Source organism: Vicugna pacos, chromosome 36, assembly GCF_048564905.1.
Source record: "Vicugna pacos chromosome 36, VicPac4, whole genome shotgun sequence".
NCBI classification, from domain to species: domain Eukaryota; kingdom Metazoa; phylum Chordata; class Mammalia; order Artiodactyla; family Camelidae; genus Vicugna; species Vicugna pacos.
In genome coordinates this window covers 5,830,297-5,902,385 of record NC_133022.1, presented here as the reverse complement: position 1 = coordinate 5,902,385, position 72,089 = coordinate 5,830,297, and the positions used below count along the sequence as shown (strand labels likewise).

The following is a 72,089-nucleotide window of genomic DNA, read 5'->3' as shown; positions in this document are numbered from 1 at the left end:
TCTAATCTGTTCGTCTAAAATATCTATCCTTATGCAGGATAATGTTTTGATTACTGTAGCTCTATATTAAGATTTTGAAGTCAAGAACTGGGAGTCCTCTAGTTTTTTTACCTTCCAAGATTGTTTGGCTTAGTGTTGACCCTTTTATTTCCACGTGAATTGTAGTGTCAGTATGCCACTTACTGCAAAGTCGCAGCTACAATTCTGATAGAGATAGCAATGGGTTTGTAGATTCATTTGGGGAGTATTGTCATCTTAACAATATTAAGCCTTCCAGATGATGAATATGAGATATCTTTCCACTCTGAGGCTTTCTTTAATTTCTTTCAGAATGCTTTGTAAATAGTTTCAGAATGGTTTTATAATCTTATACTTATTTTGTTAAATTTATTCCTATTTTGTTCTTTTAAATGTTGATATGTATGGAACTATTTTCTTAATTTCATTTTCAAATTGTGCATTACTAGTGTATAGAGATGCAATTAATTTATTTTATTGACCTTGTTTCCTCCAAACATTTTGAATGTAGTACTTGAAACAGTCTTGTGCATTTTGTGGACTTGCTATCTATGTGATCACATCACTAACTAAGAGAGTTTCACATCTTCCTTTTCTGTCTTTTTTTTTCTTTTATTTATTTTTCTGCCTCTAATTGCCCTTGTAGAAACCTCCAGGGCAGTGTTGAATAGAAGTATTGAAAGCAGACATACAATGTATAATTTTTTTATGTTACTGGGTTTGTTTTTTAAGTATTTTATAGAAGATGTTGATGTCTGTTCACAAGGAATACATATTCATAAGGTCTGAGGGTTTCTTTACTTGTGATGTGTATGTCAGATTTTGGGATCATAGTAATCCTGGCCTCATAGAATAAATTGGGAAGTGTTTTCTATTTTCTCCAGGTGTTTGTGAAAGACTGATGTTTTATTCTCTAAACATGTGGTAAATTTCACCATTGAAGACATCTAGATCTTGGGTTTACTTTATGGGAAGTTTTATTTTTAACTTTTTTATTGAGTTATAATCATTTTACAATGTTGTGTCAAATTCCACTGAAGATCTCAATTTTTCAGTTATACATGAACATACATATATTTGTTGTCACATTTTTTTCTCTGTGAGCTTCCAGAAGGTCTTGTATACATTTCCCTGTGCTATACAGTATAATCTTGCTTATCTATTCTACATTTTGAAATCCCAATCTGTCCCTTCCCAGCCCCCACCCCCTTGGCAACCACAAGTTTGTATTCTATGTCTCTGAGTCTGTTTCTGATTTGTATTTGTATTTGTTTGTTTGTTTTAGATTCTGCATATGAGCAATCTCATAAGGTATTTTTCTTTCTCTTTCTGGCTTACTTCACTTAGAATGACATTCTCCAGGAACATCCATGTTTCTGCAAATGGCATTATGTTGTCGGGTTTTATGGCTGAATAGTGTTCCATTGTATAAATATACCACCTCTTCTTTATCCAGTCATCTGTCGATGGACATTTAGGCTGTTTCCATGTCTTGGCTATTGTAAATAGTGCTGCTATGAACATTGGGGTGCAGGTGTCATTTTGAAGTAGGGTTCCTTCTGGATATATGCCCAGGAGCAGGTTTCCTGGGTCACATGGTAAGTCTATTTTTAGTCTTCTGGGGAATCTTCATACTTTTTCCACAGAGGCTGCACCAAACTGCATTCCCACCAGCAGTGTAGGACGGTATCCTTTTCTCCATAGCCTCTCCAGCATTTGTCATTTGTGGATTTTTGAATGATGGCCATTCTAACTGGTGTGAGGTGATACCTCATTGTAGTTTTGATTTTCATTTCTCTGATAATTAGTGATACTGAGCAATTTTTCATGTGCCTATTTATCATTTGTATTTGTTTCTTAGAGAATTGCTTGTTTAGGTCTTCTGCCCATTTTTAGATTGGGTTGTTTATTTTTTTCTTATTAAGTCATATGAGCTGCTTATATATTCTGGAGATCAAGCCTTTGTCGGTTTCATTTGCAAAAATTTTCTCCCATTCCATAGGTTGTCTTTTTGTTTTACTTAATGGTTTCCTTTGCTGTGCAGAAGCTTGTAAGTTTAATTAGGTCCCATTTGTTTATTCTTGCTTTCATTTCTATTGCTTGGGTAGACTACCCTAGGAGAACATTTATGAGATGTATGTCAGATCATGTTTTGCTTATATTTTCTTCTAGGAGGTTTATTCTGTCTTGTCTTATGTTTAAATCTTTGATCCATTTTGAGTTTATTCTTGTGTGTGCTGTGAGGGAGTGTTCTAGCTTCATTCATTTACATGCTGCTGTCCAGTTTTCCCAACACCATTTGCTGAAGAACCTGTCTTTATTCCATTGTATATTCTTGCCTCCTTTGTCAAAGATTAGTTGACCAAAAATTTGTGGATTCATTTCTGGGCTCTCTATTGTGTTCCATTGGTCTACATATCTGTTTTTGTACCAGTACCATGGTGTCTTGATGACTGTAGCTCTATAGTATTGTCTGAAGCCTGGGAGAGTTATTCCTCTAGCCTCTTTCTTTTTCTTCAGTAATGCTTTGGCAATTCTAGGTCTTTTGTGGTTCCATATAAATTTTATTATGGTTTGTTCTTGTTCTGTGAAATATGTCCTGGGTAATTTGATAGGGGTTGCATTAAATCTGTAGATTGCCTTGGGCAGTGTGACCATTTTAACAATATTGATTCTTCCAATCCAAGAGCATGGAATATCTTTCCACTTTTTGAAGTCTTCTTTAATTTCCTTCATCAGTGGTTTATAGTTTTCTGTGTATAATTCTTTCACCTCACCTCTTTGGTAAGATTTCTTCCTAGGTATTTTATTGCTTTGGGTGCTATTTTAAAGGGGATTTTTTCATTACTTTTTCTGTTGATTCATCATTAGTGTAAAGAAATGCAACTGATTTTTCAATGTTAATCTTGTAACCTGCTACCTTGCTGAATTCTTCCATCAGCTCCAGTAGATTTTGTGTGGACCTTTCAGGGTTTTCTATAAATAGTAATGTCATCAGCATGTAGTGACACTTTTACCTCTTCTTTTCCAATTTGGATCCCTTTTATTTCTCTCTCTTGCCTGACTGCTGTGGCTAGGAATTCCAAGTCTCTGTTGAATAGGAGTAGTGATACTGGGCAGCCTTGTCTTGTCCCAGATTTTAGTGGGAAGCTTTTGAGTTTTTCACCATTGAGTACTATGCTGGCTGTAGGTTTGTCATATATAGCTTTTATTATGTTGAGATATGTTCCCTCTATATGCACTTTGGTGAGAGTTTTTATCATAAATGGGTGTTGAATTTTGTCAAATGCTTTTTCTGCATCTGTTGAGATGATCATGTGGTTTTTGTCCTTTCCCTTATTGATGTGATGGATTACATTGATTGATTTGCATATGTTGAACCACCCTTGTGTCTCTGGGATGAACCCCACTTGGTCATGATGTATAATTTTTTTATGTGCTGTTGGATTCTATTCGCTAATATTTTGGTGAGGATTTTTGCACCTATGTTCATCAGAGATATTGGCCTATAATTCTCTTTTTTAGTTGTCTCTTTGCCTGGTTTTGGTGGCTTCATAGAGTGAGTTTGGGAGTATTCCCTCCTTTTCAATCTTCTGGAAGAACTTGAGAAGGACTGGAAAGAGTTCTTCTTTGTATGTTTGGCATGATTCTCCAGTGAAGCCATCCGGTCCTGGACTTTTATTTGTAGGGAGATTTTTTTATTGCTAATTCAATTTCATTTCTAGTGACTGGTTTTGTTCAAGTGGTCAGTTTCTTCTTGGTTCAGTCTTGGTGGACTGTATTTTCCAGAAATTTGTCCATCTCCTCTAGGTTATCCATTTTGGTTCCATATAGTTTTTCATAATATTCTAATATGATATTCTGTATTTCTATGTTATTTGTTGTAATTTCTCCATTTTCCTTTCTTATTTTGCTTATTTGTGCTCTCTCTGTTTTCTTCTTTGTGAGTTTGGCCAGAGGTTTTTCCATTTTATGTACTCTTTCAAAAAACCAGATTTGGTTTGATTGATTTTTTCTGTGTTTTTTTAAATGTCTCTTTTATTTATTTCCTCCCTGATCTTTATTATATCCTTCCTTCTGCTGCCTTTTGGGGGTTTTTTCTCTTTTTCTCTAGTTCTTATAGCTGGTGGGTTAGATTGTTGAGATTGTTCTTTTTTGAGGAAGGCCTGTATCGCTATAAACTTCCCTCTTAGCACTGCCTTTGCTGTGTCTCATAAAGTTTGTGTGTTGTGTTTTTGTTGTCATTTGTCTCAAGGTACTTTTTAATTTCAACTTTGATTTCCTCATTGCCCCACTGGTTTTTTAATAGCATGTTGTTTAATCTCCATGCTTTCCTTTTTTCCTCCTTTGTATTTTTGTAGTTGACTTCTAGTTCCATGGCATTGTGGTCAGTAAAGATGCTTGATATAATTTCTATCTTCTTAAAATAGTTCAGGCTTCTTTTGTGCCCAAGTACATGATCAATCCTAGAAAGTGTCCCATGAGCCCTTGAAAAGAATGTAAATCCTAGTTTTGGGGGGTGTAATGCTCTCAAAATATCCACCAAATCTAATTTTTCTATTGTATTATTTAGTTTCTCTGTTGCCTTATTTATTTTCTGTCTGGAAGATCTGTCTAGTGATGTTAATGTGGTGTTAAGATCTCCAACTATTATTGTATTCCCATCAATATCCCCCTTTATCTCTGTTAGTAATTGTTTCATGTATTTAGGTGCTCCTATATTGGGTGCATATATATTGACAAGTGTAATATCCTCATCTTGTGTTACTCCTTTAATCTATGGGAAGTTTTTTGATTCCTAATTCAATATCTCTACTTTCTATAAATTTATTGAAATCGCCTATTTCTTCTTGAGTCAAGTTTGGTGGTTTGTATCTCTCTAGGAATTTGTCCATCTTCTGTAGGTAGCTTCACAGGTTTATGGTTGTTCTTAGTGTTCTCTTATAGTTCTTTTTATTACTGTGATGTTAGTAATGTCCTCCTTTTTCTTCTTGATTTTAGTCACTTGAATCTTTGTTTATTTGTCATGTTCAATGAAAGTATAAATATTTTCCCATTTTGTTGATATTTTCAAATATCTAACTTTTGGTTTTCTTGATTTTTCATATAGTTTTCAATTTTCTTTTTTATTTATTTCCCCTCTAATCTTTTTTAACATTCTTCATACTGCTTGTTTTGAGTTTAGCATTCTCTTCTCCTGATAGTGTTATGGGAATTTTATAAAATTTTTTCCCAGTTTTATGAGAGTCTGTTGACATACAGTAGTGCTGCATGTCATTTATGGTGTTCACCAAAATGACTTTACTTACATATATCTTGAAATGATGACCACAGTAAGTTTAGTTAACATTCATCTTATATAGATACAATTTTTTTTCCTTATGGTGAGAACTCTTAGGATTTATTCTCTTAACAACTTCCAAATATACCTCATAGTAGTGTTACCTATAGTCATCATGTTCTACATTACATCCCCAATACTTGTTTATCTTATAACTGGTATTTGTATCTTTTGCCTAATTTCTTCCAATCTATCCAAATCCCCGTCCCTCATCATCACTACCCTCTCCTTTCCGGTAACCACAGATGTGATGACTTCTCCTATGTGATTGGTCTTTTGTTTGTTTGTTTGTTTTTTAGTTTCCACATACAAGTGAGATTTTACAGTATTTGTATTTCTCTATCTGACATATTTCACTTAATATAATACCCTTAAATTCCAGCCATGTTGTTGCAAGTGGCATGATTTCCTATTTTTTATTGGTGAATAATATTCCATTGTATAATGTGAAACATTTACAGTTCAAGGGTTTTTTTTTGCGCTTTTCATTTATTTTTACTGAATCAGTGTAAAATAAACTGTGACTTAATTTCTTTCACTTGGCAACAGAAATTTGATCAGCTGTCATTTTGTAGATGGAAATGTATTTGAAAAAAAAGCTTCTTTATTTACACCCAAATGTATGTATGCCCAGACCTGCACATTTCATAAGACTGTATGGTCAATGTTTTATTTTTATTTCATTTTTTCTCATTCTACCCATTCTTCTTCCTGATTGCACCACTTTGTTTCTACTTTAGATAACCTGCATTAAAATCTGTTTTCCTTTAATATTCTATTTGCTTAATGACTATGTACAAATAAATAGATAAAAATGTGTTTCCACAATACATAAGTAATGTATAATTATACACATATGCATGCTCATATTAAAATTTTGAAACCAAGTATACTGATGATATCTCTTGTTCTAATTGTATTTATACCTTCTTTACATGTGTGCTGTTCTTTTGTGTTAAATTTACTCTCTTGTTGCTACATTTTTACAGCTGTTATGACTGAAAAAATATTTGCTCATTGATTTCCTGTTGCTTATTGCTATGACAGCCTATTGATTTTTAAATAATACCAATTTTTTTGACAAAAGTAATAAATTCCTTATTAACTTCCTTGCTTTCCTAGTAGAATATCTTCAGTTTTCTGGGTATGGAAGAATTTCCTCAGGATAAAAGAAATATGTTGAATTGCATCCATTTTAAGATATCATCAATTGTAAGACATATCATTATATAAAATATCAGTTTTGAAAAAAATGTTGCCAATTAAACTATGAACGATTGATATCATCCATTGTATGACATACCTCCGTTTCAGAAAGCAAAATGTGAATGTCTTTAAAATCAATTCAGTAGTTTTATTTATCCCTTCCCATATTTATCCTGATGTTTTAATTTCTTCTGTTACTGCATATGCAAGGCTTTCCAACAAAATGTTGAACATTTATGTTTTGTATTCATTACATTCATTGGTGTGGGGTTTATCTATGCTGTTGGACTTTTGAAAGAACTGGCTTTTAAATTTGTTAGCTTATTTAATTGATTTCATTTTCTACCCTTAGTAAGTTACATTTTTCATTTACTTTTGTTTTATTTTATTTTTATTTTTCAAATTTATTAGGATAAGTTTCTCTCTTTTTGGCTAGTTTACATTTTTGTAAGTAATGAATACGTGTAAGATAATGGAATTCCTAGTGAATACAGCTTTCTCAGTGTTCCGAGTAATTTGTGAAGCCTTGTCTGTATTTCATTGCATTCCAGATACCAATTAGTTAATTTGGTGTAAGTACCATCATTTCTAAGGAATTTTATTCGTGTGGATTTTTCAATTCAGTGTATCTAACAATTGAGATTACTATGACCAAATTTGGACTCTAAAAGCTTAATTTGTGTTAGATGTTGGCACAGGTATCAGATACACTGGGGAATGTTTCTGGCTTGACTCATAGTTCTATAAGCAGTAGACAATAGTTTTCAGGAAAAAATGTAAACTTTCTGTTAAAAAGAGCATGATTTTTCTTAATTCAGACTTTCGTTGAGTGTGCACCTAATGCATCATCAAGTGTGCTCACTAAACTTATCCTGAAACTCAGACCTAAGTCTCTGTGATCATTCTGCAAAACTTGTTCCCATACCCTGTCTGTATTCTCTTAAGTAGTCATGTCATTTTATAGATTATTGCTCTACCTTAAATTAAATCGTTACTTCTAATCCATTCTATTCAACACTTTGCAATAATTTCAGCTATAGATTCAAAAGAATATTTCTTAAATTTCATCCACTGTTTATGTGTGTTCATTGTAGTAATACATATTTTCTCTGTCTTCTCAGTATTGGAAGTAGTATTATTCTCTCACATTTATTTTAAATTATGTGATCATTCATTATAGACATTTTATGTAATTATGCCTTTCATGTAATTATTGTCTATATTTGAGAAGAGCTATCAAATTTTACCCTATATTTACCCTTATACCCAGAGTAGTGAATTTTATTTATATTAAAGTAATTTTATAAAGTTACTTTCTTTTCAAAGTGATTTTTTTAAGAAGTTGACATGCAAAACTATCAGTTATTGGTGTGAATAATAAAGATACAAAAATGGCTTGAGTAGGGCTCAACAGAATCTCAGTTAAAGAAAGGTTGAGAAATTTGCTGTTACTCACATGTGTATTATTAAAAAACAAAGAAGATTACAAGCTTCAAAAATAAATCTCTGTGGCTATTTATTCTTGTTTTTGACACAATGTTTTTTTAATTTAATTTAATTTAATTTAATTTTTTCAAATGAGGTGCCACATTTGGGGTTTTTTTCTTATTTTTTAAAACTTTTTTCATTGAGTTATAGTCATTTTACAAATCTGTGTCAAATTTCAGTGTAGAGCACAGTTTTTCAGTTATACATGAACACACACATATATATATTCATTGTCACATTTTTTTTGCTGTGAGCTACCACAAGTTCTTGTATACATTTCCCTGTGCTATACAGTATAATCTTGTTTATCTATTCTACATATGCCTGTCAGTATCTACAAATTTTGAACTGCCAGTCTTGACACAATGTTTTAAAAATATTATTTTCTCTTACTAAGATGAGAGCAAGGCATTTCTTTTGATTAAGTCCTTAAAGGCTTTCTTAACTTTATTATTTCCAAGGTATAAATAAATTGGTTTAATGTAGGTGCAACAGAAAACATGAGCAGTGAAACCATTTTTTTAATAGTCACTTCTTCCTTTGCTGCAGGATTCATATAGATGAAAATGCATGTGCCATAGGTGAGGGAAACCACAATCATGTGGGAAGAACAGGTGGAAAAATCCTTTTTCCTTTGCTGAACAGAATAGAACCAAAAAATTGTCTTGCTGATGTAAACGTATGACAGAACCACACAAGTAAGAGTCTTATTCAGGGTCAGCACAGCACAGATTATAACAGTCTGTTCCATTAACCATGGGTCTGAGCATGAGATTTCCACTAAGGGAAACGCATCACAGGCAAAATGATCAATCTTGTTAGAGTCACAAAATTTTAGGTTTAAACCCAGCCTAAGTGGTGGGATTAAAATACGCAGACCAGCCATCCAACAAGAGATGATAAGACTCCTGCAGACTCAGCTGCTCATGATGGTCACATGATGCAGGGGTTTGCAGATGGCCACGTAGCAGTCATGGGACATGGCGGCCAGTAGATAAAACTTTGTTACTCCACATGGGTCAGTGATAAACACTTGGATGAAATAAGCATTGTAGATGATGACCCTGTCACCTGTTGCTATGCTATGCAGGTATCTGGGGATACAGGAAGATGTGAATGAGCTAAGAAGGAGAAAATTTTTTTTTAAAAATAGTACATGGGTGTTTTAAGATGGGAATCCACAAATGAGAGTGTGATGATGGTCAGGTTTCCAGTTACACTCAGTGTGTAGTTGATAAATAGAAAGATAAAAATCAGCACCTGTAGCTCAGGGTCATCTGTGAGTCCCAGAGGAATGAATGTTGTTACTGTACCACTTCTTGCCACTGACTTCTGACTTCTTTCCAATCTCTGTGTGATATTCACAGAAATTTGCTTATAGATTGTAGAGTATTTTAACTGACTTAAAATTAATGTTTTTAAGCTTTTATATTTAATCATACACTATTGTCTATAAATAAATATGTGTAGTCACATTTTACGTCTTGCTAGTTTTTAGGTTAAGTGTGTTTAATTCTTATAAACTACCTAAGCCATGATGCTCACCCACCAACCCCTGCCACGTAGTCCACGTGTCTGTTTTTGCATTATCTTTCCTGAATGTGTGTATGTTTCCTGCTGATGCATGTGATGACTGCCCTCTCTTCCCTTCTGCACCTTCCAGTCAATGAATTATCTTCATTGATGCTACACTAGTACGGATTCAGATGTTTCTAATGTACAATTAGTGTTTGATGTCTCGGAGTTTTCTGACATCAATCAAGAAAAATTATTTTCCCCTTGTGTACCTGGTTCATTTGTTTTATGAGTATATTTGCTTTATTGTTTGACCTATTGCAATCTCTTCTTCCTGAGATTGGGCAGTCTAGGTTGTGACCGTGTACTCAGCTCCAGTGTTTCCAAAATAGAGAAAAGTCACTAATTGAGGATTATGGCTACACAAAAGTTAAAATTCTCTTAGTAAATTTAGTCTTCCATTCAAGTAGTTATATCAAATTGAGATGTAGAAGGAATATAAAAATACATATATATATTCATATTCAGTCTACCCACCTTCCTTTCATTTTTCTCCTAACCTCTCAGATGATATGTGCATCCTTGTGAAATTTACTCTGCTCTTCATCTTTGACCATTTTTCAGTTCTTGAAATATATCTCTTTCTATAAGACATTGCAACTTACTTTATAATAGAAATTAGTAAACAGATTGACAATAAAGTGTAAGTATCTGTTTTCTGAGTATTGTATCTTTCAGAGTGCTGAATGTGAACACAGGGATCTGTAAGAGGTTTTCATTCCAGTCACAGTGTTATTTGTAGGGAGGATGAGAAGAGGAATGAAAGGGCATGCTTGTATACTTCTTTATACAGGAAGACATTCTTTTTAGTTTGAGGTTGAATACACTGTGTATTTCTTATATTTAGTGAGATAGAAATTTTTTTTACGTATCTTAAGAAATCTCCCAGGCAGTGAGATTTATCTACATAAGGGAAATTCATTCTAAAATTTGACATCTGAATAATGTATCTTATATACATTAAAAATGTAAATTATTACCAAATTTCATTTTTGTTTCCAGAGGAAAATATAACCTAGATCCTACAAAGGCAATTACAATCAAAGAGACAAACTTTATCATGCTTACTCCTCTGTTAATAAATCAGAGCTTCTAATGGTTGTTTAAACACAGCAAATTTAAAATTACAATGTTAAAGTCATGTTTTAATAAAGGTATTTGTATCTTCACATTCAGGGCATGTCTGGGAATACATAGATCTCTCTTTGTTCAGCATCTCCAACAAATTGGGAAGATTTGCATATCCTGCGCTTAGTGCTATTATAAATATTCAAATATTTTCTTGCTTTCTCCATCACTAAAACAAAAATAAATCATATTAAGGGCTGAGGAAGTCTCCCCACTGAGTGGAGGAGATGCATTTTAAACCATCAGGACACAGAGACATGCTTTTCCAATGTGCAATGTGACTTTTCTCTTTAATTTGCTAAAAATGCCACTAAGTGAAAAAAAGAAACAGTCCCTACTGACCTGCAGTCAAGAACCATTACTTAATTTCCTGGGTAACGAAGTGTGGCACAGACACAAGTAAAGCAGTCGTCAGTGGGGACTGGGTCCTTGAGACAGGAGGATGTTACAGCAGCGTTTGACACAAGTCAGGAGGACAGCTGTAGCATTTCAATTACACAGCTCATTAAAAAAAACCTCACATATACTAAGACATTTTGAATATTGTAATTCTTTAATATTTGAATAAAATCCTTTATTATATGAATGTTTATTATTAGTGGAGAATTTCAATCAGGTAAGAAAAAGTAATAGTTTATAACATTATCCAAGGTGACTGCTTACATTAGAGGCCTTATCTTTCCAGATACTCTTTTCTGTAAATATGTAGACTGTAAGTGTTTCTCATGATTACATAAAAATTTGCAACCACATCTGATAATCGGATACAAAACAAGCTTTTGTAGTTGTACAACAAAATGAGTGTATTAATTCTGTTGAATTTTACACTTAAAAAAATGATCAAAATTGTGTATTTTGTTATGTATATTTCATGACAATAAAAAGATAAACTTTTTAAAATTTAAACATATCTTAATCTATCATATCATATAATTTCCCAATTATTCACTATTAATAATGTTGGCTAGTAAGTATGTAGTGTTTTCCCTTTATGATTGTAATTTTCATATATCTCAAGCTAATTATGTGGAAAATCATTTGTGTGTTGCTATCTGTTTATCTTCCTTGGTGAAATATGTGTTACTGAGTTTTGATAATTCTTTATATAGTCTGGGTACAAGACTTTTGTCAGATATGTGATTCAAAATTATTTTCTCCCAGTTTATGGCTAGTCATATTCTTAATAGTGTCTTTCTAAGAGGAGAAATTTTTAGTTTTTGTGAATGGCATTTCATCATTTTAAAAAATGCATCAGGTATTTACTGTTTTATCTGAAAGTCTTTGCTTAATTGAACAACAATTTTCTTCATATGTTTCTCCTAGAAGTATTACAGTTTATTTTATGTATAGGTCCGTGACTCACTTTGAGTTAGTTTTTGTAAATTTATTTGTAAATAGTATAAGATACATATCAAAGTTCATTACAAATATGGCTATCCAATAATTGCTTTTTGCATTTCTTTCAAAAATCAATTGACCATAAACATAAGGGTTTACTTCTAGATTCTTAGTTCTTTTTCACTCACCCATTTCTGTAACTTTACATCAATATCATGCTGTCTTGATTATTTAGCTTTCTTTGTGTTTGAATAAGGTAGGCAGTATAGCTGTGTTCTTTTTCAGGGTTGACTTGGTTATTCTAGGCCTTTTCAATTTCCAGAATAATTTTATACTCAAGTGCACAATATTTTCACCAAAAAATTTTGCTTGAATTTTGATTAAGACTGACTTGAATCAACACAACATTGTAAAATGATTATAAATCAATAAAAAAAATTTTAAAAAAGAATGACTTGAATCTATACATTAATTTGGAAATAATTGAACTCCGAGAATGTGATGAACACACACTTTCTATTGCCTTCAGTCACAAAGATTACAAGTGCTATTTGTAGAAGGATTTTGCATACATAGTAAGGGTCAAAATAGTTGACTTTAAGACAAGGAAATTATCTTTGCTGAGCCTTACTTAATCAAATGAACCATTGAAAAGGATGGAGGCATCTACTGGTGAAAGCAATTTGAAACATGTAAGACTTGACATGAAGACTGTCTGTTTCTGGCTCTGATGTCAGAGGAGGTCACGAGGCACTCCCCCTCTCAGAGTGGAGAGTAGCCACTGCCTGACAATGAGCTAGGAAATGGGGACCACCATCCAATGGATGAGGTCCAGGAGAAATCAGGCACAAGCTCTCAGGAGTCCCCTCACAGTGAAATCACATAGGGAAGACCTTAATTCTCCAGCAACAATGTGTGCCTGCATGTGCAAAGTCCAGCTGGTTGGGAAGCTCCCCTGAGCCTTCGGGCCCAGGGGTCTTACTGGTGGTTGGTCACACAAGTCTGCAGGGCCCCCGGGACTGACCAGGGCTACATAGTCTCCAGTCCCCCAGGGGCCAGACTGATAGCGGATGGCCAGAGCCTCAGATGATGAAAAACCACTCTGATCAGGCAGAATATCCCAAGGGCTCAGAGGTTATCTCCCAGCAGGTCATCAAGGGCCAGTCTTAAACAGGTCTTTCTTTGAAATGTGCAGGCTGTGAACAACCTGGTCCTGCCAACATTATGCTATTACACAGTGAGGTCTTCTAGGCTCCTCTCTTGCCCCCCCAGTTCCAGCCCTTCCAACAACTGTTTCACCAGGAGGGTATATTTTGGTTTGCTTGTTTTGTTTTGCTTTATTTATTTAGTTTTTAGAATTTTTTTAGTTTAGTTTCCCTGGTAAACATCATAAATTTTATTAATGCTAAAAGACTTGATATGAATAAATAGGTAAAGATTAATTAAAACATGTTTACACATACATGTATTTTGTACACATATATCTATCAGCATACATATATGTGCACATATAATAGATACACACATTGAAGGGTTTTTGCCAAGATTTCCATTATGAAAACTTGATTATATTAAATTTACTTTTCCACCTTTTCCCTCTTTTGGAAAAAAATATTCACAGAAGTTACTCCAGATCAAACTCTAATATACTCCAGATGTAACTCTAATACATTTAGGTTTATTATGTGCACGGCATTCCATTAATTGGTGGGGTTTTTTGCTTTGAGTTTTATTTTTTTTTGTTACCAGAAATGCTACATTCTGTACTCTTTTTTTTTTATACTATGATTTTAATACTGTCTATCCTTTCAGAAATGGTGCTTAATTGCAATGAGATAGAGTTGCAGAATTGAGTTGAAATGTCAGAGTATACTTTCAAATTGGAAATTTTCTGATTGCTTGTATAAATCTTTAGTAATTTAAATTTCCACGCACTATAGGAAAGTAGCCTTTTGCTTTTAAAACTGGCAGTTTGATTGGTATCAATTTCTACCTCAGTATAAATTTTTTGACATTAGACTGATTTTAAGAGCAGTTGACAATCATAACTTATGAAATGGGATTTAATATCCTCAAAATTGCTCATTTCTGTTTTTTGCTTATTTTTATTGTTTTTTTCACTTTTATTATTCACTTATAAGAGCTCTTTGTATTCTTGAGAAATCATCTTGTTGTTTGTCAGTGTATACATTTACTTTCAACATTATTATCTGACATGAATTTTTCTGTGTTATCTTTTGCTAGTCAAAATGGTTACTACAGAAATACTCAGACAGGTGCCCTTTCTTTTGTCACTGTCTACCTTTAAATTCCTAAGTAAGAAAATTTCTTATTCCTGTACATTACTGTCACTTCATGTATTTTCTAATCAGTTTTTACTGGTTTATTTTTGTACTTAAAATTTTAAACCATTTAGAGTGTAACCTATTTGCTGTATGGATGAAAGATAAAACATTTTGATTTGGTATTGCTTTTCTGACTGAAGTAATTATTAACTGAACCATGATTTTCCTAATGAACTAAAAATAACCCACTTTTATATAAGAAGCAAAATAAAACTTTATATAAAATTAAAAGCTGTTAGTCTATACTTTCATGATCTGAAGTGTTCTACTAAACATTTTATTTTTTTCTTATGCCAATACCATATTAATTTGATTTCATTGATCTATAATATGTTTTGATATTGTATAAAGTAAGTTTTTATTTGCTAATTTTTATTTTTCATGTATGTGTTTTACATTCATGAGATTTAATTCTTCCATACTAATTTAGAGGTAGTTTATGCAATAAGCTGTTTCTAATTGGAATTCTGTCAAATTTACATATTAATAGTGAGCAAATTGGTATTTTTATGATGTAATGCATTGAACCCATAATGGGGTATATTTCTTGGCAGTCATAATGATTGTTTTGATTTCCAGGATCTTATTGTTAACTAAAATATTGTCAATTGATTTGTTTGAATATATTCTTTCTTTATCAAAGTTACTAAATGTTCTTGTTAAGTCTTATTAGTTTCCTATTAGATTTTGTTGTTTTCTAGGTAGATAGTAATGTTATCAGGAAGGAAATATGTTTTACTTACTCTAAGTGCATGTCATTATTTCAAGGACTTATAGGTGTCTTTATGAGAAATGTTAGTGATTAAAATATGCACACTATTAAGAAGGCATATCTACCCTTCAAAGATGTAAAAACTTGAAAAAAATATGGCTTTCATAATTTCTACCGACACTAGTTTCATAGCTTCATTCTGATAATCCAACCATTTTATTGTTCATGTTATGGCATTTTCAAGATGGCAATGAAATTTTGAATATCAATGATGAAAGTGAGTATCCTCATTTTTTTCCCCCCTCATTTGTTTCTTGATTTAAATTAAGAAGAACAGAAGACACTATAAAATTCTGTATTTTTAATCTTAATTTAGTAGTTAATTTAGTAGTAATAGTAATTTAGTAACTTAATTGAGTAGAAATTTTATATCTTATTTTAGTAGTTCATCATATTCTTATTTTACTTTAAATTTGTTAGGAGAGATTTTTGATTTTTTTTCTTCCAGTGATCATTTAATTAATCAAAATCCATGTATAAACTTCCTTTATTTTGTTGTTATAACAAAACTAGTTATTTTTCATATATATGTGTATGTGTACATATGTTTCTGTATCTGTATACATTTCTCTATATCACTATCATCTATCTCCACTCTTGTATTATTTAGATTAATCTTGATCATAGTATAATTTTTGACTTTTTTAGATTCTATTTGAAATAGCCTACATACATTCAGCAGTGAATTTGTTTAATCATTTATCTTATAATGTCTTCATCAGATTTTTTCAAATATTAAGACATTTTCATAAAATTCCATGGAGAGAGTTTTTTTCTTTAATTGTTTGCATAGTTGGAATTGTAATGAGATTTTCTAGTGTTTTACCATGGTTAGTTTTATACTAATTTGGTCCTTTCATTTCTTCAGAAATTATTTTTATTTGCCTTCCTTAATATTTTATGGAGATCGGTATATTTGTTTTCCACACCTTGAATTAATTTTTGAAATTCTGTTTTGCTAAATCTTTTTTCATGAACTTTGAGTCTTCATATATATTTCATTTTTGTGTGGGATTGCTATAGTTCATCTATCAAGTTATTCTAATTCATACTGCTTCAGTATTTATATTTTAAGATTGGTAACCTTACACATTTTGCTGTTTTGTATTCATTTATGTTTCTGAGAAACATCAATTTTCATGAAAGTTTTTAAAGAATCAACTTTTAGATTTATTTATCATTTAAATTTTATTCATTTTTTATCTAAAATTCATGTTGTACATGCTTTGGATTACTTTCATGGCTTACAAAATTTTATATTGAGCAGGAGTTGTTTTATTTTTTGTTCAGTTTAGTTTTTAAAAATAATGAATTTATGTTTGGATAAAAAATTCTTTGATTTCTTCTGAGTATAGCTTTTTTGTGCTTTAGGTGAATTGTTACGAAGTGTCTCTATCTCGTGGCATAGGTAATTGTAAGCTTTCAAAGATTAATTTGGATTCACTACATAATTTTTCATACATAGTATTAGTAAATATAGAATTTGGGCTGTGAAATCTCTCTCTTGGATAGAAAGAGGAACGTATTAATGATCCCCATGTCCACATTTGTAGCTCATAAGTCAAGAAGAGACAGAACAATTTCTAAGAGAAAATTGTTTTCCTTTTATGAGGGTGGCCACTTTTTTCTCTTAAATCCCATTTTGAAAGTCTTGATTTTATACTATTATGTCAGTCCCGTGTACTGTCACCACTTGGACCCTGACACTTCATCTCTCATCTCCATGTGGGCTTTTAAACCCAAGCCTCTAACTCATAATCCCAGAACTTGGCCCTCTCCAACCTCCATTTAGTGCTTTCCTGGAAATCCAAGGGTTATACATAGGTTTATTTTTCTTCATTTCTGATTGTTCTGTATCTCTGATACCTTGTGATTGCCGATATTTTAACCTTCTCTCTTAGCTATATTCCAAAGAGTATTTGTCAGATTTCACCCAGAATAGTTTTTTGTTTTGAATGAATTTTACTAGAATATTAGAAATGTTATTATTGTCTTTCTCAATTGTTCCTTGCATTATGACGTCATGTCTTCAATCATCCTACTCAGTACTTTATTATACAGTTTCAATTCTTACTTGAATTTAAAAAAAATTTTGCAAATCTGCATACAGTAATCAGCAGTATCATGCTGCCAGTTTTATGGAGAACTAAAGAATGATCTTTATTAAACCATGAAATTTAATTATATGGGGTTGTATTTATGTATAAATAAATGATAGCAAATATTCTTTCACTTTGTTCACTGAGACAGATCTCCTTTAAGAATTTGAGTAAAAACCAGAGGAAATAAATTGAGTTGATTAAGGTGCAGTGTAAAGTAAATCTAAAGAGGAACAGAAAAACATAACAACTGAAATATAGATTATTAAAGATGGACAATTATAAGCTTCAGTAGAAAGGTTAGTAGCCATTAACCTTTTATTTTAACTTCATTTACTGACCGCTATTTTATTTGACTTCCTTAAGAATGATGCAGTGCTTCTGATTGAGTCATTGATGACTTTCTTCACTTGCTTATTTCTTGGTGTATAAATAGATGGATCTAACAGGTGAAATGGAAGAAATGAGTAGTGAGACCACTTTATTAATAGTCACTTCTTCCTTGGCTGTAGGAATTATGTGGATGAACATGTACGCACCACAAGTGATGGAAACCACAATCATGTGGGAAGACAGGTGGAAAAGGCCTTTTTTCTTTGCTGGGCACATGGAAGTCCTAAAATTGTCTTGATGATTTAAGCATAGGATAGAATTACACACATAAGAGTAAAGTGAGGGTTGGCAAAGCACAGATTACAACAATTTGCTTGATGAACCATGTGTCTGAACATGATATTTGAGGAGGGGGAAATCATCACAGAGAAGGTGATCAATTTGACTCACAGAATTTCAGATTTAGCCCCAGACTATGTGGGGAGGTTATGAGCAACATTCCAGCCAACCAAGAGCAAAAAACAAGTCTCTGGCAAACTCTACTGTTCATCCATGTAGCTACAAATGGCATTATTTTATTTTCTTCTATGGCTGAGTAGTATTCCACTGTATAAATAGACAACAACTTATTTATACAGTCATTTGTCAATGGACATTTAGGTTGTTTCCATGTCTTGGATATTGTATATAGTGCTGCTATGAACATTGGGGTGCATGTGTCTTTTGAATGAAGGTTCTGTCTGGATATATACCCAGGAGTGGGACTGCTGGATAATCTGGTAAGTCTATTTTTAGATTTTTGAGGAATCTCTGTACTATTTTCCATAATGGCTGTACCAAATTACATTCCCACCAGTGTAGGAGGATCCCCTTTTCTCCACAGACTCTCCACCATTTATCATTTGTGGACTTTTGAATGATGGCCATTTCTGATCGGTGTGAGGTGATACCTTATTGTAGTTTTGATTTGCATTTCTCTGATAATTAGCGATACTGAGCATGTTTTCATGTGCCTATTGGCCATTTGTATGTCTTAATTGGAGAGTTGCTTATTTAGGTCTTCTGCCCATTTTTGGATTGGGTTGAAAGTAGATGCAGAAAAAGCACTGAATAAAATTCAACACCCACTTATGATAAAAATCTAACCAAAGTGGGTATAGTGGGAACATATCTCAACATATAAAAAGCTATTTATGATGAACCTACAGCCAGCATAATATGTTCAATAGTGAAAACTTGAAAGACTTTGTGCTAAAATCCTGAACAAGGATGTTCCCACTCACCACTTCCATTCAATATAGTATTGGAAGTCCTAGCCATAGCAATTAGACAAGAAAAAGAAATAAAAGGGATCCAAATTGGAAGAGAAGAGGTAAAATTGTCACTATATGTGGATAACATGTTACTATATATAGAAAACCCTAAAGGCTCCAACAAAAACTTCTAGAGCTGATAAAAGAATTCAGCAAGGTAGCAGGATGCAAGATTAACATACAATTCAGTTGCATTTCTTTGCACTAACAATAAACTACCAGAAAAGGAAAGTAAAGAAATAATCCCTTTTAAAATTGCATCCCCCAAATAACATACTTAGGAATAAATCTGGCAAAGCAAATGAAAGACTTATACGTAGAGAACTACAAAACATTGTAAGAAAATTAAAGATGACTTAAAGAAATGGAAGGACAAGCCATGCTCTTGGACTGGAAGAATTAATATTGTTAAAATGGCCATCTTACCCAAAGCAATCTACAGATTTAATGCAAACCCTATCATATCACCCAGGACATTTTTCACAAAACTGCAACAAACCATCCTAAAATTTATATGCAATCACAAAAGACCCAGAATTACCAAAGCATTATTGAAGAAGAAGACCAAAGCTGGAGGAATAACCCTCCCAGACTTCAGACAATACTACAGAGCTACAGTCATACATGGTATTAGTACAAAAACAGACATATGGATCAAGGGAACAGAATAGAGAGCCCAGAGGTAAACCGACAGACCTTTGGTCAACTAATTTTTGACAAAGGAAGCAAAAACATACGATGGAGTAAAGACACTGACTACAGAAAATGGTATAGGGAAAATTTGACCGCTGCATGTAAATCAGTGAAGTTAGACTACCCCCTCACACCATACCCAAAAATACATTCAAAATGGCTTAACTACTTAAACATAAGATAAGATACTAGAAAACTCTTAGAAGAAAACATAGGCAAAACATTATCTGACATACTCCTCAGCAGTGTTCCCCTAAGGCAGTCTACCCAAGCAACAGAAATAAGAGCACAAATAAACTAATGGGACCTAACTGTACTTAGAAGCAGAGGCCACCCCCAGGTCACGCTGTGGGAGAGATGGGAGCAAATGAATGGCTCCCAAGGGGCAGCCCCCCTCCTCCTGCAGCTGCTACTGCCACCACCTCCCAAGCCCCCTGACCACACTGAACCCACCGTATTACCAAACTGGGTATAGAGGGAACACATCTCCAACAGAATCAAAGCAATTTGTGACAAACCTACAGCCAGCAGAATACTCCACCATGAAAAGCCGGAAGCCTGTCTGCTAAAATTGGGAACAAGACAACGATGCCCATGCTCACCACTTCTACTCAACAGAGTATTGGAAGTCCTCCTAGAGCAATTGGACAAGAACAAGAAAGAAGTGGGATCCACATTGGAAAAGAAGAGCTAAAACTCTCTATATCTGGATGACATGATATTATACATAGAAAACCCTAAAGGGCTTCACAGGAAAAAAATTGACTAGAGCTGAGGAAAGAATTTGGCAAGGTAGCAGGACACAACAACAACGCACAGAAATCAGTGGCATTTCTTGACACGAAAGTAATAATCCCTGTTAAAATGGCATCCAAAACAAGACAACATTTAGGAATACATTGGACCCAGGAAGTGAAAGACTTCTACGCAGAGACCTACAAATCCCTGGTGACGGAAATTAAAGAGGACTTCAAGAAATGGAAAGACACCCCATATTCTTGCACTGGAAGAATTAATCATGTTCCAATGGCCACACTGCCCAAAGCAAGCTACAGATTTAATGTGATCCCTATCAAATTACCCAGGACATTTTTCACAGAACTACAACAAAGCATCCTAAAATTTACATGGAATCACAGAAGTCCCGGAATGACCAAAGCATTCCTGAAGAAAAAGAATGAAGCTGGAGAAATAAGCCTCCCAGACTTCACACAGTACTACAGAGCTACAATCAAAACAGCATGGTATTGGTCCAAAAAGAGACACATGGGATCAGTGGAACAGGACACAAAGTCTGGAAATAAACTCACACACGTATGCTCAATTAATCGATGATAAAAGAGGCAAGAATATACAACGGAGGAAAGACAGTCTCTTCAATAAGTGGTGCTGGGAAAACTGGACAGCTACCTGTAAAAGACTGAAATTAGAACATTCTCTGACAGCACGTACAAAACTAAACTCAACATGGACGAGAGACCTCAACATAAGACCAGATACCGTAAAACTCCTAGAGGAAAACACAGGCACAACACTCGCGGGTGGACATTACAGCCATGTATTTTTTTGAACCAGCTCATTGAGTATTGGAAATAAAAGCAAAAATAAATGGGATCCCATTAAACTCACAAGCTTTTGCACAACTAAGGATACCATCAACATAATGAAAAGACAACCTACACAATGGGAGAAAAATCTTTGCAAATGATGTGACTGACAGGAGACTAATTTCCAAAGCATACAACCAGCACATAAGCCTTAATACCAAGGAAACAAGCATCCCCATCCAAAACTGGGCACAAGACCTAAACAAGCAATTCTCCAAGGAAGACACACAAATGGCCAACAGGCACAGGAAAAAATGCTCAGCATCGCTACTTGTCAGAGACATGCAGATCAAAACTGCAATGAGGTATCACATTACACCAGCCAGAATGACCATCATTGAGAAGTGTGTGTGAGGGTGTGGAGAAAATGGAACCCTCTCACACTGTTGGTAGGAAAGTAGTTTGGTGTAGCCATTATCAAAAACAGTATGGAATTTCCTCAAAAAACTAAAAATAGACTTACCCTGTGATCCAGGAATCCCACTTCTGGGTATATATTCAGAGGAAACAGCAATGTGAAAAGACACATGCACCCCAATATTCATAGCACCACTGTATAGAACAGCCAAGACATGGAAGCAACCTAAATGAAACAGATGACTGGATTAAGATGTGGTATATTTATATAATGGAATACTACTCTTCCATAAAAAGATAAAATAGTGCCATTTGCAGCAATATGGTTGGAACTACAGATCGTCATTCTCAGTGAAGTGAGCCAGAAAGAGAAATATACCATATGACATCACTCATATGTGCAATCAAAAAAAAAAAAAAACAAGACACTATGAACTCATCTACAAAACAGAAACAGATTTGCAGACTTAGTGAGCAATCATGATTACCAGGGAAAGGGGGTGGGAAGAGATAAATTTGGGAGTTTGAGATTTACAAATATTAGCCACTAGTTATAAAATAGATTTTAAAGAAAGTTTCTTCTGTGTAACACAGAAACCTATGTTCAATATCTGGGAATAACTTATAATAGAAAAGTGGCTACAGCCACCAACTGAGGAAGCAAGGGATGAAAGGAGAGTAAGCCATGGAGCCCAGTCCTCCTAAAGTCCTTTCCCGCTGCTGACACTGCCCCCTGACCACACTGCGCCCTGCTCCCAGGAGCAGGCTGACATGAAGACATGCTTCCTGTGAGCCTAGGGCAGCAGAGGCCGCCCCTAGGACAGGCCCCAGGGGAATGGGAGCAAGTCAACCCCCTCCCCGCCGCCGAGCTCTAACTGCACCGCGCCTGTCTCCCAGGAGCCAACTGACCAGGGAAAATGTGTCCCCTGAATCTGGGACACTGGCGGGGAGAGGGGTGCTGCCCCCTGGCAAACTAGTCGATTTGTCCCCATCTCCCCTTCAGCTTGGCCTGGGGGCAGTCTCTGCTGCCCCTGGCGCGTCCCCAGGTGAGCCTGCCCTCGGGAGGCGGGCGCTGTGTGGTCGGTGACAGCAGAGGCAGTGGCAGGGTTTAGGGTTCTGCCCATGTCAGCCTGTGGATTTGCTTCAAACTCCCCCATGGCCTGTCCTAGGCTTGGCCTCTGCTTGCCCAAGTTCGTGGAGCTCAGGTTACAGGTCAGCCTGCTCCTGGAAGGTGGGCGCTGTGCTGTCAGGGAGTGGCAGCGGCAGCGATGGTGGGATTGGGGCTGCCTGGTGAGAGCGCGGGGGTTTGCTACCATCTCCCGCTGTCGCTGCCGCCGCCCCAGCACACCGCGCCCGCCTCCCAGGAGCGGACCGACCTGTAACCTGGGTCCTGCAAACCTGGGGCTTTATTGGCCGCCCACAGGCCAGGCTGTGGGGGAGATGGGACCAGACACCTCTCCCAGCTGCCGCGGCGGATATCACCGCCTCCACCTCCCAGGTGCAGGCTGGCTGCGACACATGCACCACAGCGCACATGGAGAAGCAGAGGCCACCCCAGTCCAGGCCGTGGTGGAATAGGGAACAAATCCAGGGGCTTGCACTGGGCAGCCCTCATCCCACCTCAGTAGACACTGGGGCCACTGCCGCACCACACTCGCCTTCCGGGAGCAGGCCATGGCCTGAGGGCCAGCCGGATGGTCCCCAACACCCCTCAGCCTGTCCCCACTTCATCGCGGGATACCCCCTCACTCAGAGTGCACCCTACCTGGAGCTTATACCCTCACCCCTTACTCTGCGGGTGGGGCGGGGAATTCTGGGCTCCACCATGGCGACTGCCACCAGTGGGAGATCAGGCCTAGTGTGCCACAGCAAAGCCAATGTCTGAGGCTACAGGGCACAGTGGTTACACATATTTAAGAAATCAAAATGATAATTAGTCCATTGGTGGCCTTATTATTGTTATTATTTTTTAGAGTCATATGGCATTTTTCTTTCTTTTCCGTCCACTTCCCTTAGAGTGACAATCTTCAGGTCCATCTGTATTGCTGCAGATGGCATTATTTTCTTCTTTTTGTATGGCTGAGTAGTGTTCCATTGTATATATATACCACATCTTCTTATCCAGTGACCTGTTGATGGACATCTGGGTTGTTTCCATGTCTTGGCAATGGCAAATAGTGCTTCTATGAGCACTGGGGTGCATGTGTCTTTTTGAATTTTATTTCCCTCTGGATATATGCCCAGGAGTGGGATTGCTGGATCACATGGTAGGTCTATTTTCAGTTTCTGAAGGAACCTCCATACTGTCTTCCATCATGGCTGCACCAATCTGCACTCCCACCAGCAGGGTTCGAGGGTTCCCTTTTCTTAACACCCTCTCCAGCATCTGTCATTTGTAGACATCTCAATGGTGGTCATTCTGGCTGGTGTAAGGAGATATGTCATTGCAGTTTTGATCTGCATGTCTCTGACAACTAGCAATGCTGAGCATTTTTTCCTGTGCCTATTGGCCATTTGTAGGGCGGTAGGGTGGCAGGGTGGTAGGGTGGGCCCAGGGTGGGCCCACCCCTTCATTGGGGAATTGCTGGGTCATAGGCTGTGTTTTCCGTAGTGGCATCCAGTTTATACTCAGATGAGCATGTGTGAGCTTCCCTTGCTCCACAGTCACCAAGCACCTGATGTCCCACTTTTCATTTTGTCTGTCTGCTGGCTTTGTGATGGATTCTGATGGAGGTTTTAATTTGCATTTCCTTGGTGGCCAAAGAGATTGGGCATCTTTTCATGCTACCTGGCTATTTGAAAGAATTTTCTAAAGTACTTATTTAAGTCATTTGCTGGTTTTTTGTTTTGTTTTGTTTTTTGTGGTTTTTTGGGTTTTTTTTTCTGTCTGTTGGCATGTCTATCTTAGGGATTTTTACAAGTTATTTTCCATATGCAAGTTTTCAGTTGGTTACACGTTTTGTAAATATTTTTTATTCTGTGGGTTGTGTTTCACTCTCCATCTTACTCTGTTTAGACTGCTATAACAAAAGCACCATAGACTGGGTGGCTTTGACAACAGACGGTGATCTCTCACAGTCCTAGAGGCTGGCAGTCTAAGACCAAGGGACGGGCAGAGTCCATGTCTGGTAAGGAGAGGCTGTTTCTGGGTCATAGTCTGCTGTGTCCTCTAAGGAGTGCCGGCGTTCCTGTTATAAGGGCACTAGTCCCATTCACAAGGGATCCATCCTCGTGACCCAGTCACAAATGTTCTTAATTGTAATGTGGTCCTGTGCATTAATCTTGTTTTATGGTTAATGCTGTTTGTGTCTTGATTAAGAAAACTCCCCCTAGCCTGAGGTCATGAAGATATTTTCCCGTTATTTTGTAAGAGCTTTATTTGCCTTTCACATTCAGGTCTATAATCATCAGAGTGATTTTTGTGTGTCTGTATGGATTAGGGTGTATTTAGGTTTTTTTCCGTGTAGACAGGTGGTTGTCTCAATGCTGGTTACTAAGAAAATAATTTTTTACCCACTATTATAGAGCCACATTTGATATGTATCAAGGGTCATATATAAAGAAGGGTCTATTTCTAGATTCCCTATTCTTTAGTGTTGGTTATTTTTCTAGCTTTATGCCAAGAGCACTCTATTTTAGTCACTATAACTATAAACATTCTCAGTACATAGTAAAGGAAGTCTGTTCATCTTATCTTTAAGAATATCTCGACTATTCCTGGGCCTTTTTAATATTATCATGTAAATTTTAGCAGAGTTTGCCACAAAAAAGTTTGTTGTTTCTTCTTTTTCTTTTTTTTTAATTAAAGTATAGTTAATGTACAATATGGTGTAAGTCCCTGTTGGATTTTTGATTGGCATTTTATTAAGTCTATAGATCAGTTTGAATCTTTCAGTTCGTGAACATGGTATACTTCTCCATATATTTGGGTCTTTTTAAATGTCTTTAGTCTTTCCCATTGACTTTTGTCTTCTTTCTTTTCTAGGTATTTTTTAATGCTATTTTTATTTTAAAATTTAATATTCTATCTGCTGGTATATTTTGAAATTCAATTTTGATTGGTTTTTTAAAAATTCATCTCCTTGTTTAATTCTTACTAATTCTCATGTTTTCTGATGTCTTTAAGGTATAGTCATATCACTGGCAATTAGTGACAGTTTGTTTCTTCCTAACCCTTGTAGCTTTCCACTCCCCGTCCGTCTTTCCTTTACTGCACTGGCTAGGACCCCCAGTAAACTGTTACATGGTGATGGTGATTGCAAGTGTTTTTTTTAAAGGACTGAAAAAACCAAAATGGAACATGCAAACCCTAATCCAGAGAAAATCGAGCCAAATTCTGCATTGAGGTCTGTCTTAACTATGCAGCTCTGGGTTTGGGGTTTTCCTTCTTGGTTTTTGTTTGTTTGTTTGTTTGTTTTTTTACCATATATATTTCATTGTGTATTGCTAAAAGATAATGTTTCTTTTAAAGACTATTACATCTAAAAAATGAATAAATCCTTATAATCACATTTCCCCCAATTGTTTCATTAAAGGGGCTTAAAGGTTGGGCATTAGACGGTGTATATAGTTATACAGTTATAATGATATATTCATCTACTGTGCCTCCCTGATTCCCACACTTCAGAGAGATTGTGATTTATCCAGAATCCCACATCAAGTTGCGGTTAGAATTAAGGGTGCATTTGGAAGTGGAAATACCTTCCTTTCCTGAATTTTAAGCCCTTTTTTGTGCTGCCACTTTAGTGTTTTTGTTCATCGCAGGTTCCATCTTGAGCATCCCACCCCCTCCTCCAGCTGTGCCTAGGAATTCTTGAATTTGTCTTCTTTCTTTAACTGTAATTCAAGTTCTCAGTCTGATAATATCTAATCCGTGTCAAAGTTCTTGAGCCCCACCTTCCAGTTTACCTTGTCCTTTTCTAAAGTGTCCTTTGAAAGCTCTTTATCCTGAGTAATAATTCTTTTACTCTAAGAGAAAGTGGCAGCCATGAACCGCATAAGCATGAGAATTTGTCTGAAATTTTTAAAAAATTTTCAGATTGATTATTACAAAAGTAATCACTTATTTAAAAAGTAAATAAGTAATATATTTGTTTTAAAATTTTCAACAATGTGGAACTATATGAAGTAAAAACCGACTGTACCATGGTCCTGCCCACTTCTACCTCACTCCTTCCTCAGTGGTAACAATTGTTAAGTTTGCACATCTCATTCTAAACTTAACCTTAAATAGATACACCCAATATATTATATATACTTGTATACATACATAGTTTTTTGTTCTTTGAAGATACTCAAAAGGTTTTACTTATGCTACAGAGCTTTTACTTATGCAACAGTCAATGTATTTTACAGGAAAGGTATTCTTCCCCTTGCAGTTAGTGCTGGATAGCTGTCCTTGTCATTTTTCCTGTATGACTCTGTTGTAAATCAGGAAAAACAGGTTAAGAGAGTGCCTACAAATACCAGGAAGACTTGTAGGTAGATTTTCACTTCATATAAAGGCATAAAAGGATGTAAGTAGTATGGAAATTAAATCATTTATAAATGCCATATAGCATGCATTTTTGAAAAGTTTTTGTTTGTTTGTTTGTTTGTTTTTTTAGTGGAAGTACTGGGGATTGAATCCAGGAATTTGTGCATGCTAAGCATGTGCTCTACCACTGAGCTATATCCACTCCCCCCTTAAAAGTCTTAAAATAGAACTTAACCTACCAAAGTACCAAAAAGGACCAAATTTACAATTAGTTTAGCAAAGTTAGCTTGTTTGAAAGTTAGCTTTTCTTGTTAAAAAATATCATCTTCAAGAAAATTTGAGAAATACAGAAAACAGAAAAAAAAAACTACGCATGGTCATATCATAAATGTTAATAGCCAGACTCAGGCAGATTATGGCAGTAAGTAGTCTGGATTTCTTTCTCAGAACCCTTTCCTCCAAATCCCAGGTGGGATTTTATAAGAAGGTCTCTCTGAGGCTCAAACTTATTGCAATATAAAAATTTTATTTAATCTAATTTTTAAAAGATCCCAAATAACTAAAATGTACTAGACAAACTGAATAGAATTTCTCTCTTCTCTTTATTGCCATGAGTCCTCTCTTTCCTTCTCTTGCTCCCAAGTTTCATATAAACGCACTGAATTGGAGTAAACCTTAGGTTTGGCCCGTTCGCTATTTAGGAAAACAAATTTTACCAAGTCCTTTGGCATCGCTTCTAATGAATAGAACATTTTTGTTTTGTGGCCCTGCGGCAACATAGTACTTCAGAAGGAGAATCTCCTAGCCTAGAGGAATCCTCTGAGAGCTGGCCGTAACAATTTGAACTCAGCTTCAATGAGCATCCGCTTTTTTTTTTTTCCCGCTCCTTTTGGAATGACAGTTTGAAACGTTAGAAAAAGTTCATTTCTGAATTTTATAAAATTTCTAGCAAAGAGACAACTGAAGTACCCCTCGAAACACATTTCACCAAGAACCTTTTTAATTTTTTTTTTTGAGCATAACAAAATCTTTGTGAGGTAGGAAAAGCAAGAAGTTAGGAGAGAGGAAAGCCTCCCACCTAGGAAATCTCTCTTTGCGTATTTCCTAACTAGCTACGGTACTTGGCACGGTAAGTGCCTTTCTCCTCCAGCCTGGACGTGTTGCTGGCTCGCTCCTCCAAGGAAGGGAACGAGATGCTGCGGGGTTTAGTAACGGTTCACTTAAAATGGATCCGCAGCGCAAGTCTGCAGTAGCACATTCAGCTAATGAAGAACAGGCTTCTGCATCAAGTCTCTGGATGCCCCTGGTACCTTCTAGTTCTGTCGTTAGGGTTCACCTGACGTTGCTATATAAAAATTAGCACACTGATCCTGTAAAGCCCGCCACCTCGCTAGCGTCGCTCCCATTCTTCCCCTGCTGCTGGGAGCGGGGGGCCTGCCCTGTGCCCGCGCCGCGCTCGCTGCCAGAAGGGGTGGCACTCCCAGCCTGTCGGTCCCCGGACTTAGTCACCGTCGCACGTGTCGCAGGGCGGCGCGGTTGACGGGAGCCGCCTGTCGCCCGGGAACCGGCGCGCGCCGGTGACGTCACGGCGGAGGCTGCGCCGCGCGCCCGTTATGGCGGCTCCTGGGGCTGCGGCGGAGCGGCAGCGAGCTCGCCGCCCCGGCCTCTTCCTGCCCTACGACGGGGGAGGAGACGCCATCCCGCTGCGGGAGCCGCACGAGCGAGGTAAGCGGGCGGCGGTCCCCGTCCCGCCCGTCCCCGGCGCTCCCGCCGTGGCGCCGGTGGTCGCGGCCTCCGGCGTGCGTCCAGGTGCCGCGGGCTCGGCCGCTGCCGGGCACCGCGCAGGCGGCGCGCAGGAGCAGCGCTGCCTGAGTCCTAAAGCGCTCCGGCGGCGGTGACGATGAGCACGCTTCTGTATTAACGCAGTTTCATACACGTTCAAGTGGTTAGCTACAGTGCCTGCCACAGGGCTCTCGTAGGAAGTTACTCGATGAAAACATAGAGGATAATTTTCACACGTCAGAAAAAATAATAGTAGTTTGTGAAAACCAGAAAAGCGCCCAGCATTCATGTAAACCGTTTGGCAGGCACTGCCAAAACTGATTACATGTTAAACTGCCTTTTTTTTTTTCAGTTTTCTTAGACTGATTATTCTAAAAATAGGCTTACAGTTCTAGAAAGATACTTGAACCGCAAGAAAAATCTCTTAGCTAGATGACTTCGTTTATGAGCCACATTAGTTTGAATTTCCTGCATGATGTTGTAAACTCATTTTATGGTTTAATCTGAACTTTAATTTATGAAGAAAATAAGGAAGTCATGATTTTCCTGAGGAAGTCATGATTTTCCTGAGCGTGTTTAGCCTCTTTTATTTAAAATAGGATTTGTATTCTGAGAACACTTTTTTTAAAGCATTAAGTTCCATTAGGTTTAGAAAATGGTAACATACCTAACAAATATTTATCGGTTGCACTGTGTCTACCAGACCAGACAGTATTAGGCTCTGAACAGTGGCAACATTATTTATATATGTCCTGTAGTATTCTGTTGCTAGTAAAAGCTTGATTTTCAGATTTTGAGAAAAAATATATGACGATCATGTTACGTATGTTGTGCTTTCTGTTAGTTACCTTCTAGTAAAATACATTTATGTATATATAAATTATTCTGGTGCATTTGGGGAAATATCTAAAAGCACAAAGAAATTAAAATTTAATAGTCTTAGCACCCAGAATTGTTGGGTTTGTTAGTTTTTCCAGTTCAAATGTGTTCCTAAGCTCTCCTTTTTCCTCTGTTCCCATGATTCCTTTTTTTGGTAAGGCTTTCTTTAAACAGGAAGCTACGTGAATGAATGGTGACCGTTAAAATGTCGCAGTATTTGTTAATCAGTAATTAAACTGTGTTTTCTCTGAGCTATTATAACATTTGTTTGTTGATTTATAATAAACCAGAAGACCTGGGCTTGGGACGTTTAAATTCCTAGTGTTAAATTTGACCATCTTGGACAGAATGTATATATGGACCCCACCTCTGCATGGGAAAGAAGTCATAGCTTATATGAGAGTAGGCATGGTTACTGGTATGGTTATTACTAAAATATAAGCTCTTTATTTCTGTTATATTTTCATAAATAGTCCTTCAGGAATTTTGCTCAAGGTGGAAATCAGTCCCACTCTTGGCAGCCTAAGCAGATTCCTTATCCTTTGATGAGCACTTACTCAGTTAGCAGAAGCCAGTGTTATTTGAAAGTAACATTGTGTCTTTGTAGTGCAGACCAAGCTGGGAATTAGGCTCACTTGACTCTACTGTAGTATGCTCGTATCTATGGATTCGAGGTTATTTGTTATCCATAGTTTATGACCTTTTGTGGCCATGGGTCAAAACAAAGGAACTGGAGATGTGGAGACGGGCAGCTAACATAAATAAAGAAGAGGAGTCAGCTTCCCTGTGAGGACAGAATTAGAATGACTAGAAACATCTCTTGGGGCTGATCAAGAGTGAGGAGGCAGATAATCAAAGTATAAAATTGTAAAGCATAGCAGCAAAGTAAACACGACTCTTTAGTGAATCCCTGAGTGCTGGAGTTAGGGATTACCTTTGTGGAGCAAACTAAATTTGATGCCACTTGTCACAGTGAGATGGTAAGTGATGAAGGTTCCTATTTAAGTGAGTAATAGTAACACTGGAAATGCACGGAGATTAGAATTTGTTAATATATTGCTGGTAGATCAGAAATTAAGGTGACATTTTAGAAATTATTATCTTTTGGGGTATATTTCCTGTACAGAAAGTTAAGTTCTTTCATAAAATGTCTCTTACAATTTTATCAGGGAAAATAACCTTTGGTTTATTTAGATTTTAAGTTTTATGCTCTTTCTTCCCTGTTAATGACGTTTAGGTAGCTTGGAGGTTGAATGACTCTAACAGACCCTTAGAGTGGTTTGATTTGGGGGACCTTCAGCATCATTTAAATATTTCTTGTTTCATTGGAAGTGTTTATTGAGCTCCTGCATCTGAAAGCTACTATCGGGTGCTGTGGAGAACCCATGGTGGTAGTAATAGTGAAATTAACAACAGCTAGTACTTAGACGCTGTTGTGAGTGCTTTATGTGTAGGAATTCATTTATGTGTAACAAGACATTAATCCTCGTCACAGATCGTGAAGTAGGAACTGTTACAGTCCCCATTTTTGAGCCTTATCCAAGTTGGCGGAGTTTGCACGTGCACATGGGGATTTGATGGGCATCCCTGGTGGAGAGGGTAGCAGTGCACGTGCTCTGGTGGGAGGGAGTGCCTAGTGTGCTGTTCACTGGTCTGCGCCTCAGTAGAAGGGGTGCTTCAGGAGGGAAGAGGCCTGACCCTAGAGGACCTTGAAGGCCAGGCTTGTAGCAGTCTCAAACCACAGCAAGTGTGGCTTTCCTTTTGAAACAAAGTTTGAGGTCTTATTTTTTGTACATTTCTACCTGAAATCATTTCTTGACATTCATTAGCATAGAGATCTATTTAAGTAAAGCTTTTTTCTTCCTGCTATAATAGATGAATTTGTTCATTTTTATTCCCTCCTAAAAGTATCAGTAGTTAGCACTTTTTGCACATTATTTGGAAATCTAGGTGTTAGATGATATTCTTATAGCCACAGAAGCAATCCTATAGGTTCTTTGTAAAATGATTTTGGGATTCAGGTCCTTATTATACTTTTAGTCAACTACAAAACTGAGCCTCTTCTTACAAATTATTTCATCTAAAGTGTCTATAAATTAAAAAGACAAATAGAGATTATTTGAGATCAGAAACTCTTTGTATTCTAAAATAGTATAAAACAAAACTGTGTTTAAGTTTACTTTGGCCACAGTATATGGATTTAAAATCTTCTGTAAAATGTGGTTCATATACTGCCTGTTGTTCTATTTTCTAAAAATAACTGGCACTCTTAGTATGATTAATTTTATACCATCTCATAGCTTGCTGTGGTTAAAAATGCTTTGTGTTTCAAAGTATCAAAACATGAGCAGATCTCCTGCCACGTAGATTAGATTTGGGATTTTGCCTGTTTTCCCAGCACTGGAGTCTCTGTTTTGTGCTGATATGAGGCCACAGGAGACTGGTGGCTTCAATTGTATTTTAAAGTTTTGTTTCTGTTTTTCAATAGACATGTTTAATTTGTAGTTTTTTGCAGTTCTTTACAACCTTAATTAGATCAAAATGGATTTGCTTTAGTTTATCAATTTATTCCTGCCTCCATTTAAAAGAGCAAGTTTCATGAGTCTTCTAATTTATGTGATTTACAAATCACTTTACATGCAGAGGTCCTAAACAAACATGGAACTTGTTTTCAGTTATGCTGATGTCTTAATGTCCGCTTTATCACCCTAGCCTACGGATACGGCCTTTTATTTTCAAGTGTTGATAGAATGGAGAAGGAGACAGTGAATTGGGTAATTCAGCATCGCCACTTACTGATTGTGTATCCTCTGTCAACTTTGGGATTTTGATGTCAAGCAGGACTCTGTGGGCTTCCCCCCAACCCCTGCCTCTTGTTTGTAGAACACCTGAAGTCTCCCAGGCCTCCCTGAGTCATAGAAGAGCAGACTCCAGCAGCTGATAGGACAAGCCTGCAGGCACTAGGGGAATGACGATTCTGAACACCTGTCTCATTGATTAACTGAGATTACTCCCCCATTTCCCTTTAAAACTTTCATGGCTCAACAGAATCTTTGGAGATGGTTTATTGGGGGGGCATACTGGGTCCACCAGGTTGCAGGCATTCTAACTAAAAGCAACTTCCCTTTTTGTTACCAAAGCTGTTGCCCCCAGGGTCATACCCCTGCCCCTCCCTGGACTACAAACCAGTTACTATTATCTAAGTCTCAGGAGGCAGCTTCAGAAAGAAGACACAGAACCTGTTAGAACCAAGATGGCAGAGGATCTGGCTTCCAGTGGACCTTGGGCCTCCTTATATGCTCGTGGTAATGTGTTAAAGACATATCCACCAGTGCCACAACAGTTGGCTGTTGCCATGACAACAACCAGAAAGGCCCATACAAGGGCTGACTGGCTCCATCACACCCAGAAGGAGGACATGATGGCAGAAACCTCCCATAAAAGTCCACATGGCCCGACCCAGGTGGAGCTGTCTCCACCGGCCAGCTTGGCTGCCGTCTCCCCACTCAAGCGCCTTTTCCTCACTTAAGCACTTTTCTTCCCTTCTCCCTTCTCCAGCACTTTCCTTCCATTTCCTCGTTTCCTCGGTTGAGAAAGAAAGCAGCTTTTGCTGTGTCCCTCTGCTTCAGCTGTGAATTCTTTCCAGATGGCAGGGAAGATCCCACCTTTTGTGGGGTCTCCATCCTAAGGAGGAGTCTTCTGCTGCTGACAGTTGGCTTTACCTTCCAAGTCTTTGCAGTTTAAATAGACAGCAGTTAAATGTGACTGGGGGTGGTGGGATGAATTTAAAGAGCAAATGCTCCATTACCTTCGTTTATCCAGCAGACGTGTAGTTGGCCACCTGCTGAGTACAGGCTCTGTGTTACCCTGTTCATCTTTCATTTGGCCATTTGCTGACATTCTGGAACTTCCACTATCAGCTTACCACGTTCACTTTCCCCTCCCTCACCAGGGTGACCATTTCTTACCAGTAAGGTGGCCGAGGGAAGGGAAAAACACACTGGGGACTAGACTTCCGGCTCCAAATGTATGGTTGAAACTGGGTTGTCAGGGAATATGTAGAATTTTAGATTTCTGCCTGCCTTCTTTCATAACTTTTTTTTAAAAAGTATGTTTTGTGTGTGTGTGATAGGTTAGTCATCTGTCTGTAAGCTTAAGTGGCAGGGATCACTGCTGTCACATCTTTTGGGATTGACCCCGGAGGTAACAAGTAGCAGTCTCAGAAGACAAATAAATACCTACTTTTGCATGTAGAACTACTGTTTGGATGTTCCTCTTTGAGAAGAGGCATAGACTGCTGAAGGTGTGTGATGGTGAAATTTACTAATGGATTCATTCAGTTTTAAGTGTAACAGTTTAGTATTTTTTTTTCAGATCAGTTCAGCAAATATATGTTGAGGACTAGTGGGTGGGAATATAAAAGCTTTTATTTATGGGGAAAGCAGGTAATTTCACTAACGTCTATATTTCTGTAGTTATGTTTGTCGAATTACAGGTTTCATCATGTTTGGTTGTGACCAGTATTTTAAAAAAGAAAGGAAGGAAGGAAATAGGAAGTGGAAATATCAGAATATATGCCAGATATTAAATATGCTAAACTTTGGTTTTACTCACGTGTGTATCTGTACACTGTGTCAGTGGGAAATGTTTCTTGCTCTGTGGGCCACAGTCAAAGAGTCTGAAAATCAGTTTCTAAGTATATACCTGGAGGGACACTTGGGTCGGTGTCGTGTGCCAGAGATGAGTCTGGAACTACCTGAGGACAGGAAGAGGGCGTGTTCTGTCCTAGACCTCTGCTGAGGCACGGGGTGTGAGGCCGGTACCAGAGCAGTGCTGGTGACAGCTGTTGCAGCAGAAGGCGATCTGGAGCCAGAGGCAGAGGGGTCTCTGATGGCGGCTGGGCTGTCCTGATAGTCTGAGTGCTACGTGCCTCCTGGGAGGAGGTAGCACCTGACAGTTCCTAACCTGCTTGGAAAGAGGCTTGTCCACGTGTCCTAAAACCTGCCAGCAGATAAACCATAGAATTATTTTTAGGCAGTATTTTAGGCCGTATAGCGTGTAGTGGTAAGAAGTATCTCTGGAATCAGAGTGCTTGAGTTTGGATCCCTGTTCCACTGCTTACTAGCTGTGTGGCCTTGGGCATGTCTCGTAACTCTCTGGGTCTCATCTTTCTAGTTGATAGAATGGAGATCTTAATATCTGTCTCCTGGGTGTTTGCGGGGGTTAAATGAGCTAATACATGTGAAGTGCTGAGAACCACACGTAGCACACCGTGCACGCTCAGGGCGTGTTAGCTGTTTTATCGTCACAACACAGCACCTGGCCGCTAGGTGGGAAAGGTTGGTTTGATTCTGATGTCATCTGGTTTACTATGTGTGTTCTTCTGCCACCTGTGCTTGTTTTATCTACACCCAGGATCACAAGGATTTACTCCTCTTTTTAGGCATTACAGCCTCAGCCCTTCCATGGAGGTCTGTGACCTGTGTAGAGTTAATTTTCATGTATGGTGTGAGGTAGGTAGAGTCTGACTTCGTTCTTCTACATGTAGGGAGCCAATTGTCCCAGCATCGTTTGTTGAAAAGGCTGTTATTTACCCATTGGTGAAAATATTTCTTTAAATAATCACGTAAAATTTAATTCTCCTACAGATAATTTTTAAAATTTTTGTTTAGATTATAGATATTAATAAACAATAAATCTGTGTTTACATGGGTATGCATGAAATTTACAAAGTTTTGTGTCTAGGGAAAAAATAAACAAGGCAAAAAGTCCTCTTATCAATGAAGTTATTTTTGCAAGAAGGCTGCAGGCCAGTTACAGCTCATTGACTGGACAGTTTTCCCTCCTGGCTGAGGTGTTTTAGTGTTAGTCATGCTTGAACTGTGAGGTATTGTTGTGATATTTACATTATAGAATGTCCACTTTGTGGAAAGATTGGTCACTGAACATGCATTCTAGAAATTTGTTTTTCTGTCCATACCAGGCTTGATTATCTGTTAAAAATCTACAGAATTTTTGCTCAGTATGCAGTTGTAGGCGAACCCAGAGCTTAAATTTGTGAAACACTTTTTTCTCCTCTTTGTCATATTATTATTCTTTTGCTTAAGATTAATACCATGTGAGTAATGAAATACAGCTTGATGAAATTCTAAATGCCAAAATATTTGAGCAGAAGCGATAACTTGCGTTTATTGATCTCCTATTTGTCGACATTATTAACAGATGTTTTACCTCCGGTCCACGCCCCACGCTCTGGAAGCAGGCGAGAAGACCCAGGCGCCTGTAAGAGGTTACTGAGTGGTCTGTGCTGCGCCTGCAGCCGGGCACGCGGTGCAGCTGGAACGTGACTCTGGGCTTTCTGACCTCAGAGTGTGCTAAGGTCGCAGAATCTCTCTACCAGGCCACTCTGGAAAGAAAGTGATCTTTACTCTTTTCTAGATGCTGTTTTCAGCCATTAGATAGTAGAAGGGTGGTCGCTGGCAGCTGGCGGTCAGACCTCCAGAAAAGTTTTTGTCTTAATTTTGGGTGCTGCTACTTTCAGATCTCACTCTTACAGTCCGAGGTCTAGGGATCTAGGTAACGGGAATTGTCCTGTGTCCTTTAAAGTTCAGTCCTTAAGATTAATAGACTTACCCTGTCTTTGTATCACTCTACTCGAGGCTTGCATATCCAGGAGACGGAGTTTGATGAGCGCACCCTGGGTGGCGTGCTGTTTCCTTAGCTGGGGAGGGGAAGATGCTCTGGTTGACATCCTGCATTCAGTGTTCGCTAGAAGTTTTCAAAAAATAATTGGCTTGTTTCAGAAAGATGGGGAAAGGGTTACCAGGTGGGCAGAAGCAGCATTCATTGTTTAAAATTGTAACCCTTTCTGTATTAATTCCTATTCTCACTGCTTCTCTGAGTGATCAGGAAGGACAGATTGCAGCCTACATTGCAGTTCAGTTGACTTCTGCCTGCACAGTTATAGAATTGGTCCCCGTATTGGCACGGTGGCTCTGGGAACCTCCCTTCCACCTACCCCAGTTGATTCAAGACCCTCTTCTGCTCTGATCGAGGCAATACTGATAGTGGCAGGGGAAAATCCAGATCCCAGCTTTGCCACACGAGCGTTTTGTGAATGGCTCAGCATTTATGGTAGTTTCTTTGTGGGTAAACAAAAGACGACACACATCAGTTTAAACCATCAGACTTGTAGAAGAGAAGTTTGGGAATTTTGCTCTTCTCTTAGAAGCCACAAAATAGAACAGGTTTCATTTTTACAGTGTTTGTGTATACCATCAACCTTGTGTTCTGTATCAACTAGTACATTTTCATTTAAATGACACACTTTTAGGTGTTTATTTTTGGCATGAGGACTGTATTACTGCCACAGAATATGAAGATGTAATCTAATCACTTATGCTAAAATCACCTATTTGAAAAATTATGTACCAGCTTTGCTGAGTTTTTAGGGCTTTAGAAAAATTCTAAATGCCTTTTTGCTTATACATACATCTTTATTGTAAGGTACATATACCTTATAGATGCTTAATATTTAAAGACGACTTTGTCCAAAGTTACTTAGGTGGGTAGGACTAGAATCTGGGCGGTTGGTAGCAGTCTGTTTCTGTTTTGTGAATAAGTTCATTTGTGTCATTTTTTTTAGATTCCACTTGTAAGTGATATCATATGATACTTGTCTTTCTCCGTCTGACTTACTTCACTTAGTATGATAATGTCCATCCATGTTGCTGCAAATAGCATTATTTCATTCTTTTTTATGGCTGAGTAATATTCCATCGTGTATATATACACCACAGCTTCTTTATCTAGTCATCTATCAGTGGACATTTAGGTTGCTTCCATGTCTTGACTGTTGTGAACAGTGCTGCTGTGAACATTGGGGTGCATGTATCTTTCTGAATTGGGGTTTTCTTTAGATATACGCCCAGGAGTGGGATTCCTAGATCATATGTTGGGCTACATCCTTTTTAACTGCTGCATTGTATTCCATTGCACAGATGTCCATCATTCATTTAATTATCAATGAATGGGACATTTCTGTTGGTTTGACTTTTGCAGTATACAAATAAAGTTTCAGTGAAAACTTTTAAGTCTTTGTGCACTTGTAGAATTGATTCCTATAAGTGGAAACTTTATATTTTAATAGATATTTCCAAATTGTCCTTCCATATGGTTGCATCAGTCTTTACTTCCACTAGCAGTGGAACACTCAAGTTTGCTAATTTTCACTCTTGGGTTAGGGTGAATGTTTCTTAGCTAGCCTGGTTTTTGTCCTTCAAACTCTTTCCTAATGGTGTAATATAAACTGTCTTTCACAGTCAGTATTCATATCACATACATGTTTCTTTTTTCAGAAATAGGTATAAACATATCTAACATCAAATATTTAGCTGTAATTATTGTGAAATCGTAGCATGATGGTTTCAAATTACAACTTAAAATTTACATTCTTAAAGAAGTTTTCTTAGACTAATCCCACCTAGTTATAGATACTTCAGTCTTAAGATTTCCTTATCACAAATTAAACATAGGTAGTGCAACTAAAATTGACTTTCTAGTGCTTTGATGTTAGAACTTGGTTTTAAAGTATATTTTGTATTTGGAATCCCCAACTTGTACCTTAAACTCAGGGATGATATTTTTGTTACCTTTGTATCTCCTGTAGTATCGAGAAAAGTGCCACTTACGTAGAAAGTTCTTGATAAGTGTCTTCAGGTGACTTTGGCTTGTGCTGTGGAGACTGCAGGTCTGGGGTCGAGCCACACCTTGCTCTCACGTGTTTCGTAAATAAAGTGTGGTGATTGAAACAGCCGTATCCGTTCATTTATGTGTTGTCCGTGACCTCTTCAGTGCTTCTGTGGCAGAGTTGAGTCGTTATGACTGTACGGCCTCCAAAATCTCACGTGCTTACGCCCCGGCTCCTTTGCCGACCGCTCTTTCAGATCATAAGCGCTTTAGCCTTCATTGTGCTTGCTTTCAAGAGCACTGGGAAGGTGTCCTGCCCCTGTGCATAATTTATGGATTTATGCAGGTTTAAGTGCTGAAAAATTCTGGAGGTGTGCTTGCTGGGTTGGAGGGCATCTGTGTAGCTTTGCCTTCCCAAAGAGGTTATACCATTTTATATTGGAACTAATGATTTTTGTGGCAGGGGCCCTTTTCTGCATAACTTTGCCAACTCAGTGCACTAGCCAACTGTTTTTATCTTTACTAATCTGATAGAAGAAAATGAAATTATAGATTTGATCTGTGTTTCTTTTTTTTTTAATGCACTTCTACTTTTTATTTTATTTTTGGGGGGAGAATAATTAGGTTTGTTTGTTTATTTTTTAATGGAGGTACTGGGGATTGAACCCAGGACCTTGTGCATGCTAAGCACACACTCTACCACTGGGCTGTACCCTCCCCTCTCTCTGTTTCATTTTTTTGTGTTAGATTGACCATCTTTCCAAGTTTAAGAGCCATTTTCATTTCTTTATTGTGAATTGTCTTTCAGTCTCCTTCCTTGTAGCTTCAAGTCTGTTACACTCTTATAAGGTATATAGTGGACACTTGTCAAAGATTTCTGTAACTTTGGTGAGGGGACCAGCTGATTGAGGAGCTGATTCAGAGGAGGATGCATGAGGCTCCTGGACACTGGTAGTGCATGGGAGGAAGAACTTTGTTACAGGTCGGAGTTAAACAGCAGAACCAGCACTGCAGCTGGGGATTTTCTTTTCTACTAGACAAAAATCATTTACATTCTACCAGATGACAGTCATAACTTTCGATTTGTCAATCTTCTGTAAGTCATTATCTAACTAACTTTGCAGAGTCTGTGCCATAATCAATAGCAAATAGTAAGTTCAGCAGAGTTCCCGCCCCCAGAGCTTACAATGACTGTTAGGCAGGTGTGTTTGATTCTCCAGCAAGAGTTTGAAAGGATAGGCCATAGTCTTTCTGCTTTATTTCCATTTTCTTAATGCTTTCCTTCCTCTACTTTATTGCAGGTATTTCAAGTGATACTGTTTCTTTATGAATCACTAATGAGCTGCTAAGAAGGTTGCACAGTTCACCATTGTCTCTCATAAAACAGGCTCCTTGTTCCTATTTTGCCCCGTAGGGACTCATTACACCGTGACCAACGGAGGCAGCATCAGTGGCTCCACGCACTTGCTGGACCTCTTGGATGAGCCGATCCCGGGTGTCTGCACATATCATGACTTCCACACCATCGACTGGGTTTGGGAGAAGTGTAAGGGCCGAGAGAGGCACAGCAGGTGAGCATTTCCAGGAGCTTTTAAAGTACAGTGCATAATTAGATCATTTCATAATGACTTTCTGCCAGTGACCTCAGCTTGCCAAAATTCGTTACACATTATAAGTAGATGTAAGTAAATTTCTTTGTTTTATAAATAATACTTTTTTTCTCTATGTGACTTTTTTTTAGAAGTTTTTTTTTTTAATATCCCCTGTCTTTCTGGAAAGGATTTGAAGTAGCTTAGAATTGAAGTGTCATGAGACAAAATAGGGAGGGAGGGGAACCGTGGCATGTGAGCTGGGGGAGGATCAGGCCAAGGTCCAACCTGGAGGTCAGCATAGTGCTTGGCTTGGAGCAGCGCGGAGGCTGCGGCCCTGGTTCCAGCTGTTAGAGAAGGAGGCTTTTGTGGCGTGGGGTTTGCTTCCTCTAACCTGCTTCCGTGGTTTTAAATTCTGAGTATGTCTCCAATTAAGTCCTTTGTAGGGCATGTTGAATGTCGTAGTGAATCACTAACCAAAAGAAGAGTAGCTTTCACTAAAAACTACAACTTAGGTGCTGTGTTTTGTTGTTGATGGAGGCTTACAAAAACAAATTTTGAAAGGGGAAAAGTAATTCTTGAAAATAAAATTCTAAATTCCAAAAGACTGTTTACAAATTTAAGCTCTGAAATTTACTTGTAAATAACTACTTGTGCAAATTAGTCATAACCTTTCATATTAATGTACACGTGTATGAAACCTGAAATTGAAATTAGATTATATTGTTTACAAAAGGTACTGCTTCTGAGATTCAGCAGTCAATATTTACCTTTTCTGGAAACATTTTAAATAGTTATAACTGAAAATGGGACGTAATACATGCAGTCAGTGTTCTAAGACCAGTAGTTCTCAAACCTTCTCATCTCAGGTCCTCTTGAAACTCTAGACGATTGTTGAGGATGCCTGAGCTTTTGTTTATGTGGTTATATTAATATGTATTTACCATATTAGATACTAAAACTGAGAAATGTAAAAGAATATTAATTCATTTAAAAAATAACTGACAAACCCATTACATTTTAGCATAATAAACATTTTTATGAGGAGGGAGGGTATAGCTCAGAAGCAGAGTGTGTGCTTAGCATGCACAAGGTCCTGGGTTCAGTTCTCGGCATCACCATTAAAAATAAATGATAAACTAATTCCCCCCAATAATACTATATAAAGAGAATGAAATTATTAAAAAAAAGTTTTATGAAAATAACTACATTTTCCAAAATACAGAATATTTAATGAGGGAATAACATTGTGTTACATTTTTATAATCTCATTCATTATCGTCTGGTTTATTTAAAACTGCTGGGTTCTCGTCTATGAAGAGAATCCAGCCTCACACAACGTGTGGTTAGAAAAGCCGTGAGTGTTTTAAAAACCTTTTCAGATCTTTGTGGATATTCTCTTCTGACCCTGCACCACGCTGACAGGTGGTAGTTTCTTAAAGATTAGTTGCAGTGTGTGATGTGAGACTGAATCAGGGAACTTTTTGTCTTCTGTTACATTAAAGTCCCTTGAACTTTGGTGGATGATTTTGTAGCCATGGGAGCCACTGTCAGCCCAGCGTGCCTGAATCAGACACCGCACGCCCCGTGTCTTGTGTGATTGGTAGGTGAGCGCATTTGTTCTTGGAAGGATGAAACTTGAGAGTCATGGGAACATCAGGGAGGATCTGACTGTGTTCTAAAGTGAGGGTGGCAGAGGATCCGTAAGACACCGTGTTCAGAAAATTTTAGTGAAAATTGAAACTAAAAGAAACCACAGCATGTTGCTTTTTTCTCTGATTGTGTAAGTAGTCCACGGCCCTGGAAAACACTGCAAGTAACGTCACCATACGTGAAGCAGTCAGTGAGCGTCCCAGCTCTTCACATCCGTCATCTCTCTCCCTAGGGAGGTCAGATGCCATTTTCAGCACTTTAATGTGTGCTTGTATAAGCCTAAACCCTTGGGAAGCTGGGAAGTTCTACATGGAACTGTTCTTACTGTTGTTCTTAAAACGTCGAATTAAAAGAAAAAACTGTCTCAGTGCTTGTTCCTGCCTATCCTGTAGTCCTTCTACCCCAGGTTACTTGGAGGCAGGTCAACATTGTATCATTTCAAATATTTATTTCAGTATCTTGAGCAATGCTGTAATCTAATTCTATTCCTATTTTATTTACTAGCTTGACTATTTCCATAGAGAGAGCCTTTCCCTCACCCGATAGTGGGGTACCCTCAGGTTTGAATTGTACAGGAAGGAGGGAGGAAGTGTGAAACCACGCGGCTCCCAAGCAGCCACCAGGCGGGCCCGGCAGGGTCTTGTTTCTGCGTCTTCAAGCACTCGTGCGCTTGAACACATTTGAGGCGGGGTACGCAGCACAGCTTGTCCTTCGTGATGCCCACAGTGTTCCAGCTTTGACTGCGGGAAGCTTGTTTGGGTTGGTGCCGTGTCCTTTGACATGGCTTAGTGGACTTTGATATATTCTGGGGAAGACTCAACCTGCCTGGTTCCTGCACCAAACCTGGACTCAGCTCTTCCTACCAGGAGACTTGATGTGGTTTGTGGACCCCCTCGCTCTCGAGTTCTGAGGTTCTTGCTACAGATGCAGGTCTCTGGGTGGGTGCTTGTCTCGTTTGCAGGTGTAGCAGCTGTTTGACACTGATTCTGCCCCAGACTCTCCTGTCCCATTGTTTAGTTTAGAAAGTGCTGTAACATGTGTAGTAACTGAGATGGTTGTTAGATTCTAGAATTGTGGCTTCTATTCATAGTCTGAAAAATGAAACGTAAACATTTCCAATTTCAGATCAACAGCAAAAAGAAAGAATGAGCGTGGGAGATAATGAAGAGCTTGTGTGACGCGTGGTCAGGGTGGCTCGTGGTGACACTAACAGGGCTGGCTGGCATCAGGTAAAGGAAGTTTTTAATGCAATTCTTTTTTGTTTAACAGGACAGTAAGTAGTTCTCCCTTCCTAACTGCAGTTTTTTCAAGTACTTGTGGATTTTTAAAAGCATGTGTTTTGTTTCTTCAACACACCTTCTTAAACATAAGCCTAAGAGGCAGGAGGCTCCAGACTCCCAGTCTTGGCCATGTCCCTTTCGTGTCCGGCCAGCTCGGTTGCTCTTTCTCGCTGTTTCTTTACCTGTAAGGTCAGTGATTTGGACCAGATGATCAGTGCAAAGTACCTTCAGTGTGAACAGCATAATAAATAGCTAGTGCATGCTGGGTGCTTCCCAGGCCTCACGCAGTGCTCCAGAGCTCTCCGTGCATGTAAAACTCATGGCGGTCCCCTGGGCTCAGTCTGGCAGCAAGGGGACTGTGCACGAAGAGGGTGCGTGACCAGACTGAGGTCGTGGGGCTGGAGGGACCCATGCTCTGACCTCCGAGCTGCAGGGCGCCGGCCAAGGCTCTTTGTGGGGGACGTGATGGCAGGTGAAGGTCTGAAAACACACTTGAAGCTTTGACAGTGTTCATGACCTTCAGCTCCACCAGAGGAGATGACGTGCAGAAGAACTCAAGGGAAGTGAAATCTTTGCGGCGAGTAGAGAAGCACTGGGGTCGTGATGGCCACCACCTGTCTGACCCATTGGTCTTTTCACATGAGAAGGACCTAGATTTTGACCACAGATCTGTGTATTCTTGTATTGTTCGTAAAATGATCTTGGTATATTTGGCTTTCTGTTAGAAGAAGAAAACTGATCATCTGTCACAATAAGGCATTACTGCCGTGAGTTCCACGAGTTATTTCTAATGGACATTACGTTTTCATGAGACTGACATCATCTGTCAATCTGTGTATTGGGTTTCTGAAACACACTAGTAAAAACTCTGACTTCACCAGCAGAGTTGAGACCTTCCTGCCAGGTGGCTGTCTTTGGAAGATGTTTTAGTATCTTTCAGACACCGGTTTAAAATAACCATGAATTTGAATGATGTAATTGGTTTTAATTTCAAACAAAGAAATAACAATTTTAAAGATGAGTTATTTACAGTTTTAACAAAGTAATATATAAATAAACTTATTTATAACAAAGATTAGGAATTCTTAAATTTGTAGTGCTCCCTTCACAGCCCTTTATTCATAGGGGGCCCCCAGCTTTCTTGAACCCCTTTAACCTGGTCGTTCTTGACTCCCTGCAAAGGGCCTGACCCCTGCGTCCGCCCCCTCTCCCCAGGGGCGCTGGCTGGGCTGATAGGCATCGCTGCTGACTGGATGACCCACCTCAAGGAAAGCGTGTGCCTCAGCGCGCCGTGGTACAGCCACGAGCAGTGCTGCTGGGGGTCCAACGAGACGGCGTTCAAGGAGAGGGGCAGGTGTCTGCAGTGGGCGGCGTGGGCCGAGCTGGGCATCGGCCAGGCGGAGGTGAGGCGCGCTCTGGCTCCAAGTGCATTGGTCATTGACACAGGGAAGTGAGTCCCCAGTGCACGCAGTTACAGAATTCATCACGTGTGAGATGCCTGCAGCTGCACTACAGAATAAAGAGGAAGACGTGTGTTGGGATAGAACGGAAAATATGCGAGTACAGGGCAGCAAGTGAAATACGTGCATGTGCTCCCAGAAGCGCCTGCTAGCTAACCGCGCGCTCCCAGGTCTGCTGCGTTATGGTATAAGATGTATTTCCTGTCTTGGAAAAGATGTGCGGGAGGGTTCCGTGCACTCACAGAAAGTCCACGTGGAGTCAGCTCATTGCAGCTGGGTCATGTACTGCATCATGGTTGTTCGGGAAGTGTGAATTACCAGAAGTTTTAGTTAATGTAGCCTCCTAGCTGGAGATACCTGGCAGAAACCCCTGGGTTTGTCTTCGTGGCACTGCAGTATTTAGATGGCTGTCTTCCTACTGTTGATGTTCTATAGGGAAGAACAATTTGAGGCTAGAATATTATATAATATAAATATAGTTGTATGATCTGATATGGATATGTGTTTAAAATTTTCTCACAGCTGAATTTTAGAGCCAAAAAGAATGTACCTCCTGCTGGTGAGATGGGCAGTTGCTGTTTCCCACTCCATCTTCAGCAGAACTGCAGCAACACGAAGGCTGAGAGTGACAGTATCTGGACAGTGGTTTGTGGGTGGGTAGGGATTGAAGTGAGGTGAGAGTCTTGGCAACAAGGCTTTAGGAATCAGGAAAAAGCTAAGAGAAATATTAAGTAGATTGTTTCCTTGGTATGATAACAAATATGCTTTTGGATTCCACGTAACTATTTCGTTCTAATAAAGCTTTCATTATCGTGGGAGTGACCGGGAGCCTTTCACAGGTTTTACCCGAGCTGCTTAGGTGGCAGGTGCTTGTGTGAGCGGTGCCAGTCCATGAAGTTCATCGTGTTGCTCTCCAGGGTCCTGGTTCGTATATCATGAACTACATAATGTATGTCTTCTGGGCCTTGAGTTTCACCTTCCTCACCGTCTCCCTGGTAAAGGTGTTTGCTCCGTATGCCTGAGGCTCTGGGATTCCAGGGGTAAGCTGTGCAGTGTTCAGTGTCATTAACATTGAGTAATTGTGACACTTGCTTCTTGCCTGTGGGGTAAAAGGTAGTGGCTTTTCTTGGGGAGTGATTTGTCTGGAATATGAAAAAGAAAATTTTAAAAATGTAAGCTGATGGTAGACATTGCTGAAAGAAATTCTTCCCCATTTCTGTGGAGGTTGATTTTTTTTTGTCACCACTAATTCAGCATATGACTATATAAATATCCCAAGAGACTCAGTTAAACACCAAGAACCTGCAAAATACCTTGCAGCCTAAAGTTCTTTGATGAATGAGTTGATATTTTGCTCTTAGGAACTGAGTTTGAACACATTCATCCTCTTTTTGTAACTATCTTTTAATTAGATAAGTTAATAATCCTTGAAATTGGCAGATAATATTTATAACTGGTTTATACTTTAAAATAAATGATCATAGTGGTCAGTAGTACAAAATTTTGGATTTTGTTTTTTATTGATAGTAACTTAAGGTATTTAGGATTAACTATGATGTGAACTCATTTCTTGTCTTCTTTTTATTTTTCTGTCTTAAACAAGTTACTAGCTTTTTCTAGTGCATGTCTGTTAAAAACAATTTTAGTGATTTTTAAGGCTATATTAAGACTGTCTTTTTTTAAGTTTAATGAGGAGCAATAGCATGTAGGATTTAGCAGTTGTCACTCATCCTTCTTGATGTAGGAAAATATTACACATAATTACAATATTCTGAGAAGGCATAATATCTTTATTTCTGACACAGAATGTCTAAAATGTATCAAACTATATTATGTTTCTACAACAGAAATATTCAGATTTAATTTTTCCGGGTTCTGTAATTATGTCCCTTGTGTTAAACCCTGTATCCCCTTAACATGGCCTGGCATTTTAGTTTTGTTCATGAGATAGGGTCGCCTTCTCTCCTTGCTTGGGGAGAGGATTAGAGTACCATGCAGACTTGTTCTATACAGTGTAGTTGTTCAAGCTTCTGAAAAATGCATTATGAGTTGTTCCATCTGTGCCAGAATTTGCAAGATGAATAAGACAAGAGAATAACTTAAGTTCTTATGTTTCTCAAAGGAAATTAAGCTGCCTTGATCCTTCCTTTGTAGATTACAACTATCCTGAGTGGATTCATTATCAGAGGTTACTTGGGAAAATGGACTTTAATGATTAAAACCATCACGTTAGTTAGTACTGGCTGTGGCCTCAGGTATGAGTTTAGGAAAAGAAGGATCCCTGGTGCATGTTGCCCTTTGCTACGGAAATTCTTTTCCTGCCTCTTTCCAAAGTACAGCACAAACGAAGCTAAGGAAAGGGAGGTAAGTGTCTTGGCAGATAAATATCTGTTACATAGACATACATCAGCAAAGAATTTCCTAGTGTAAAGATCATGGATAAATTCTTCTTGGATAAATTCTGTATTCAGGTTTAAAGTTTAATTTGAGAATTGTTTGTGCTTCTTTTTTCTTCTTTAAGTCATCTAGCATCTTTCTGCAGTCCGTCCCCAGTGCTGCTCATTTGCTCCTGTATTTTAGGAAAGTTTTAGACAGACGGCTGGTGTCCATTTGTCACAGTTGAGTTTCACAGAAGTCTTTCCCTTTGCTTCTGCTCTGCCTCACGCCTCCCCTGCTCTGAAGTGTGAGGTGTGCCACTGGTTCGCTCCTGCTTCTCCCAGACTGAGAAGTCTCACCCACTGTTTCCCCCCGCCCCCTCCTCCTCCTTCACCAGCTCTGTGTGTGTGTGTGTGTGTGTGTTCAGAACCATACCTAAAACTGTCCTGGCTCTAACGTGGCATGTTGGTGGCTAAGGCGGCCCTCTGGCATGTGTCTACCTGGTTCAGTTCCTTTACTTGCTATTGTACCTTGACATTTTGGGGGTAAAAGATTTTAATTTTTATTTATTTATTGTAAGCACAAAAAATAATTTATCAGAAAATATAGAAGTTAAATTTGTCTAGATTTTAATGCACACACTGTGATGATTAGTAATGTTTATGACATTAACTTTATTCTGGTGCCTTGGTATGTAAATGACTAGACTTTACATGTTAGTTGGAAGCATTTAGGCTTCATATTTCACTTTCTTCTTCTGCCCACTTAACATTTTTAAATTAAATGGTTGTTAGATACTTATGAAATGGATTGAAAGTGTGTGAGTTATAGGTATGTGGATGTCGGCTTGATTGTAAAATTCTATTGTGTTAAATGTAGAATCCGAGGATTCAGTTAAATGTGTTGTCTGCAGTTCTGAGGGAAAGAAACAATATTAAGTTACCTTTGTTCTCCTGGCTCTCCCAGAGGAGCACTCCCAGTGTGCCCTCTCCAGCCAGGTGCAATTTAATTCCAACAAGGCTTCGTTCATTTTTAATTTACCAAACAGCAGCCTGACTGTGGAGTTCATGCTCTTAACATTTACAATTTAATTTTATTTATTTCCAGTTTCTCTTTCAGAGATGTAAAAATTCACCATTTGATGAAATGCTTTGGTAGCCTCAAATATTTACTGGAGTAAAGCAGTCATAGGAATAAAGACTCTTAGAAAAGTCATGGTAAATAGATGCCCAGTGAATTTTTGTGTGTATTTGGCGTCCCACTGGTGGGAGGTGGGCAGCTGCCCGTGGTGGATGAGGGAGCTGGAGCCAGGACCCGGGGTGCTGGGTCTTTCTTCCTGTGACTGGCTCGGAGGGCTTTTGGGTGGTGGGACTGTGCCCGGGCGTGGCAGTGGTTCCTCATTCAGGTGAGGCTTTTCCGTGCTTGAGATAGCGGTCTCTTCAGAGGACTGGGGTGCTGATAATGTAGGGAACTCAGGAGGTTTCAGGTCCCCTGTATATTTTACTAGGGTTAGGAGTAGAGTAATTATTAGCGATGGAGTGGTTAGCTCTGGAAACTGAAGAACTGATACCCTCTTTAAAAATAAACATATCCCCTCCCCGCCCCAGTTATGCTCTCTCCACGGTCTTCACAAGTAAACATCTTGATGTGTCTGCGTCCATTGCCTTTTCTTCTTTCCATCTTATTTACGTTGGTGTATCTCCCACCGATGTTTAACTGAATATTGAATACATGAATGACCTTTCAATTAAAGCAGAGGAGGAAAAATAATCTTATGAAAAGAAGTATTTACCTTTGGGTCAGGGGGGAAAAGGGAGACATGCGAGTCAAATTCAGAAGCAGCGTTTTGAGAGTTTGAGTGACACGCGGAGTGTGGCCTGGTGCACGTGAGTCTGTCAGCACTTGTGAAATAGGCCACGTCCTCTTTCAGGTGCTGTCCGCTGCCTCGGCTGCAGGTGTTTCTGTAGCTTTTGGTGCACGGATCAGAGTTCTTTTTAGCCTGGAGGAGGTAAATTAAACCAGCAATTAAAATTCTGTGTAGTACTGTTACAGACGTCCTGTGGCACACTTTCCAGTGTTACAGCTCGTGTCATAGACACAGACTTTGTTTTTAAGTTTTCAGATTTGTTTTCTTAGTTATTTTTCACTCATTTTTACATAAAAAGTAATATATATGTTCTTTACTTGAGAGAAGTTTTTTAAACTATTATTGATATATAAGTGTCAGTATTTATTTAAAGTTTATCATTGTTGACATAATTAAAAGTAGGCAGAAGTGAATTTGACTTAATGGAAAATATTTAAAACAATCCTTATTGGCTAACTTACAGGATTGTTTTTATTTTAAAATTTTTAATCGGTTTCTAAGTCATCTTTTAAAGTTTTTCTTGTGTGATTATTTCTGTTGCAGTTACTGATTTTAAGAAAATAATTTTAGTCACTTGTGTGGAATATCTTTTGTTTTCTAATTGGTGCTTAAGACTTTTTACAACTTTGTACAAAAATGTGACTAAGGAAAAAAAATGTGATTTAGGAATGGCTTAAAATATACTTTTCTCTCTGGGTTGTTTGTATTCCTTTTGCTTTAATAACAAAGAGGAAAATTAAATACTTCTTTATAAGCTAGCAGGAGTTAGTAATGGTACATTTATTTTTAACTGCTGTGATTGAATTGGGGGTGGAACTCACTTTGAAAATAACACAGAGCTAGGTGTTTTAAATAATTATCAGACATTTATCATCAGTTGACATTGTGAATTTGTGTAATGATGTGATAGCCAGAATGGCTATAAAATAGTATTTTCCTTACCACGGTAACATCTAATATACATAAATTCTAGCTACAGTAAAATTTAGAGCATTGATATTTACCATTCAAGTTTTAACATGTCAGAAATATCTTATAAAATTACAGCACTGATTCTTCTTTTCCTTTTGCCCTGTTTTAGATTAGCTGTTACTTCCCTCTTAAGACTTTATGGAGGTCATTTTTCGCTGCTTTGGTGGCGGCGTTTGTTTTAAGGTCCATCAGTCTGTGTGGTAACAGCTGCCAGGTCCTCTTTTACATGGAGCACCACACGCCACAGTACCTTTTTGAACTGTTTCCTTTATCCTCCTCGGGGTGTTTGGAGGGCTGTGGGGAGCCTTTTCCATTCGGGCAAACGTTGCCTGGTGTCAGCGGCGCAAGTCTACCAGATTTGGGAAGTATCCTGTTCTGGAAGTCATTGTGGTCACGGCCATCACTGCCGTGGTAGCCTTCCCCAAGCCATACACCCGGCTCAACACCAGTCAGCTCATCAAGGAGCTTTCCACGGACTGCGGGCCCCTGGAGCCCTCCTCTCTCTGTGACTACAGAAGCGACATGAACGCCAGTAAAATTGTTGATGACACTGCAGACCGGCCCGCTGGCCTCGGGGTGTATTCAGCTACACGGCAGTTAGGGTTAGCACTCGTATTTGAGATCATAATGACGGTGTTCACCTTTGGGGTCAAGGTGGTTGCTGGTGGGGGTGATATTCTAGTAATTGTGGAGCAAACTGAAATGTTTATCTAAAGATTGTTGCTTCATACATGTAGACTGAAAAAGCTATCTGTTTGGTTTAATTTTAAATAATGAAAAAAGAGTTTTTGGATATATTGTTGAGTATGCTATCTTGCTGTGTAACCACTTACCCCAAACCTCTCCACTAAGGACATCGATGGCTCACCGCGCTCTTGGTGTTGCGTGGTTGTACAGGGAGGCCTCCCTGGGCACACTCTGCTTGTGGTCCCTCACGTGGCTGTCACCTGACAAGGCTGTGTTGGGCGCCTGGACCAAGCAGGGTCAGACACTAGGGAGACGGGGGACCATCTGGGCTCCTCCTGCACTGTCTCCCCCGCTCACTGTCTCTGGTCTTCCTGGCACGGCGGCCTCGGGGTTGGTGGATTCCTCCCATGGCAGCTCAGGGCTCCAAGAGTGAGTGTCAGGAGAGGACTGTTCCCACTGCAGCCAGGGATGCCCCACAGCACACCTCTTGTCTGGGTCATCACAAAGGCCCGGGGGGGCAGGGGACGGACGCACACTCTGAACTTCCAGGGCGCAGACAGAGAGTTGGTGGTCGTGTTTCCTGTTGCTGCCAGAGTCCCTCACCACGAGTCTCACACGTTTGTTTTAGATCCGGAGACCAGGCACCTGGGCTGGGTCTCACTGGGCTGGAGTCAGGGTGTCTGGAGGAGGTGCGGGAGAGGCCATCCTGCATTTTCCAGCTTCCATGGGCCTGGGCTCGTGGCCGCTCCTTCATCTTCAGAGCCAGCAGTGGCTCATCAAGTCTTTGTTTAATCTCCGTGTTCTGACACTAGTCCTAAATCCTTCCACGTGTAAGGCATCTATGATGACTTTGGGCCCACCCACATCACCCGGGATGGTCTCCTGTTTAAGGTCAGCTGCTGATGCCGGGATTTCTCTGGGCTGTGCAAAACGGCAGACTCCTGGGGACTGGGGTGTGGCTGTCTGTGGAGCCCGTGCTCTGCCCGCGTGTCACTGTGGGGCGGCAGCCCAAGGGCCTTGTACACTCTACTCTGTTCAGAGGCCCAGCTGTGCCCTGGGACGCAGCTGCAGTTGTTAGTTAATGACTTGCTGGTCAGTGCAGTTCCTGCACGATTGTCAGGATGTGAATGGGGTGGGATGGCAGCGGCCCCCAGTCTCTAAATGGCTGCACCTGTGATTCATGTGCCCCTTGCCAATCACTCAGGACCGGTCGTCCATGGTGTAGCTGGGTGGGTCACAGCTTCATTTCAGCCAGCCTGAGCCATGTCAGTTTTTGAAGTACGGATGCTCTCTTCCATTGTCGTTTGTCTTAGTCCCCTGGTCATAAAGGTTAAATAATAGAAACACCTTGAAATTTGTTCGACTGAGCAACTCCAGGTAGAGCGCTCAGCCATGCGGGCACAGTGTGTGGACCCTGTAACCCGGCTTCCCTGGCCCCACGGGGCTGCAGGGCCTTCCTGTGGGAGAGGGAGACGCAGGTTTTGAGCCCTTCTGTTTGGGTGTCCTTGTGGTGACCTGCGCTGGTCAGTGTGCCCTCTGTGCTGGCCTTGCCTCCCAGCCACAGTCTGCACTCAAGCTCGTCCCCCTACCGGGTTGGACCAAGAACAGCTCTTGTCCTTCTGATCACTTCACGTGTGTGTGTGTGTGTGTGTGTGTGTGTGTGTGTGTTTATACGAGGGGTAGGCGTTCAGAAACCTGAGCTGGAGGATGAGGAACCCTGGAGTCCCTTCTCTCTGTGCCTGAGAATGCGGCTTGTTACTTGGTATGTGGGTGTGTGGGACTGTCCAGGGCCGGTAGGCGCAGGGCCACAGTGCTTTCCCTGTGCTGGGAGCTTGCCCTGAGCACCAGGCTCACCGGGGTCTCCCTCGCAGGTGCTGTTGGGCCTGTTCATCCTCAGCATGGCCGTCGGTGCCATCGCTGGCTGCACGGTGGGCATCACGGTAGAGCAGCTGGCCCACTACCAGCATGACTGGTTCATCTTCCAGAAGTGGTGCGAGGTCGGGGCCGACTGCATCACCCCCGGCCTGTACTCCGTGCTGGGTGCCGCCGCGTGCTTAGGTGAGTCAGGGGTCTGTGTGCTCGGCTGTAATCAAGGTGGAGGCCCCATCTAAGGGATGGGGGTGCGGACACACGTGGGTGGCATCATCCTACCTGTCTTTGAACACTTGCCACTGTGGAAATCTAATAGTTAGTACCTTTTTAACATCATGTGATGCTTCAAGACAGATGACGTCTCAGTACCACATAGGCTTCGTTTGACTCCTGTCCAGGGAGGTTTTTCTTTCTCCTTGTCGAGGACCTTGGCTCACCTACGTTCCAGCAGAGCTTCAGAGCACCTTTCCTTGACTCTGTGGTGAGTCACTGTGAGCCAAGAAAAGCCAAGTATCTGCATTACCTTCTTAAGAGTCTGTTTCTTGTCCTTGTGGACGTGAAAAATTGTTATTTTTATATTTAAAATGTCAGCTAAACTTCGGTTATAGTATTTAATTACAGTTGGTATTTTGACTTAGTTTTGTTCAGTGGCTCAAAGTTGGGTAAAGAAGTTACTGATCTTGTAAGTGTAAAATGCAGTGAAAGCAACGGGAGAGCCTTTTTGTCCAGAGGAGCAGATGCTCATCCGTTTCTGTGCGGGGCACTGTGCTGAGTGATGCAGAGGTGGGCCCACCCTCCGCGAGCGGCGTGCTGCGGAGACCAGCGCTGGCTCCACAGTATGAGCAGTGCGGAGGACCAGGGACAGCTGGGAATGCCCGTGACCTCGGCGGGGACCTAGAGGGAGAGAGCTCAGGGCGGCTGGGACGTGTGCTTTCTTCTAGGGATCAGTAGAACTGAGAGAGATGGCTTTGTTAAAGAGGGTGGTGACGTGAAGTGAAGGGACCGGGTAGGAGTATGCTTAGTGTTCGTGGAGCTTTGAAGAAACAGGGTGTTGAAGTAGAGACTGCGCGTTGGACACTGGGGAGAGAGAGTCGGACTGGGGAGATGGAGCCGGGTTCAGGACGAGTTGTGTCTGCTGTCAGTCAGATCTGTGGCAGGATTGTTGTGGCTTTGTCATTTTTAGTGCCATGACTTTGGGAAGGGTCTTTTACTTGTTGATTTTTATTTCCTTATCTTTAAACTGCAAATAACAACCACTCCTACAATTGTTTTCGAGGATCATAGAAGATAACACGCAAACAAAGCTGTGCGAGCAGTTCCCGGTAAAGTGAGTGGTTGGTTAGGTCAAAAGCCTTTGTAAAGGGGCCTGGGCATCCGTGGTGTGGCGTAGGTGTGTAACGCCCCATAGGTTCTTTCTCCCTTCTGTGTTTGGGTTAGAAACGGGGAGGAAGAGTTCAACCTTCCTGCAGTGTAAGCTGACAAGCCCTGATAGGTTTATGAGCAAAGGAGCCGCGGGGTGAGGGCAGCACTTGGGAATGAGTCACGTGGGAAGGCAGCTTGTGAAGTGGGTGGAAGGCAGTGGGGCCTGCTGTCAGGGAGGTGAGATCAAAGAGCACTAAGTCAAGGAGCAGAGTCTTGAGCGTCTATGCTGGGTCAGTAATGGTGAGGAAGGGACCCCAGGTAGATCCTTTACAGAGCAAGTCAGGTAGGACTTGTGAGAGTCTGGACTTTGGGTACAGCAAGCGGGTGAACCAGGCGTGGCCATGAGGCTGTCGGGAGGAAGGTGGGGCCCAGCGTTGGGGTCAGCGAGTTGTGGGGAGCTCTCTTGGGGGGAAGAGGGTTTGATTTTAAGTGTGGGATAGTTTGTGCGATAGTGGGTCTTCCAGCGTCTTTCTACAGTTGGAAAATGAGTCAAGCACGTAGGATGTGACGGGTGGAGACACGGGACACTCAGCAGGAGGGGGAGAGATGTGGGTCAGGGAGGCCTCAGCCTGGAGGTGGCAGCTCAGAGCGGTGGTTTGGGTGGATAATTTGAATAGTTCAGATGCGTTTTCTAATGGAAGGATATTATACTGTTAACATAAATCACACGTCAGAATATTTTACTAATTTTGAAAAGATTTAGAGGAAAGAACTGTATTAATTTAATATTCTGCCCACTTGAGTTTAATTTGTAAATTGTTAGTAAACAAATGAGCTATGATGTGCTTCAGCAAACTCCTTAAAAACTAACAAGAAGACTTCGTGGGGAGAAATTATGTCTTTGTTACCGCAGTAAACCAAAGTGGCAAACTGTTAGTTGGTCAGCTGTGATTTTTTTTACTTCATGAAGTTAACCGGTTTTGAAATGTTATTTTCATAGTCTCTGTGTTTGAACCAAGAAGACTTGTGTTCCTGTAGATCTTGTTAAAATAATGATGCTCCTTGTCACTAAGTCCTGTTTACCGTTTGTGTTTGACCGCCTGTTACGGGAGTTCTCCTGCAGGGTCCTGTCCCCCTGACCAGCGATGCTTGCTCCTTTCAGGCGGCATGACCAGGATGACGGTCTCCCTGGCGATGACTGTCTTCGTGCTCACTGGAGGCTTGGAGTGCATCGTTCCCCTTATGGCTGCAGTGATGACCAGTAAATGGGTTGGAGATGCCTTTGGGAGGGAAGGCATTTAGGAAGCTCACATCTGGCTAAATGGATACCCTTTCTTGGATGCGAAGAAGGAGTTCACACCCACCCCGCTGGCCGCTGATGTCACAAGACCACGAAGGAGCGACCCTCCCCTGGCTGTCCTGATGCAGGACAACATGACGGTGGATGACTTAGAAAACCTGATCAACGAGACCAGCTACAATGGCTTTCATAACGTCCAGGGAGTCTCAGACTGGTGGGGTTTGCCCTCCGAAGAGACCTGACGATTGCAAAAGGTACCCTCCTGAAGGAACGCGTGCGTGTGCACCTGCCTGCGCCTGTGTGTGTCTGTCAGCACCGGCACCTGGCTGGGTGGGCGTGCGTGTGCAGTGGGTTTCTGGAAGAAAGGGAAGCTGTGCCATGTGATTGGCTGGGCTTGTGGGGCGAGTGGTCTCCTTTATGTACCTTCAAGTCTTCTGTTCTTTAGGAAAGGAATTCACACTTCTCTGGGTTGCCTCCCCGCTGAATGTAGTCATATCTTTTGATTTGGCATTGTTCTCAGAGATTGGAGTCCGATTCTTTCTCTTCTGGCTCAGAAAAATAAATCTTATAAAGGTGACAGTATTCATAATAGCACGTGATATAAGCCCTTAGTGAGTGTCGGGCATTCAGCTAAATACATTCTTGTATTTAATAAAGTTGGCTCATTTGAATGCAAGTTATTAAAAATTCCATCATCTTTGGTCTGTTTCGTATCAGATTCACAGGGTTTTGCTTTTTCAGTTTTTGGATTTGGATTTACAATATTAACTTGTAATACCTAGTTTAAAGTGAAAAAATCACTGAGATTGTATTCTTGGTTAAATGCAGGTTGGGAAAGCCTGTGAGTCCTGCCGTGTTCTGTGCTGACCTTCCTGAAAGTATAGTGTAAAGGTGTTAGCCCTGCTATGTGACTTCTTGGAGAGAAGTTGAACTTCTTCTGAGGAGGAAGCCAGTTTTGCCCTCCAGAATTCTTTATGCCCTTCCCCTGTAGCCCTGCAGTGCTGACAAGGGGGCCAGCGCCCCCCACTAAGCTCCAGGTCGGGGGTGTACCCATCAGCCATTGCCGTGGTGCTCCTCGCTGGGTGGTAGGGGACGCTGAGACCTGAGCTGGTGCCCAAGGTCATGCCCAAGCCCGTCCCCACCCTCCAGTTGCCTCTGTGGCTGTTGCAGGTGGACTGTGAACTACTTCAGTTCTCGTGCTGTTCGGAGAGGGGAGACTAGATGGTGTGGGTGGGAGTATTTCTCAGATCAGACCGGAAGCCTTCAGTTTACAAGAGCTGCTAAAGCAAAAAGAAGGAGGAAAAGAGAAGAGCCTACAGAGAATGCCCAGTTGAGCTCAGGAAAAGACTGCAGCTTTGAATAACTTTGCATCATTCCAGGTTGCACTTGAGGTGCTGGCCTGGCAGGTGCCCAAGGGGCGGGCAGTGTGGCTGCTGTGGCTGCGGCGTGGCTGAGATCAGGGGCGCTGCTGCTCAGCCCTGCCCGGGGCCGCCCTGCGGTCAGAGGAGACTGTACTTTCAGGTTTAACGGTAAATGAGGAAGGAACAAAAGGGGTCAGAGTTTGGGAATTTTCACAAAAGTTCAAAGGAAAAAGCCCAGGTTTTTAAAAGATGAAGAAAATGGTATAGTTAAGAATTATTTGTATTCCCATTAATTCTGTGGATATATTTTTTAAAGTTTTGTTACTGTCTTGAGAAATAGAATATGGGGATAGCAGGTAATGTCAGTGTCAGGGAATAGGTTTACCTCAGACGTGAGGTAGCAAATCGTGTCATCAGAATGGTTAGCCACACGCTGCCTTCTTTAACAGACCTTAAATATTTACCAACATGTATTTCTGTGAAGTTTTCATTTTTGAATGGGAAAAATATACCTGTACACTAGGTTTTGTGAAATCTGTGTAATTTTTATATACTTACATAAAATACTTTATTAAAGGACAAAAAAACCCAGTGCTTGAATAAGTAGTGACCTATATGCCATGTCCAGGGACAGGAAAACTCAAGATTTTAAAAGAACAGTTTTTCCACAATTTTTTTAAATTAATTAATTAATTAATTTGGGGGGGAGGTAATTAAGTTTACTTTCTTTTTTGAAGGAGGTACTGGGGATTGAACCCAGGACCTTGTGAATCTAAGCATGTGCTCTACCACTTGAGCTGTGCCATCCCCCCATTTTTATTTTTAAACTGCATTTTTGTTATTTCATTACATTTTTTTTTTTAGTTTGTAGATAGTACATTGACATAGTTCATATTCAGGGAGATTAAAAGTATTAGCAGATACAAACAACTTTATATAAAATAGAGAAAGAGCAAAGGACCTACTGTAAAGCACAGGGAACTACAATATCTTGTAATAACCTGTAATCAAAAACAATATGAAAAGTACATATAGAAATATTTGTATAACTGAATCACTGTGCCGTACACCAGAAACTAACACAACATTGAAAATCAACTGTACTTAAATTTAAAAAAAGGAAGAATAAGAAAAAACAGAAAAAGACGATTAAAAGTATAGAGTGAGGAATCACCCATGGCCTCACCGTGTCCAGGTTAACTGTCCGCGGGCAGCCCTCTGCTTGGCTTCACGTGTTTTCGGTAGCTGCCATTCCGTGCTTATATGATAAGTACGTATGCTTTTTCCTTTACTTTTAGACACGCTGTATATGCTGTCTGATACACGCTGCTCTGTATCTTGTTTTTTCACTAAGCAACATTTTCTCGGACATCTTTCCAGATCAGTGTAGAGTTTTCTCACATTTTTTACACTACGGAGGGTGCCATGGGGTGGTGTACCAGGGCCTGCGTCATGATGTTTTACATCAGTTTCCCGCTGACGTTTGCAGCCTTTTCTGTGATAAAAATTGTCGCCTCGTAAGTCTGAGAAACTCGCGCAGTGGTCGTTGTGCCCGTGTGCCCCTGTGGGAAGATACTGGCAGAGGATCGTTGGATCAGAGAGGTGCATTTGTCATTTAGTGAGGTATTTGTGGACTGCACCATGTGCTCTCCCCAGCAGTAAATGACAGTTTACTGTGTGCAAGCTTAGTCCAAATGGAGACGTCCCTCCTGCAGTCTGTGTCCGGATGTAAAAGTGAGGCTGAATGTTTTATAGATTGGTTTAGAATGAAGCGTGTTTTAATGTGACATTTACAGCATGACCTGGATCCTCTTTGTTGTTTTCTGCCTGAAGGTATAAAGACTCCCTTGCTGGTTTCCGTTTCTGTGCTGGAGCTGTGAGCTTTGCAGGGATGAGACCTTGGGTACGGCTGACGTGTCAACACGGTGCGAAAGGCTGTGGCGCGGTGAGAGGCTGTGCGTCTCTCCTCCCTCAGGGTCACCTGTGAGAGTAAAGCCTGGGCTTGTGTGCCTGGGAGACCTGGTACAGGTGTCCCGCCCCCTGCCGTGCTGTCCTCCTGCGTCCCGAGCCGGCGTTGACCCCGAGCGGCGGCAGGAGGAGAAGGACCCTGAGCGGCAGCGGCGGCTGTGGCCGCTGCCCCAGGCGAGCCGGGCAGTTTACTGCCCTCTCCTCCGCGGCCTGGCCTGGGGGCGACCTCTGCTGCCTAATTCGCCAGAGGCCCGACTCCGGGTCAGCCTGTCCCAGCGAGGCGGGAGCGGTGTGGTCAGGGTGCGGGGACGGCGGGGCGGCGGCGGCGGTAGGGGGTCTGCAGAGGGGAAGCAGGTCCATTTGCTCCCATCTGTCCCGCGGCTTGGCCTGGGGGGCAGCCTCTGTTGTCCCAGGTGGCGGGACACACGTGTCCCTGCCAGCCTGACCCCGGGAGGCTGGCGCGGTGCGTTTGGAGTGGCGGCAGCGGGGAGAAGGGGGCTGCCTTGGCAAGCCGGTCGACTTCTCTCCCCCGCCCCCTGGCTTGGGGGTGGCCTCGGCCGCCGGAGATTCTCCTATGTCCAACTCCAGGTCAGCTTGCTCCTGGGAGGCGGGCGCGGTGCGGTCAGGGGCCAGGTAAGGTGGCGGCTGCGGGGGGAGGGACGCTGCCCCGGGGGAGCTTGTGGATTAGCTCTCATTTCTGCGCCGCCTGGTCTGAGCGTGGCATCTGCTGCGCTAGGTCCTGGGACATACCTGTCCCACTTTGCCTACTGTGTGCGGGGGGCGGGGCGGTCAGGGTGCTGGGGCGGCGTGGGTAGGGAGCCTGTAGCGGGGAAGCCGGTCCATTTGCTCCCATCTCCGCCGCGGTCTGTCCTGGGGGCAGCCCCTTTTGCCCCAAGTTCGCCATTTGCCCGTCTCCAGGTCAGCCTGCTCCCCAGAGGAGGCCACCGTGAGGTCAGGGGACGGGAGCGGTGGCGGCTGCGGGGGGAGGGGGCTGCCTTGGGGAGATAGTAGATTGGCTCCCGTCTTCCCAGCGGCCTGGTCTGGGAGCAGCCTCTGCTGCCCTAGGTCGCCGGACACACCTGTCCCACTTAGCCTGCTGGGGGAGGGAGGCCGGGGTAGAGGGCCTGTCGCAGCGGAGCCAGTCAGTTTGCTCCCCTCTTCCCCGGGGCAAATTCTGGGGGCGTCCTCTGCTGCCCAAGAAGCAGGTCAGCTTGCTTCCGGGAAGCGGGCCCAGCCCGGTCACGGGGCAGCGGCGGTGGGTGGAGGGGGGCTGCCCTAGCTGGCGGGTCCATTTCTTCTCTCTCCTGACCTGGCCTGAGAGCAGCCTCTCCCGCCCAAGATTCACCTGACACCCCACTCCAGGTCAGGTTGCTCCTGGGAGGCGGGCGCGGTGCAGTGGGGGGGGTGCTGCCCCTGGCGAGCTGGTAGGTTAGCTCCCATCTCCCTAGCAGCCTGGCCTGGGCCGGGCCTCTGCTGCCCCGGGTCGCAGGACACACGTTTCCTGTCAGTCCAACCCCCGGAGGCGGGCGCGGTGCGGTGGGGGGCTGTGGCCGCGGAGTGGGTGCTGCCTGTGTCCAGCCAGTCAATTTGCTTCCTTCTCCCTCGCGGCCTGTCCTGTGGGCGTTCTCTGCGCCCCGGGTCGGTGGACACACCTGTCCTACTCAGCTTGCTCCCTCAGCAGAGGCCGGCGGGGTGAGGTTGGGGGCCAGAGCTGCCCCCGGGGAGATGGTGTATTAGCTCCCATCTCTCTGGGGGCCTGGCCTGGGGGCAGCCTCTGCTGCCCCTCATTTGCTGATCACTCTTAACCAGATCATCCTGGGGGCTGTGGGGTGGTGGCGGGGGTATGGAGCCTGCCACGGGGGAGCCGGGGATTAGCTCCTGTCTTCCCTGCAGCTTGGCCTGGGGGCGGCCTGTTGCTCCAGGTCGAAAGACACAGGTTGCCTGACGGCCTAACCACCGGAGTCAGGGCACGTTGCCCTGAGGGGGCTGCCCCTGGCCAGCCGGTCAGTTTGTTCCCATCCCCCCTGCAGCCTGGCACAGGGGCAACCTTTGCTGCCCCAGATTCACAGGACGCCTGTCTCCAGTTTATCCTGCTCCTGGGAGGCGAGCACAGTGGAGTCAGACCAAGAAGTGGGCTCTCTCCTGGGGAGGCGCAGAACTCTCTTGGTCTCCTTTGTCTTTATTCTTCAGCAAAGGGGTCAATGGAGCCAGTTCTTCACCCTGAGAAAGTGTAGCCTGTGTCATGGAAGAGCTGCTGGACACAGTGTGGTTTCTGGGTCAGTTTTTCACAACAGCTGATGCCCCAGGCAGGCAGGAAGGCTATTACTCAGATCTTCTTAGCCTGGAGTTGGGGGTTTGGTCCCGCCATCCTCACCATGTTTTTTCTAAATGTGTTACTCCCTTTTTTTTCCTAGGTGACATTTTAGGTTATTGGGTCACAGATTGCTGGCACACTCGTCCCTGTTCTCCAACATCTTTTAAACTTGGATGAAGTGACAAGTAGGGGAAGAAGATGATTTACTGAAAGGTAAGACTACTTGAATTTGCATTAAAGCAGCATTCTGTCAGTCTTTCTCAAATGATTTTTCTGAGTCTAAATCCAGAACCTAGTGAGTATTGCACTCCTGTGTAAATCATTGATCTTCACATTTGTTGAGTGAGAGATGAGATCTGTTAATCAGGCTTACCCCTGAAAGGAGAAACTCAGGCTTTTGAGCACAATTCCTTGTCTGATGTCACCCAGGCAGTCACAGTAGAAGATAGAGCCGATATAAAAGTCCCTCAGCTGCCTCAACTGCAAAGCTTCTGGGATTACTGATCCCTGAAGTGCAGGTGACTCGATAATAATTTGGAGGTTAGTTCATATGATCAGGTTTTTCCCATCCTGTAAATGGGTTCTGTGGCCCCAGCCCTGGGAGAACTTGGTCATAAGGGCCGTGTTGTGAGAGGTGGGTGGGAAGGCAGAGGCATAAGAGCTGGAATCACTGAGATTCCACACTCAGTAAACACAGGCTCCAGAGCCGAATTGTTGTCAGGTTCTGCTGTGGATTTGAAAGCATGTTCAGACATGATTCTTGCCCTTCAGGAGTCACTGCCTGGGTGGAAGTAACCTTTATATAAATCTGGAAAGGATGGCGATTAAAGTAGATGGGCGGTTACGTTACACAGTGTGTCCAGGCTCACTCTTCCAGGCACTTGTGGGACTAATTGAGAGTTATGTTACTCGTTCATTCACTGAATTGTTACCCTTGAATTGGTCATTTGTCCCACAGTAAGTGAAACAAGGGATCAGGAACCTGAGTTTTGTCCCCTCTCCTATCACTGATTGTATCGATCAGTCGGGCAACCTGCGTATGCACTGTGAAATGGTGTGGCATTTCTTGCCCAGTGGGACTGCACTGGTCAGTTTGAGAATCAGGGGAGATACGTGGATAGGACAGTGCTTTGACAAACATGAAACCTCTTTATATTGTCACCTGGGAACTTCTCTCTCCATAGATAGCTCTGTATTATTATTATTATTGTTATTGTTATTGTTATTATTATTTAGCTCTGTATTATTTTTGTTGTATTTTATGCAGCATTACTCAAAGTTTTACTTAAAAAAAGATCCAAATTAACTCTGTTCACTTGTTTCCAGACTTGAAAGCTTCAGTTCTAGACTATCTGTTTGATTTTTCTTAAAAATACATTCCAGTATATTTCTCTGGTGAAAATCTTTATCCTGCTATCTATTTCCCCATCATTTCCTTATTTTCTTGAATATATTAAAAGTAATCATTTTATAGTCTTTATTGTTAACTCTGAGGCCTACATCACCTGGGGGTTTGCATTTGTTTCTTGTTCTCATAGTATCAGTCATATGGTCTTGACATGTTGCATGTCTAGAAATTCTTTATTACGTGGCAGACATTGCAAATGGAAAGTCCATATGTTATCTTCCGTGAGAGGTTTTCTACCTTCCCGTTGGGCAGACAGGGTGAGGGACTGATCATGTCACTCCAATCAGGTGCTGAGGTGGGTCAGGGCTGAAGTGCCTTTTTCCTTAAAACAGCTTTGAGGTATACTTGGCAGAATAATTTTCACATATTTAAAGCGTACAACTTAATACACTTTGACATAAGTATATCCCCAAGAAACCATGACCACACTCAGGACAGTGAACATACCCATCACCCACAGAACTTCTCTCCTGCCTTTTGTTATCCCTCCCTCCCTCCCCATCTCTTCCCCTGGAAACCATTGATCTGCTTTCTATCACAACATATTGGTTTGCATTTTCAAGATCCGTGTATGAATGGATTCATATGGTATCTACTCTGTTTTGTCTGATTTCTTTCATTCAGCATAATTATTTTCAGAGCCATCTGTGTTGCTGTATTAATAGCTCATTTTTCTTACAGCAGAGTATTGTTTAGTGCTGAGTTATTGCTGAGAAGTTTGTTGTGCATGGTGTTTGGATAGACCATCATTTGTTTCTCCATTTACTTCTTGATGGATGCATGGGTTATTTACAACTTGGGCTATTATAAATAAAATTGCAGTGAATATTTGGTTACAAGTCTTTGTATAGACGTAAGCTTTTGTTTTTTAAAGCACCGAGATGAGGAATGTCTGGGTCGTATGGTAGATAGCTGTTTACCTTTTTTTTAAGAAACTGCTGAACAGTTTCCCAAAATGATTGTATTATTGTAAGTTCCTCATGGTGTGTATCAATTCTGGTTGCTCTACTTCCTAGCCAGCACTTTGTGAGGTCTGTGTAATTGTATTCCTTCTAGTTTGTGTGTGTACTAGTATCTCATTGTGGTTTTAAAAAGCATTTCACTAATGACTAATGGCATCTTTAATCAACATCTTTTCATGCTGATTAGCCATCTGGATATCTTTAGTGAAGTGTGTTTTCAGGTCTGGCTCATTGTCCCTTGATTTAGTATTGAGTTTTTAGAGTTCTTTATTCTGGATCAGATACAAAGAGAGACCTTTATCAGATATATGATCTGCAAATAGTTTCTATCTATGGCTTAGCTTTTCACTTGCTTAGCAGTGTTTAGGAAGAGCTTTGAAGTGTCTTCATTTTGATGAAGTTCACTGTATCAGTTCCTTTTTTAAATAGATGATACTTCTGGTGTCATAGCATAGAAATATTTGCCAAACCCAAGGTCATAAAGCTTAAGCCTATGCTTTTTCTCCTAGCTGTTTTATGGTTTTAGATTTTCTGTGAAGATCTGTGATCGACTTTGAGTTACTTTTTGTGTATGTGGTGAGGTGTGGATCAGAGGTCATTTTTTTTTTGCATATGGATATCTAATTGTTCCAGCACTGCTTGTTGAAAAGACCCTTCCTCCACTGCATCCTTATTGAGAATCAATTGTCCATGTAAGTGTTGGTTTAGTTCTGAACGTTCTGTTCTGTTCCATTATTCTGTTTTCGTGTTTTACATCAATACCATAATTTCTGATTACTGTAGCTTTATTTTAAAAAGTCTGAAAATCAGATAGTGTAAGTCTTCCAACTTTGTTCAAAGTTGTTTTGGATATTTGGAATCCTTTGCATTTTTTTTTTGAATTTTAGAATCAGTTTTTAAATTCTCTTCCTTATTACATCCTGTTCTGCCAAAATTTCACCCATTTCTTTGGCCATCTGCAAAGCCACATTTTCTGAGGTCTTTCTAGACCCCAGGTGAAAGGAATTTCTCTTTCTTCTGTGCTCCATTCACACTTCATGATATTTGATTGCATTTATTCATATTTGGCTGTGTGGACTTGTCTGATCTTTCCTGCCATATAGTAAACCTCTCAAGATTAGGAATTTTGATGTGATTCCCTCTGTCTGCTGAGAAAACTAATCTGTATGCTTTGCAGGAGTGAGCCCTGCAGTAAGAGGTATCTGCAGCCGACATCTAGCTCATTGCTCGCATATTGTCAAGGAATCCTGCAGATTTAGAATTGTTTATTGTTTGTTATCTCCAAGGCAGCTCAGTCTTTATTATTTCTATTGCTACTGCTGCACTTTCAAAGAGCAATGGGCTAATTATTTTCCAAATATCAAAGCATGCTGTAATTGACTTGTGATGCTAATTATGTGCTGCTGTGTCTTAACAACCTGTTTAGTGTTCACAGGCTCCTTCACTCATGGCACTTTTGGGAGGATGTCATATCCTTAGAGCTAGCACTGCTGTCTTTGGCGACCTGAGCAGCAGTATCTGAACTCAATCCTTCTGTATTTCCAGTGTGCCCTCTAGCCCTCCTCCAGCCCTCCATGGGGGACCTGCAGTTCTGCCCTCTAAAAGCCTACTGTTTCTCAGGAAGACTTCCCTATGAAATATGATCTTGTCCCTCTTGTGGGGACATTCAGTCCAGAGATCTGGCAACAGGGGAAAATGTTTAGTCTGCTTTTTGTAGAGCCTAAACTGTTCCATGCTTATTTTAAGCAAATCCAATGAGGAAATCGTGTTGGCATCTAACAAATCAGCATAAATGTCTGATGAGGAAGATCAGCTTCCCCATCCCACTCAGGCATCATGTTGATGTGACACTCACCTTTCTCCTGTGAGCAACATAAGGTTCAAGATGTTATGAATGGCTTTTTGTTTCTCTTCTTTAGTCTTTCCACATTCACTGTGTCTGGTGAGATTATACGAATCCTGTTTATTTCCAGACCAGCACTCGTCTTTTTTAAAGGATCACGTGTTTAAAAGGCCAGTGGACAATTTGTTAGAAGATAGAAATCCTCTTAGATTTCAGTCCTAAAGTCAAATTTTGGTTAGTGGTGAATGAAAATTCCCCTTAAAATTTTAAGTACGGTGATACAAAATTTTTTAAATAATTAAATATTAGTCGATTTCATTAAACACTGTATCACTTATTCACCTTTAAGCCTGTTTCTGGGGCAATTTTGCAATGATTCCCTCTCTTTACTGATTCCCTCTTTATCAGAGTCCTTGAGAGGCCCTGTCATCACTGTCAGGATCATCAGCACCATCATGCAACTGATTCCTCTGGAAGAGTCTAGGGAAATAGGGATGGATGTGAATCATGTAGGTGAGTGTGTGCGTATACAATAAGAACAATTATCAGACATTAGATGCACAATATCCACTCCATTTAGAAAAGAATGTGGCCATGAAATCCTGCTGTGGTGAACGAAGGAAGCTGTGGGGTCAGAATGGTCAACGGAAAGGAGGAGGAAGTGAGCAAAGGTGGGAGCACAGATCCTCGGTTAGGAGACCAGCGCGTTGGTGTGCATAAGGGGAATGTGGTGGTAGAACAATGTGCATGCCCCCCCAACAGTGTAGCCACCTGTGACATGTTACACTGTACACGGCAAAAGGGACAGCAGATATTTTAGGACAAAAATGTTAGAGGATTTCTGTCTTCTAAAGTGTCTACTAGTTAGCCTTTTAAACACATGATAGATTATATTAAAGATTAGTGCTGGGCCACAAATAAACGGATTCATGTAATCTCACCAGACGTACTGAATGTGGAAAGACTAAGGAAGAAAAACAAAGCCATTCATAAGTGTCTTGAACGTTAAATTGCTCACGAGAGGACACGTTACCCAAGGTGAGTGTCACAGCCATATACATAATGCCTGAGTGGGGTGGGAAAAGGGGATCCTGAGATGAGGTTGATAGGGTAAGTAGCCTGGATTGTCCAGGTGGGCTCAGTGTAATCGCAGGCGTCCTTAACAGCAGAGGACATTTCCCAGCTGAGTTTAGGGTCAGAGGGAGGTGCAGCCATGGAGCAGTGTTCAAAAAGGTTGCTGGCCATGAAGATGGAGGAAGTCGTGGGGCACAAGCTAAGGAAGGTGGGTGACCTCTGGAAACTGAAAAAAAAAACAAGGAAACATTCTCTTCTAGACCCTCCAGAAGGCAGGCACCCTGCTGGTACCTTGAATTTAGCCCAGTGAGAACTGTGCTGGATCTCTGACCTCCAGAGCCATAAGGTGATAAATCCGTGCTGGTTTAAGCCTTTAAGTTTCTGGAAATTTGTCACAGTAGTAATAGAAAAGTAACATTAGGGAGAGGTTGTGTAAGGGATTAAAGGTCTGGGATGGGGTGTGGAGAGGATTCTGACATTTACACCTAAAAAACAATGAGGTGAGGTGGGAAGGTAGTACCCTCAAGCCGAGTTTTAAGGAGAACTACCTGGCAGGGCTATGAAGCAGACTATTTGGAGTGAGGAGAGCATTGGAGTAGAGGAATCAATTAAACCTCTACCAGGAAAATAAGGAGTAAAATGTCACAGGGCTTCAGTGGTAGTGGACGTAGGAATGGAAATGGGCAGAGATATAAGTGTTACTTTGAAGGAATTAGTATAGGTTTGATGACTACATGCTGGGGAGAGTTAGCCGATGTGTGGACTGAATATTTGCGTCCCCTTGAAACCTGTATGTTGAAACCTGATCTCCCAGTGTGATGGTGTTGGGAGGTGGGGCCTTTGGGCGGTGATTAGGATAAAATGAGATCATGAGGGTAGAGCCCTCATGAATGGGATTTGTGCCCTTATAAGGGGCCCCAGAGAGCTTGCCTCTCTCTGCTCTCTGCCCCATGAAGATCATGGGGAGACAGCCATCTTCAAGCCATGAAGCCAGTCCTTTCCCAGATACCCTGACCTTGAAAGTCTCAGCCTCCAAAACTTGAGGAATATGCTGGTTGTTTAAGCCACCTGACCCATGGTGATTTGTTACAGCATCCCAGACTGACGAAGACAGCGGAGAATGCCTCCGAGTTTGGAACTGACTGCCTTGAGAATGCTGAAACCCCGGGAAGTGGGCAGCGCAGGCGTTAACTCACTTAATCCTGCCAGCACAGTAGGAGATAGTCTACATATTCCTCACCACTTAAAAGGTAAGGAAAAAGAGGCACAAGTTAGTAAATAATAATAATAATATATTATTTTAATATAATTATATATTATATAATAATATTATTTGCATATTAGTATTAATTATTTTATTTTTATTATTACTATTACTATTACTATTACTACTATTATTATTATTTGTCAAAGATTCACACAGAACCCCCTGGAGGCAGAGTGAGAATTTATACTCAGGCAGGCTGGCTCCAGAGCCCCTGCTTTAACTACCAAATCAGATGGCCTGGCTTCTGTGGATCAACTTTTTTCAACCGTGATATGAGGGTACTGTGTCCAGTAACTTACAGCTTCAAAATACCTCACTATAAGGGAGTCACTAGTCACAGGCATTACAAACCACAGAAAGCTAGACACACAAAACTAACTCGTTAGGGCAAGAAAACCACTAATGTTTCTAAACATTATACATGCTTAGCCGTTGCAGTAAGATGTTTATTTATAATTCTGCCTGGCTACAGAATAACTTCGTAATTCTGCACCTGGCTGGTGGTTCCCAGGGTGGACAACACAGGCCTAGATAATTTAAATGACTTGCCCAGCCTCAGCCAGGAAGCTCATGGTGGGATCAGTGCTACAGTCTGGGACTTTTCCTTCCTATCCAGCAAGTCCCTCATGGGGCCTTAGAAACTTCTCCTTTGGTGCCCAGCTGTCTATCCGTACTTATGACATCTTGTCAGGTGTCCCAGCCTGCTCCTGAACACCAGCCAGAACCCACTTCTGCTCTTTTCTGACCAGGTAATAACTCTTAGCAACTTCCATTGTCTTCTTGGCATCAGTTCTTACCTGGAAGGGTAGTGGCTCGAGATTGAAATGTGTCCACATGAGCAGCTGACAGATTTTTCGTAAACAGCAGGAGTGGGCAACAAAAGGAAAATTCAGGAACAAAGACCAGTGGAAGAAAGTCATTAAATACACCAAATGGATACTTTCAACGTATGTTTGTCCTACCGAGTCCATGCTTGTTCTGCTCACTGCATGACAGGCCAGTAAGTCGGGAGACCAGGTTTTGGGGCAAGGTATGGCGGCTTTATTCAGAAAGCCAGCTGACCAAGAAGATGGCCAACTAATGTTCTGGAGATCCATTTTCCCCAAGTCAGAATTCAGGCTCCTTTTATATTAAAAAGGGGAAAAGGGTATGCTTGGTTGTTGCAGACTTCTTGGTGTAGGAATTCTTTGTTAGAATCCTTTGTTCTTGCAGCTGTCCACCTGGGTCAGATCCCTGTAAACCTCCAACAAAACAAACGTGATTGTCTATTCTGCAACCTGTTATCTTTGCAGGAGTGCAAAAGTGTTAATATCCTTAAAGGTCAGAGCCTTGAGAACAGGCTCTCCTGTCTATTTCAGGCTGAAGGCAACATTGTTTCACAAAAGGTGCAGCGCTGACAAGACTGAGCCTGGAAAACAGGGCACAGGGTTAAAGTCAGAGGAACAGATCTAATATGGAGTCAGATTTGTTCTTTTCTTTTAAAGGGGCAGAAGCCACTTGAGGATGATGTTTATTTGATTTATAATTTTCTCTCTCATTCTTTTGAACTCTTGCTCACTTCCATTCCATTTGCTTGTTTTGAGTCGCTCACGGTCTCTGTACCCTTCAGTACAATTTACTGTGATCTCAGGGCTGTCTAGCCTTTGTGTGTTTGTGCTGCTTCCATTTCACCTTTTTTGCTCTGATTGCTTTTAATTTTCTGTTTATTTTCTATAATTTGCCAACTCATCTTTCTTTCTATAGGCTTCCTATGTATTTCTTAAACTCTTGTTTATCTTTGTTGTACTTCTGTTTTGTAAAAATGATTGCTTTAATAAGTCATGTTTCTCATAATACATTAACACCTTTCACCATTCTTGAAAAGCTGTTTTGTTTTCTAGAGTGTTTCATTATCTGCCATTTTATTATATACTCTTTTTTCTTTTTAAATAGTATTTTTGTATAAATACTAAAATACTAGCTTTTTTTTTTAAGAACTCTTTTTTTTCTTCATTTCAACTAGAAATCCAGGCCGAGCTCTTTTCCAAATAGAGAGGTGCCCGAGTCATGTGCCAGTCCAGAAAGATAAAATTAGGATTTTTTCAGTGTTGTCTCTCCCCAGTCTGCCAGAATCACTTCTGCAGAGCTGCTCCCAGTGTGCGTTTTCCCTGTGTCCACCGTCTCATTTCCTGCTTCCTGCAAATGCAGCTTGTCTGTGAAGATTGCCCGTGAGCTCTCCTCCTCTCTCGGAACCAAACCCGTGCACGTTCCCAGTGATGTCCTCTAGGCGCTGGTCCTGTTGTTATAAAGAAAAAAATGTTGCTTTTGCTCTAGAGTGTGCTACTTACACTAGAAAGTTAAGCATTATCAACACTTTCTGAGCTTCAAAGACATGGGCGTTCTGTAGCTTTGTAAGCACAGTCTGAAGTCAGGAAGTGTGACACCTCCAGGCTTTGTTCTTTTTCCTCAAGATTGCTTTGGTAATTCTGGGTCTTTTGGGTTCCATACAAATTTTAGGATTATTTGCTTAGTGAGATAAGTCAGACAGAGAAAGACAAATACCCTATGTTATTATATGTGGGATGTGAAAAATAATACAAACCAATGTATAACAAAACAGAAACAGACTCAGATACAGAGAACAGTGGGGAGAGGGAAAGGGGGAGGAGCCAGATAGGGGTAGGAGATTAAGACACAAACTACTATGCAGAAAACAGGTAAGCAACGAGGATATATGGTATAGCGCCGGAACTATAGCCATTCTTTGGCAATAACTTTAGATGGAGTATATAACATATGAACTACTGAATCCCTATCCTGTGCACCTGGAACTAATGCAATATTGTAAATTAACTGTACTTCAATAAAAATAAATGAATAAATAACTAAAATATAAGTGAATAAATAAAATATAAATGAATAAATAAAAAATAAAACTTCTTTTCCCGTGTCCTTCTCTGTTTTATATTTACTGATTTGGGCAGCCCCCTCCTATGTTGTTGTTCAGGAATTTAAGTAGTCCACATACCTCAGCAAAACATTAGGTTTACATTTTTATTTCTTATTTTTTCCAGTTCTTTTTTTATATTTAAGAGAGTAAGTGAGAAATGAAGGCTTTGACCAGCCACATTAGAATGGAAACTTTTTAGTGCCCTTTTAAGAAAATATTTTGGACTATATTTTGTGTATTTTGTTTATTTGTAATTGGTCTGTCAGGATTATCTACTCTTCCTGACTCAATTTTAGTAATTTTCATTTTTCCTAGAAACTGTACTTCATTTAGATTCTAGATTTTTAAAATATATGCATTATTTTACATATGCATAGATCTCTTTTAATGAAGAAAGTTTTCTCATTATTTGTAGTTATATTCACTTACCTTATTTCCTTCAACTAATTTGCAAAGTGCGTTGGTATGGCTCTTTTCAAACTACCGTGTATATTTTTGTATTTTAAATATCATTTAATACATTTTTCTTAAAAAGTTCTATTTTACTTGCACATTACTTACCTGTTTATAGATTTTGAGTAGAATACTTTGTCTTAAAGATTTTTCAAGTACTTTAGAGCATCTGAATTAACTCTGATTATTGCTTTTATTGTCTCATAGGAATTGATGAATATTATTCTCACTAACTTTAAGAGTTTATTTTTTATTAAAGCATAGTTTCCGGAGTACAACAGTGAGTTATGTTAAAAGAGTTTCTAATGCCAATTTTGATTCTCAAAATTCATATTAAAGGCCAATAAAGAATTGTAACAGTTTTCCATTTTTTTATTCCTATGTGAAGTGATTTATTTGGCTATTATTTCATTTCATTGCACTATAGTTTAAGGGTATAGCTTGAATGATATCCATTTTTTATTTTAGTTTGTCAGTTACTGAGATAGTGATTGATGCTTACCATATGGTAAATTATTTGTAGGTATTTCAGTAATGTTAGGAAATGAGTATTCCTTATCTGGGTTACACACTTCTATGTCTAGTAAACAAGAATTGCTCATTGTAGCTTTTAAATCTTCTATACTTGGTTAGTTTCTGAGAAAAAGGCATTAAAATGCTATGGAATATTAAAGAACAATTCAAAGAATGAAGGAATCTTTATGTGCCAACAAGAAAGATCCTCAGGGTGCAAGTGCTACAACCCAGCTTGGGAAGCCCTCCTCCAGGGCTTTGCTCAGACCTTCCCTCCTCGGGAAGCTGGCTGCGTGCCCTGTTTGATGTTGCAGCACCCTCCACTGTGCACACCGGGACTTCTCACTCTTTACTCCATTTTGCTTTTTCCACGGCACTTGGTATATTCTGCAATTTTAAATGATTTAATTGTATGTTATGTTCACTGTTAATTGCCTGCTTTTCTCCACTCAGATATAAGCACCACAAGCCCAGTGATGTCTGCTTGTCCTGGTTGCCCATGTCTCCCAGTGCCTGGTACACGATGAGTGATTGTTTAATAGATACATACTAAAAACAAAGTTTATTGTTATAATTCATGTAAGAATAAAAATCCCAAACTATTTTTTTATTTTTTTAACATTTTTTATTGAGTAATAGTCATTTTGCAATGTTGTGTCCCAAAACTACGTTTAAAACACATAATATGGAAATACATAGAAAAGACCCATTAGTAAACTCAGAGTTGTTAAGTGTTTGATTCTAGGATGGGGTTGAAAAATCAAGGAGGCTTTTTACTTTGAACGTGATATCCTTCCTCATTTGATGATTTTTATAATGAAAAATATGTAAGTATTCAGTATGTAATTGCAATGTAAAAATTAAATGTGAAATGACAGAGAGCTCAGAATAAACCAGATGTTTTGATAAAGGAGAGTAAAAGATGAGGACAACCCTTACTGTGTATGAAAGGAGACTCTAAGCTCCTCTGTAGGATGGCACTGATAAAGGAGTAGACCTACACATCACAGAACCAGCCAGATGTCTGGGATCGATTCCTTAGCAGAGAGGAGAGAATACTACATAAGAAAGGCATGTCAAGTCAAGGAGGGATAGAAGAATGTGGAAATAATTATTGAGCTCTTGGGGTTTGGAGTGAAAC

General features: G+C 40.5%; 3 pseudogenes; 1 reads left to right on the top strand and 2 right to left on the bottom strand.

Annotated features, from left to right (window-relative positions):
• Positions 1-1,357: 1,357 nt before the first annotated feature.
• On the bottom strand, positions 1,358-10,175 carry LOC140691669 (olfactory receptor 6C2-like; annotated as a pseudogene).
• Positions 10,176-17,639: 7,464 nt separating this feature from the next.
• LOC140691668 (olfactory receptor 6C2-like) lies at positions 17,640-18,193 on the bottom strand (annotated as a pseudogene).
• A 10,492-nt stretch (positions 18,194-28,685) lies between these two features.
• On the top strand, positions 28,686-69,972 carry LOC140691691 (H(+)/Cl(-) exchange transporter 3-like; annotated as a pseudogene).
• The last annotated feature ends 2,117 nt before the right edge of the window (positions 69,973-72,089 follow it).